We start from the raw sequence: 72,089 nt of genomic DNA, 5'->3' as shown, positions 1-72,089 counted from the left end.
GGCTACTCAGTACAGGGGCCCGGGGGCTACTCAGTACTGGGGCCCGGGGGCTACTCAGTACAGGGGCCCGGGGGCTACTCAGTACTGGGGCCCGGGGGTTACTCAGTAGAGGGGCTTGTAGGGCTACTCAGCACAAGGGCCCAGGGGCTACTCAGTACAGGGGCCCGGGGGCTACTCATTAGTACAGGGGTCCAGGGGCTACTCAGTACAGGGGCTTGTGGGGCTACTCAGTACAGGGGCCCGGGGGCTACTCAGTACAGGGGCCTGGGGGCTACTCAGTACAGGGGCCTGGGGGCTACTCAGTACTGGGGCCCAGGGGCTACTCATTAGTACAGGGGCCCAGGGGCTACACAGTACAGTGGCCCGGGGGCTACTCAGTCCAGGGGCCCGGGGGGCTACTCATTAGTACAGGGGTCCAGGGGCTACTCAGCACAAGGGCCCGGGGGCTACTCAGTACAGGGGCCCGGGGGCTTCTCAGTACAGGGGCCTGGGGGCTACTCAGTACAGGGGCCCGGGGGCTTCTCAGTACAGGGGCCTGGGGGCTACTCAGTACAGGGGCCCGGGGGCTACTCAGTACTGGGGCCCGGGGGCTACTCAGTACAGGGGCCCAGGGGCTCGGAGTCTAGGGGGCCCGGGGGCTCGGAGTCTCTCTGTGGCTAGCCATTCTTTAGCCTCACTGGCCTTTCTCCTTGTTCCCTGCAGGTAAAGAGCGAAGGGCCAAAGCTGGTGCCATTTTTCAAGGCCACTTGTGTGTATTTTGTGCTGTGGCTCCCGACCTCCAGCCCCTCCTGGTTCAGTGCCCTCATTAAGTGCTTGCCCATCTTCTGCCTGTGGGTGTTCCTGCTAGCCCACGGGCTCAACTTCCTGGTCACCCACCGATGCGCCAAAAGGATCTTTGCCGGATTAATATTCTCAGCCTTGGGAGACGCCTTCCTGATCTGGCAGGAGCAGGGCTACTTTGTGCACGGTAAGTACCCCGGGGGGGGCACATTGGCTGGCATTTAGCTGCCCCAGAGGGAGGGGTTTGGGCTGCTGCATTGGGATCTGCTTTGTGCACGGTAAGTACCCCAGGGGGGGCACATTGGCTGGCATTTAGCTGCCCCAGAGGGAGGGGTTTGGGCTGCTGCATTGGGATCTGCTTTGTGCAGGGTAAGTACCCCCGGGGGGGCACATTGGCTGGCATTTAGCTGCCCCAGAGGGAGGGGTTTGGGCTGCTGCATTGGGATCTGCTTTGTGCACGGTAAGTACCCCGGGGGGGGGCATTGGCTGGCATTTAGCTGCCCCAGAGGGAGGGGTTTGGGCTGCTGCATTGGGATCCGCTTTGTGCATGGTAAGTACCCCGGGGGGGGGCATTGGCTGGCATTTAGCTGCCCCAGAGGGAGGGGTTTGGGCTGCTGCATTGGGATCCGCTTTGTGCACGGTAAGTACCCCGGGGGGGGCATTGGCTGGCATTTAGCTGCCCCAGAGGGAGGGGTTTGGGCTGTAGAACCTCTGCATTGGGATCCGGTTCCGCCCAATGTCCCCAAACAGAAGGAGGAAGGAAGTCACCGGGGCAGAAACTTCACAGAGAGGAACCAGAGAGAAGCCGCATTCCTTGGGGGGGGGGGTATTAGAGTGGCACCCCCACCCCCCATGGATAAGGATAAAGGATTTGTCCATTAATAAACTATTGGTGGGGCCGGGGGCACTGGGGGGGGGTTATTCTGTACAGTGGAACCTGTGTCTCAGAGGGATTAGTAATATCACTGCTCGGCGCGACTCCGTACAAATGTAGGTACAACTTACCCCCAGCCCCCCCCATACCCCGAGGTACCCGCTGCGGGTCGGCCCATATACGGTTCCCTTTACAGAACCTTTCCTTATAGATCTCCTGACTGTGGGGATAAGGGGGTTCTCTCAGGAGTCGGCCCAGGCAGGAAAAGCAGAGAATGAGGAGTAACTTGCCCTTTAATCCCACAGTTAATCCCCTGCAGAAAGCTGAAGGGAGGAATTTGGAGCCACTGGGGGGGGGGGGGGGGTGTCGGGGGAGGGGAGGACGGGTGGGGGGGCCCCCAGCAGAGAGGATTAAGAGCAAACCATGCAGGGGAATTGGGGGTACAGGGAACTTGCGCTAAATAGGGTTAAAACTATGGAGCCCATGGAGGGGGGGCTCTTTTCTAGCAGCTCCTGCCAATGGGGGTTATTGTAATTGAGGCCCCCCCTCCTGCACCCCTCCTGCCCCCTCTCCTACCCCCCCTCCTGCCCCCCTCCTGCCCCCTCTTCTGCCCCCTCTCCTGCCCCCCTCCTACCCCCCCTCCTGCCCCCTCTTCTGCCCCCTCTCCTGTCCCCCTCCTACCCCTTCTCCTGCCCCCTCTCCTATCCCCTCTCCTGCCCCCCTCCTGCCCCCTCTTCTGCCCGGCAGGGAAAGTGCCCTCCCACGTCCTGGGGGGGGGGGGGGGGGCGATGGCACAAGAGCCCCCAGTCTCTGCCCCACAATAGCTCCATTCTCCCCCGTCCCTCAGTCTCTTTCCCACGTTCCTTCCCTTGGGGGGGGGGGTCGCTGGGCACAGAGTGGCATCTGCAGCTGGAATAGTTGGCAGCGCCAGCCCTTGGGGCCCCTATTGAGTTATAATGGGAATAGAGGAGACCCCTGTGTCCTTCCCCCCCCGGACTGGACTGACCCCCAACTCTCTCCCTTACAGTCTGGCGACTATTTAGCTGTCTCTCTTCCCCCCAAAGGCCAATTTACCCCCCGTCCTTGGGTTTTTGCCCCTAGAGAAAGCGAATATACACCGGCCCCTAGAGATACCCGATATACACCGGCCCCTAGAGAAACCCGATATACACCGGCCCCTAGAGATACCCGATATACACCGACCCCTAGAGAAACCCAATATACACCGGCCCCTTGAGAAACCCAATATACACCGGCCCCTAGAGAAACCCCAATATACACCGGCCCCTAGAGAAACCCAATATACACCGGCCCCTAGAGAAACCCAATATACACCGGCCCCTAGAGATACCCAATATACACCGGCCCCTAGAGAAACCCAATATACACCGGCCCCTAGAGATACCCGATATACACCGGCCCCTAGAGATACCCAATATACACCGGCCCCTAGAGAAACCCAATATACACCGGCCCCTAGAGATACCCAATATACACCGGCCCCTAGAGATACCCAATATACACCGGCCCCTAGAGAAACCCAATATACACCGGCCCCTAGAGATACCCAATATACACCGGCCCCTAGAGAAACCCAATATACACCGGCCCCTAGAGATACCCAATATACACCGGCCCCTAGAGAAACCCAATATACACCGGCCCCTAGAGAAACCCAATATACACCGGCCCCTAGAGATACCCAATATACACCGGCCCCTAGAGAAACCCAATATACACCGGCCCCTAGAGAAACCCGATATACACCGGCCCCTAGAGATACCCAATATACACCGGCCCCTAGAGAAACCCGATATACACCGGCCCCTAGAGATACCCAATATACACCGGCCCCTAGAGAAACCCAATATACACCGGCCCCTAGAGAAACCCGATATACACCGGCCCCTAGAGATACCCAATATACACCAACCCCTAGAGATACCCAATATACACCGGCCCCTAGAGAAACCCCAATATACACGGCCCCTAGAGAAACCCAATATACACCGGCCCCTAGAGATACCCAATATACACCGGCCCCTAGAGAAACCCAATATACACCGGCCCCTAGAGATACCCAATATACACCAACCCCTAGAGATACCCAATATACACCGGCCCCTAGAGATACCCAATATACACCGGCCCCTAGAGAAACCCAATATACACCGGCCCCTAGAGATACCCAATATACACCAACCCCTAGAGATACCCAATATACACCAACCCCTAGAGATACCCAATATACACCAACCCCTAGAGATACCCAATATACACCAACCCCTAGAGATACCCAATATACACCGGCCCCTAGAGATACCCAATATACACCGGCCCCTAGAGATACCCAATATACACCAACCCCTAGAGATACCCAATATACACCGGCCCCTAGAGAAACCCAATATACACCAACCCCTAGAGATACCCAATATACACCGGCCCCTAGAGAAACCCAATATACACCAACCCCTAGAGATACCCAATATACACCGGCCCGTAGAGATACCCAATATACACCGGGCCCCTAGAGAAACCCAATATATACCGGCCCCTAGAGAAACCCAATATACACCGGCCCCTAGAGATACCCAATATACACCGGCCCCTAGAGATACCCAATATACACCGGCCCCTAGAGATACCCGATATACACCGGCCCCTAGAGAAACCCGATATACACCGGCCCCTAGAGAAACCCGATATACACCGACCCCTAGAGATACCCGATATACACCGGCCCCTAGAGATACCCAATATACACCGGCCCCTAGAGAAAACCCAATATACACCGGCCCCTAGAGATACCCAATATACACCAACCCCTAGAGATACCCAATATACACCAACCCCTAGAGATACCCAATATACACCAACCCCTAGAGATACCCAATATACACCAACCCCTAGAGATACCCAATATACACCGGCCCCTAGAGATACCCAATATACACCAACCCCTAGAGATACCCAATATACACCGGCCCCTAGAGAAACCCAATATACACCAACCCCTAGAGATACCCAATATACACCGGCCCCTAGAGATACCCAATATACACCGGCCCCTAGAGATACCCAATATACACCGGCCCCTAGAGAAACCCAATATACACCGACCCCTAGAGATACCCGATATACACCGGCCCCTAGAGAAACCCAATATACACCGGCCCCTAGAGAAACCCAATATACACCGGCCCCTAGAGAAACCCAATATACACCGGCCCCTAGAGATACCCAATATACACCGGCCCCTAGAGATACCCAATATACACCGGCCCGTAGAGATACCCAATATACACCGGCCCCTAGAGAAACCCAATATATACCGGCCCCTAGAGAAACCCAATATACACCGGCCCCTAGAGATACCCAATATACACCGGCCCCTAGAGATACCCAATATACACCGGCCCCTAGAGATACCCGATATACACCGGCCCCTAGAGAAACCCGATATACACCGGCCCCTAGAGAAACCCGATATACACCGACCCCTAGAGAAACCCGATATACACCGGCCCCTAGAGATACCCGATATACACCGGCCCCTAGAGATACCCAATATATACCGACCCCTAGAGATACCCAATATACACCGGCCCGTAGAGATACCCAATATACACCGGCCCCTAGAGATACCCAATATACACCGGCCCGTAGAGATACCCAATATACACCGGCCCCTAGAGAAACCCAATATACACCGGCCCCTAGAGAAACCCAATATACACCGACCCCTAGAGATACCCGATATACACCGGCCCCTAGAGATACCCGATATACACCGGCCCCTAGAGAAACCCAATATACACCGGCCCCTGGGGTTTCCCAGTTAGGCTTTAGGGGAGTCGATGGGTAACAATACTCAGGACTAGGGGTAACAATACTCAGGACTAGGGGTAACAATACTCAGGACTAAGGGTAACAATACTCAGGACTAGGGGTAACAATACTCAGGACTAGGGGTAACAATACTCAAGACTAGGGGTAACAATACTCAGGACTAAGGGTAACAATACTCAGGACTAGGGGTAACAATACTCAGGACTAAGGGTAACAATACTCAGGACTAAGGGTAACAATACACAGGACTAGGGGTAACAATACTCAGGACTAAGGGTAACAATACTCAGGACTAAGGGTAACAATACTCAGGACTAAGGGTAACAATACTCAGGACTAGGGGTAACAATACTCAGGACTAGGGGTAACAATACTCAGGACTAAGGGTAACAATACTCAGGACTAGGGGTAACAATACTCAGGACTAAGGGTAACAATACTCAGGACTAGGGGTAACAATACTCAGGACTAAGGGTAACAATACTCAGGACTAGGGGTAACAATACTCAAGACTAGGGGTAACAATACTCAGGACTAAGGGTAACAATACTCAGGACTAGGGGTAACAATACTCAGGACTAAGGGTAACAATACTCAGGACTAAGGGTAACAATACTCAGGACTAGGGGTAACAATACTCAGGACTAAGGGTAACAATACTCAGGACTAAGGGTAACAATACACAGGACTAAGGGTAACAATACACAGGACTAAGGGTAACAATACACAGGACTAGGGGTAACAATACTCAGGACTAGGGGTAACAATACTCAGGACTAGGGGTAACAATACTCAGGACTAAGGGTAACAATACTCAGGACTAGGGGTAACAATACTCAGGACTAAGGGTAACAATACTCAGGACTAGGGGTAACAATACTCAGGACTAAGGGTAACAATACTCAGGACTAAGGGTAACAATACACAGGACTAGGGGTAACAATACTCAGGACTAGGGGTAACAATACTCAGGACTAAGGGTAACAATACTCAGGACTAAGGGTAACAATACTCAGGACTAAGGGTAACAATACACAGGACTAGGGGTAACAATACTCAGGACTAGGGGTAACAATACTCAGCACTAAAGGTAACAATACTCAGGACTAGGGGTAACAATACTCAGGACTAGGGGTAACAATACTCAGGACTAAGGGTAACAATACTCAGGACTAGGGGTAACAATACTCAGGACTAGGGGTAACAATACTCAGGACTAGGGGTAACAATACTCAGGACTAGGGGTAACAATACTCAGGACTAAGGGTAACAATACTCAGGACTAGGGGTAACAATACTCAGGACTAGGGGTAACAATACTCAGGACTAAGGGTAACAATACTCAGGACTAGGGGTAACAATACTCAGGACTAAGGGTAACAATACTCAGGACTAAGGGTAACAATACTCAGGACTAAGGGTAACTTTCCCTTTTGCCCCCCCCCAGGGCTGCTCATGTTCTCCATCACCCACATCCTTTACTCGTCTGCGTTTGGGATGAAGCCATTGGACCTTCGCACTGGGACGGTTATGGGGCTCATCTCCGGGGCCATGTACTCCTTCCTGTACACCTACCTCTCCGGCCCCTTCACCTACCTGGTTGCCGTATACACGGCTCTGATAGCCTTTATGGGCTGGAGGGCCATGGCCGGGGTGCAGCTCTGGAACGACCTCTGGACCTGGACCAAGCTTTCCGCCTGTGTCGGTTCCGTGCTCTTCATCGTGTCGGACCTGACCATCGCCGTCAACAAGTTCTGCTTCCCGGTGCCCTGCTCCCGGGCCATCATCATGGCTACTTACTACGCGGCCCAGATGCTCATCGCCCTGTCGGTGGTTGAGTGCCGGGATGAGGAAGACTATAGGCGGAGGAAGTAGGACGGACAGTTTGGGGTCCAATGGGATTTGGCTGATGGGGATCAGTGTTCCTTTAGCTGAGGCACATTATTTGCCCCCCCAGCAGGTACCCCCAATCTCTCAGAGGAACCTTCTGATGAACAATGTGTATTATGTACCCCCAGGGGCCCGACCCTATGCTGCTTATTGCCTCCCCAATGGGCCAATCAGACTGTAGCCCTGCTGTAAAGAGGGAGAGAGATGCCCTTAGGGGCCACACCTATTGGCCTGGGGGCCACCCCAGCTCTCTCCACCTCTATGGGGTTTTTAGGGGCATATTTGACGTGAGCTATTTTTGCCCTTTGCTAAATCTGCCCCCTTGTGGGATGGAGCTGTGGGCGGAGACAGAGACCCCAGGAAGCCTCTTGGGAATATTGGGGGCAATAGCTGTAATGGAAAGATACCCCCCCGGGCCTCACTTACATTAGCTGCTGTTAGAGACTCACATTGGGCATTATTATGGTATTTACCCACATGCGGGGCATTTGTACCAAGCTGGGGTTCCACGGGCCCCTGTTTGATGCCCCCCCCATCCCTGTTTCTCCCAGTGCAGGGGGCTCATTCTCAGCTTCCCCAAGCTGCTATATGATTGGCTGGACCATTATCCTTCTCTGTATCAGGGAGAGTCTCTCATTGGCCCCCAAGGGCCCGACTCTTATCATTATTGTATAACAATCGGTTTCCTTTCTCTCTTCTGTGATTGGTGGATTTCATAGAAACTGATTTGCTTCGCTAAATGTCAGTACAGAAAATCTGAATAACCCAGTGCATTGTGGTCTTTCTTATCAGAATGTGGCCCCGGGGCCCCCAGAGAGCCCAAGGTGGGGCAGGAAACACAGTACCATGATGCATCACTCCATAGTGCCCAGTGGGGTAACCAGTATGTAGTGGGGGGGGTCGGGATATTGGGGGGGGCACGGATCATCATGGGGTCTGTGGGGGGGTCAGGATATCGGGGGGGGGTACAGATCATCATGGGGTCTGTGGGGGGGGCTGGGATATCAGGGGGGGCACGGATCATCATGGGGTCTGTGGGGGGGTCAGGATATCGGGGGGGGGTACAGATCATCATGGGGTCTGTGGGGGGTCAGGATATCGGGGGGGGGGTACAGATCATCATGGGGTCTGTGGGGGGGCTGGGATATCGGGGGGGCACGGATCATCAGGGGGTCTGTGGGGGGGTTGGGATATCAGGGGCGGCACGGATCATCAGGGGGTCTGTGGGGGGGAGTCTGGATATTGGGGGGCACGGATCATCATGGGGTCTGTGGGGGGGTTGGGATATCGGGGGGGGGCACGGATCATCATGGGGTCTGTGGGGGGGGTCGGGATATCGGGGGGGCACGGATCATCATGGGGTCTGTGGGGGGGTTGGGATATCGGGGGGCACAGATCATCATGGGGTCTGTGGGGGGGTCGGGATATTGGGGGGCACGGATCATCATGGGGTCTGTGGGGGGGGCTGGGATATCAGGGGGGGCACGGATCATCATGGGGTCTGTGGGGGGGTCAGGATATCGGGGGGTACAGATCATCATGGGGTCTGTGGGGGGGTCAGGATATCGGGGGGGGTACAGATCATCATGGGGTCTGTGGGGGGGGCTGGGATATCAGGGGGGCACGGATCATCATGGGGTCTGTGGGGGGGTCAGGATATCGGGGGGGTACAGATCATCATGGGGTCTGTGGGGGGGTCAGGATATCGGGGGGGGTACAGATCATCATGGGGTCTGTGGGGGGGGTCAGGATATCGGGGGGGGTACAGATCATCATGGGGTCTGTGGGAGGTTGGGATATCGGGGGGCACGGATCATCATGGGGTCTGTGGGGGGGTCGGGATATCGGGGGGGCCACGGATCATCATGGGGTCTGTGGGGGGGGTCGGGATATCGGGGCCCCGGCTCCCAAACGTTATGTATATAGTTGCACTGAGTATAACAGGGGGGCCACAGTGGCCCAATTACCAACCCTTGGTCACCTTTTCACTTCCTGTCCAGTTCTGCCCCCAGTTGTACCTGAGACCTGCCCCCCCGCCTACCCATAATTCCCAGGGCCCCCCATGGCTGATAGTAACCTTCTGGCTAATGCCCCTATTGGGCCTTCAGTCTGGGCCCCTATTGCTGCATTCAGTCTCTCTCTGGAGAAGCACAAAAACCCGACCAACTGCAACTGCTTCTGGGCTCCCACGGCCACTGACTACACCTGGGTCCCAGCCAATGGCAATAAAGCTGATGAAAGGGGCGTTACCCCCAGGAACTGGGAATTCGGAAATGGAATAAAATATTATATTTTCTGGGTGTATTTGTCCAGCAGGGGGCGCCATGTTACTGGGGTGCCCAATATGGCAGCTCCCTCCCTCGGACTGAAAGGTGTGGGTGAGTGAGGCTGGGGGGCCACAGTGCTTGGGGGGGGCCCACATCGCCCAGTGCTGTTTAATGTGCAATAACTGTGCCCCCTGCCCCCCAAGTGCCCCCGATAATCAGCCTCAAAGGGTGCAGTTACGGGGGAAGTCTATAACATTCTACAGCAGTTGTTGGTTTTTTCTTTTATTTATTGCTCTGCAGCTGGAATTCTGGTTGCTAGGATCCCTGACCTTGGCAACTAGGAATTAGTCAGTTTGTCAGACAGGAGGAAAGACAGTTGAAGGGCTGAATAAATAATCTGGCCTCTCAGATAATCTGCTGCTGGTTGCCAAGGTGACTGACCATAGCAACCTGACAGATGTGGAACGTGTCATTGAATGGATAAGAGAAAAACAAATGATAAACCTTACTGGTAATATAAATGAAAAATAATTGCAACCCCCCCTCTGCATCATGGGAAATTTAACTTTCCCTTTAACATGCTCAGAGAAATAGCTTTGCTGTGGGCGGAGCAAAACAAAAGAGAGCCGCCCAGGAACAGGAAGTACAGGTAGGTACTGGGGGGAGATTGGATTCACTTACCCAGGGGGAGGTTCCTGCCTGACCATGGGAAAGAGAGCAGCCCAGGAGCAGGAAGTACAGGGAATCAGAGCTCTGTACCTGGGTAAGTACTGGGGGGAGATTGGATTCACTTACCCAGGGGGGGGGTTCCTGTCTGACCATGGGAAAGAGAGCAGCCCAGGAGCAGGAAGTACAGAGAATCAGAGCTCTGTACCTGGGTAAGTACTGGGGGAGATTGGATTCACTTACCCAGGGGGAGGTTCCTGCCTGACCATGGGAAAGAGAGCAGCCCAGGAGCAGGAAGTACAGAGAATCAGAGCTCTGTACCTGGGTAAGTACTGGGGGGAGATTGGATTCACTTACCCGGGGGGAGGTTCCTGCCTGACCATGGGAAAGAGAGCAGCCCAGGAGCAGGAAGTACAGAGAATCAGAGCTCTGTACCTGGGTAAGTACTGGGGGTAGATTGGATTCACTTACCCGGGGGGAGGTTCCTGCCTGACCATGGGAAAGAGAGCAGCCCAGGAGCAGGAAGTACAGAGAATCAGAGCTCTGTACCTGGGTAAGTACTGGGGGGAGATTGGATTCACTTACCCAGGGGGGGGGGTTCCTGCCTGACCATGGGAAAGAGAGCAGCCCAGGAGCAGGAAGTACAGAGAATCAGAGCTCTGTACCTGGGTAAGTACTGGGGGGAGATTGGATTCACTTACCCAGGGGGGGGGGTTCCTGCCTGACCATGGGAAAGAGAGCAGCCCAGGAACAGGAAGTACAGAGAATCAGAGCTCTGTACCTGGGTAAGTACTGGGGGGAGATTGGATTCACTTACCCAGGGGGAGGTTCCTGTCTGACCATGGGAAAGAGAGCAGCCCAGGAGCAGGAAGTACAGAGAATCAGAGCTCTGTACCTGGGTAAGTACTGGGGGGAGATTGGATTCACTTACCCAGGGGGAGGTTCCTGTCTGACCATGGGAAAGAGAGCAGCCCAGGAGCAGGAAGTACAGAGAATCAGAGCTCTGTACCTGGGTAAGTACTGGGGGGTGATTGGATTCACTTACCCAGGGGGGGGGTTCCTGCCTGACCATGGGAAAGAGAGCAGCCCAGGAGCAGGAAGTACAGAGAATCAGAGCTCTGTACCTGGGTAAGTACTGGGGGGAGATTGGATTCACTTACCCAGGGGGAGGTTCCTGCCTGACCATGGGAAAGAGAGCAGCCCAGGAGCAGGAAGTACAGAGAATCAGAGCTCTGTACCTGGGTAAGTACTGGGGGGAGATTGGATTCACTTACACAGGGGGAGGTTCCTGCCTGACCATGGGAAAGAGAGCAGCCCAGGAGCAGGAAGTACAGAGAATCAGAGCTCTGTACCTGGGTAAGTACTGGGGGGAGATTGGATTCACTTACCCAGGGGGAGGTTCCTGTCTGACCATGGGAAAGAGAGCAGCCCAGGAGCAGGAAGTACAGAGAATCAGAGCTCTGTACCTGGGTAAGTACTGGGGGGAGATTGGATTCACTTACCCAGGGGGAGGTTCCTGCCTGACCATGGGAAAGAGAGCAGCCCAGGAGCAGGAAGTACAGAGAATCAGAGCTCTGTACCTGGGTAAGTACTGGGGGGAGATTGGATTCACTTACCCAGGGGGAGGTTCCTGTCTGACCATGGGAAAGAGAGCAGCCCAGGAGCAGGAAGTACAGAGAATCAGAGCTCTGTACCTGGGTAAGTACTGGGGTGAGATTGGATTCACTTACCCAGGGGGGGGTTCCTGCCTGACCATGGGAAAGAGAGCAGCCCAGGAGCAGGAAGTACAGAGAATCAGAGCTCTGTACCTGGGTAAGTACTGGGGGGAGATTGGATTCACTTACCCGGGGGGGGTTCCTGCCTGACCATGGGAAAGAGAGCAGCCCAGGAGCAGGAAGTACAGAGAATCAGAGCTCTGTACCTGGGTAAGTACTGGGGGATGGACTGGAGCTACTTACCCCCCCCCCCAGACCAATAAGACGCTGATTCTGAAATCTGCCTTTATTTGATGCAAAAGGAAACGCACGTCAGTTACAGCTGATAAAAATGACATCAGAACCTTCCTGGCGATGATGTAATAATCACATTCATAGAAATGCTAAAAATGGCGCATTATAAACATATATTTATATTAACCCCGCCTCCCGTTACTGTCGCTGGAGCCGCCGGGCTGCCAGGCAGTGAAAGGGTTAAATATTTACAGAAACACAAATTCCCGGAGGAAAGGGACAGTCTCGCCGTCCCAGAAATGATCCCCTTTCCGCAGCTTTGGGGGGGGGGTACGCGCCCCTCGCTCAGCACCCACCCCTGTGGGGAAATGGTGGCTACGCAGCCAGTGGGGCAGTTACACTACAGCCCCCCCCCCCATATTCTCATGAAGCAGAACCAAAGGATGTTGGTGCCCCCCCTCTCTGGGCCCTTTGTTACAATTGCCTGAGAGCACAGGCAGCACAGCAGGAAGTTTAGTACCTCCCCCCACCTCCCCCCACCTCCCCCTGCAGGAAATCACAGTTGACCTGGACCCCCCCCCCATGTCTGGACCCCCCCCCCCATGTGGTCTCCCCCCTCTGTAGTTACAGTTCAGGACCCCCTCAGCCAATAGAAACATTAGTAGAGGCGCCAGTCGGTCCCACTGTGGGGAATCGGCACATTGGGCCTGGGATAGGGGGTCTCTGGGAATAATAACCCCTATAGGGGGCGCTACTGGCACCTCTATTGCACGCCGTGGCAATTACAGATGCCCCCTACAGTTGATACCGTTCGGCCAATGACAGGCAGCGTTACATTCATGGTCGCAGTCCGTGCTGACTACCCAATGGCAGTGATGAGGGCACCAATGGCTTATGAGCATGGGCAATATACAATAATGAGTATGGAGTACCCCACCCTGGTGCCCCTCTAGCTAAAAATGCCACTTTGTGGAAACGTTACCATTTACTTTATATAATGTTACTGGTTATCTGGTACTATATCACCCTAATTTGGATCATTCTATCCTCCATACTCTGATCATTCTATCCCCCCATACTCTGATCATTCTATCCCCCCATACTCTGATCATTCTATCCCCCCATACTCTGATCATTCTATCCCCCCCATACTCTGATCATTCTATCCCCCCATACTCTGATCATTCTATCCCCCCATACTCTGATCATTCTATCCCCCCATACTCTGATCATTCTATCCCCCCATACTCTGATCATTCTATCCCCCCATACTCTGATCATTCTATCCCCCCATACTCTGATCATTCTATCCCCCCCATACTCTGATCATTCTATCCCCCCATACTCTGATCATTCTATCCCCCCATACTCTGATCATTCTATCCCCCCATACTCTGATCATTCTATCCCCCCCATACTCTGATCATTCTATCCCCCCATACTCTGATCATTCTATCCCCCCATACTCTGATCATTCTATCCCCCCATACTCTGATCATTCTATCCCCCCATACTCTGATCATTCTATCCCCCCCATACTCTGATCATTCTATCCCCCCATACATCTGATCATTCTATCCCCCCATACATCTGTTCATTCTATCCCCCCATACATCTGTTCATTCTATCCCCCCATACATCTGTTCATTCTATCCCCCCATACTCTGATCATTCTATCCTCCCCCATACTCTGATCATTCTATCCTCCCCCATACTCTGATCATTCTATTCCCCCATACATCTGATCATTCTATCCCCCCATACATCTGATCATTCTATCCTCCCCCATATTCTGATCATTCTATCCCCCCATACATCTGATCATTCTATCCCCCATACTCTGATCATTCTATCCCCCCATACTCTGATCATTCTATCCCCCCCATACTCTGATCATTCTATCCCCCATACTCTGATCATTCTATCCCCCATACTCTGATCATTCTATCCCCCCCATACTCTGATCATTCTATCCCCCCATACATCTGTTCATTCTATCCCCCCATACATCTGATCATTCTATCCCCCCATACTCTGATCATTCTATCCCCCCATACTCTAATCATTCTATCCCCCCATACTCTGATCATTCTATCCTCCCCCATACTCTGATCATTCTATCCCCCCATACATCTGATCATTCTATCCCCCCATACATCTGATCATTCTATCCCCCCATACATCTGATCATTCTATCCCCCATACTCTGATCATTCTATCCCCCATACATCTGATCATTCTATCCCCCCATACATCTGATCATTCTATCCTCCCCCATACTCTGATCATTCTATCCCCCTATACATCTGATCATTCTATCCCCCCATACATCTGATCATTCTATCGTCCCCCATACTCTGATCATTCTATCCCCCTATACATCTGATCATTCTATCCCCCCATACATCTGATCATTCTATCCTCCCCCATACTCTGATCATTCTATCCCCCCCATACATCTGATCATTCTATCCCCCCATACATCTGATCATTCTATCCTCCCCCATACTCTGATCATTCTATCCCCCTATACATCTGATCATTCTATCCCCCCATACATCTGATCATTCTATTGTCCCCCATACTCTGATCATTCTATCCCCCATACATCTGATCATTCTATCCCCCTTACTCTGATCATTTTATCCCCCCATACTCTGATCATTCTATCCCCCCATACTCTGATCATTTTATCCCCCCATACTCTGATAATTCCATCCCCCCATACTCTGATCATTCTATCCCCCCATACATCTGATCATTCTATCCCCCATACTCTGATCATTTTATCCCCCCATACTCTGATCATTCCATCCCCCCATACTCTGATCATTCTATCCCCCCATACATCTGATCATTCTATCCCCCATACTCTGATCATTTTATCCCCCATACTCTGATCATTCCATCCCCCCATACTCTGATCATTCCATCCCCCCATACATCTGATCATTCTATCCCCCATACTCTGATCATTTATCCCTCCATACTCTGATCATTCCATCCCCCCATACTCTGATCATTCCATCCCCCCATACTCTGATCATTCTATCCCCCCATACTCTGATCATTCTATCCTCCATACATCTGATCATTCTATCCTCCATACATCTGATCATTCTATCCCCCCATACTCTGATCATTCTATCCCCCATACTCTGATCATTCTATTCCCCCATACTCTGATCATTCTATCCCCCATACTCTGATCATTCTATCCCCATACGCTGATCATTCTATCCCCCCATACTCTGATCATTCTATCCCCCCATACTCTGATCATTCTATCCCCCCATACTCTGATCATTCTATCCCCCCATGCTCTGATCATTCTATCCCCATTACATCTGATTATTCTATCCCATACTCTGATTATTCAATCTCTATTACATATGGTCATTTTATTCCCCACACTCTGATCATTCTATCCCCATTACATCTGATCATTCTATCCTCCATACTCTGATCATTCTATCCCCATTATATCTGATCATTCTATCCTCCATACTCTGATCATTCTATCCCCATTATATCTGATCATTCTATCCTCCATACTCTGATCATTCTATCCCCATTATATCTGATCATTCTATCCTCCATACTCTGATCATTCTATCCCCATTATATCTGATCATTCTATCCTCCATACTCTGATCATTCTATCCCCATTACATCTGATCATTCTATCCTCCATACTCTGATCATTCTATCCCCATTACATCTGATCATTCTATCCTCCATACATCTGATCATTCCAGCTCCCACACATATGTATATATTCCAAGATCATGTGTAAAAATTTCAATATTCTCCTTTGAACATAGAAAAACTCTCACTGATCTTAAAGTTAATTCCATGAGTTACTTACCCAAAGAACTTACAATCTAATGTGGACACCTGACAGACAGAGGGAGATAAACAGATCTTCCTAGGCTCCAAAGGTAATGATCAATATGGAGTTACAGTATATAGTCAGCCCCCCCCAGATAATGATCAATATGGAGTTACAGTATATAGTCAGCCCCCCCCAGATAATGATCAATATGGAGTTACAGTATATAGTCACTCCCCCCAGATAATGATCAATATGGAGTTACAGTATATAGTCAGCCCCCCCAGATAATGATCAATATGGAGTTACAGTATATAGTCACCCCCCCCAGATAATGATCAATATGGAGTTACAGTATATAGTCACCCCCCCCAGATAATGATCAATATGGAGTTACAGTATATAGTCAGCCCCCCCCCAGATAATGATCAATATGGAGTTACAGTATATAGTCAGCCCCCCCCAGATAATGATCAATATGGAGTTACAGTGTATAGTCACCCCCCCAGATAATGATCAATATGGAGTTACAGTATATAGTCAGCCCCCCCCCAGATAATGATCAATATGGAGTTACAGTATATAGTCACCCCCCCAGATAATGATCAATATGGAGTTACAGTATATAGTCACCCCCCCCCCAGATAATGATCAATATGGAGTTACAGTATATAGTCACCCCCCCCCCAGATAATGATCAATATGGAGTTACAGTATATAGTCAGCCCCCCCCAGATAATGATCAATATGGAGTTACAGTATATAGTCACCCCCCCAGATAATGATCAATATGGAGTTACAGTATATAGTCACCCCCCCCCAGATAATGATCAATATGGAGTTACAGTATATAGTCAGCCCCCCCCCAGATAATGATCAATATGGAGTTACAGTATATAGTCACCCCCCCAGATAATGATCAATATGGAGTTACAGTATATAGTCAGCCCCCCCCAGATAATGATCAATATGGAGTTACAGTATATAGTCAGCCCCCCCCCCAGATAATGATCAATATGGAGTTACAGTATATAGTCAGCCCCCCCCCCAGATAATGATCAATATGGAGTTACAGTATATAGTCACCCCCCCCAGATAATGATCAATATGGAGTTACAGTATATAGTCACCCCCCCCCCAGATAATGATCAATATGGAGTTACAGTATATAGTCAGCCCCCCCCCAGATAATGATCAATATGGAGTTACAGTATATAGTCACCCCCCCCCAGATAATGATCAATATGGAGTTACAGTATATAGTCACCCCCCCCCAGATAATGATCAATATGGAGTTACAGTATATAGTCAGCCCCCCCCCCAGATAATGATCAATATGGAGTTACAGTATATAGTCACCCCCCCAGATAATGATCAATATGGAGTTACAGTATATAGTCAGCCCCCCCCAGATAATGATCAATATGGAGTTACAGTATATAGTCAGCCCCCCCCCCAGATAATGATCAATATGGAGTTACAGTATATAGTCAGCCCCCCCCCCAGATAATGATCAATATGGAGTTACAGTATATAGTCACCCCCCCCAGATAATGATCAATATGGAGTTACAGTATATAGTCACCCCCCCCCCAGATAATGATCAATATGGAGTTACAGTATATAGTCAGCCCCCCCCAGATAATGATCAATATGGAGTTACAGTATATAGTCACCCCCCCCCCCAGATAATGATCAATATGGAGTTACAGTATATAGTCACCCCCCCCAGATAATGATCAATATGGAGTTACAGTATATAGTCAGCCCCCCCCCCAGATAATGATCAATATGGAGTTACAGTATATAGTCACCCCCCCCCAGATAATGATCAATATGGAGTTACAGTATATAGTCACCCCCCAGATAATGATCAATATGGAGTTACAGTATATAGTCAGCCCCCCCCCAGATAATGATCAATATGGAGTTACAGTATATAGTCACCCCCCCAGATAATGATCAATATGGAGTTACAGTATATAGTCACCCCCCCCCCAGATAATGATCAATATGGAGTTACAGTATATAGTCAGCCCCCCCAGATAATGATCAATATGGAGTTACAGTATATAGTCACCCCCCCAGATAATGATCAATATGGAGTTACAGTATATAGTCACCCCCCCAGATAATGATCAATATGGAGTTACAGTATATAGTCAGCCCCCCCCAGATAATGATCAATATGGAGTTACAGTATATAGTCAGCCCCCCCCCCAGATAATGAACAATATGGAGTTACAGTATATAGTCACCCCCCCAGATAATGATCAATATGGAGTTACAGTATATAGTCACCCCCCCCCCAGATAATGATCAATATGGAGTTACAGTATATAGTCAGCCCCCCCCCAGATAATGATCAATATGGAGTTACAGTATATAGTCAGCCCCCCCCCCAGATAATGAACAATATGGAGTTACAGTATATAGTCACCCCCCCCAGATAATGATCAATATGGAGTTACAGTATATAGTCAGCCCCCCCCCCAGATAATGATCAATATGGAGTTACAGTATATAGTCACCCCCCCAGATAATGATCAATATGGAGTTACAGTATATAGTCACCCCCCCAGATAATGATCAATATGGAGTTACAGTATATAGTCAGCCCCCCCCCAGATAATGATCAATATGGAGTTACAGTATATAGTCAGCCCCCCCCCCAGATAATGAACAATATGGAGTTACAGTATATAGTCACCCCCCCAGATAATGATCAATATGGAGTTACAGTATATAGTCAGCCCCCCCCCAGATAATGATCAATATGGAGTTACAGTATATAGTCACCCCCCCCAGATAATGATCAATATGGAGTTACAGTATATAGTCACCCCCCCCAGATAATGATCAATATGGAGTTACAGTATATAGTCAGATACTGCCCCCCGATAATGATCAATATGGAGTTAATATGGAGCCCAGAGGTGCCTCAGGGGCGGTTGCTTTGGCACAAGAGCTGCAGTTCCCCCAATGCCAAGATATGGAGAGCATATTCAGTGGGAGGGCTTATGTGTCAGTTCTATTTAACAAATACTGTAGGTTCTGATGCCCCGCCCCTGAGGAGCCGATAAGCAGTTGCGGCATCAAGAAGTCCTACTATTTCAGCTCCGAATGGAAAGAACAGAAAAAGAGAGATTGGGGACATTAGGAGGGACACAAATATTGGCAAGCGGATATGGCTTGGGGGCTGGATACTATTTAGCTATTTAGTCCCTCCCATGAGGAGCAGATGAGCAAGATAGGGGCGGAGTCATTAAGAAGAACAGATGTTTCAAGGGATCTTGCTTTTTGGGCTGCTTCAGGGACACAATAGAAACAAGGCGGGTCAGGGCCCAGCAGCGAGGGACTCCCCCACATATGGAACAGGGTGGTAGGGAGCCAATAGCAGATGAGCATAGTATTGCCCCTGAATATTGCCCTGGGCTTCCCCTGGCTGTTCCATGAGTGTATGGGATGAACATGGGAGCAGAAGCAATAACAATAGTCTGAGGAGTGGCCCCGAGCACCCAGGGGCCACGGCTCCCACAAGATGAGGTATGAACCAATTACACAGTATCCGGCAGTTAGAAATGTAAAAACTCTTCAGAAAAAAGGCAAAAATAGTCATCGGAAAGGAACGGGGCAATAATCTGGCTGATTGGGGCAGGTAAGTGCACCAATGGGGAGCCCCAGAGGTTGGTGGGAAATGGCCCCATACAAACATGGCGGATCCTATGTACAATCAGATGCTGACGCAATGAGAAGCTCCGGGGGGCAGGAAATGGGCAGGAGTTACCCTGGCAGAAAGCAGCAATGGGAACCCCAGGGGCAATTACTCTTCCACAGCGCGGGAATTCTGCTTCCCAAACAGGCTCAGGACGTGGTGCACAAACTGGTACTGCTCGCAGGTCTGGATCATCCCGCCCCTAGGAACAAAACAGCCAATCAGCTGGGGGAACAGAGCGACACATGATTAAAGGGGAAGTAAACCCTTTCTTATTCCTCTGGGCAGCCCCAGGTCTCTGTGCCTCTCCTACCCCCGAATATGGCATTTTGTAGATCTGGTTATAGGAACATGTGTAAGAGTTGTTACACATTGTTATGGATGAGTTAAGGACCCTATAGAGGAGCTTTAATGATACACAGTGACACCTAGTGGTGAGATTGATGATTGCACCTTTAGCTACTAACATTGCAGTTACTGTATTTATGCAATCATTTATATACATGCACTGATGTGATTGGTCAGGGACTGGCCCATCTGAAATCACACACTCATGATATGATTGGATAATTGCGTAATGGTCTATTGATGGGGATTGGGCACAGTTGCACTGTGTTTGCATTTGAGGTTGGTATATACACCATTGTACTTTCCCGGAGAAGCTCCTGGTGAGGGCAGAAACATCGGCCTATTTTCATACAATGTCTCCCCAATAAACCTGTGGTACAGGGGGTGCCGGGCGGGAAATATTTACTGTGAATAATCACATTTGCCTGTGCACCCCCAAGATATATATATATGTTTGTTGCATTAGAGTGCAGGGACTATGTAGGCTTTTTATTAGTATTAGGGTTAGGCTTTGGGTTAGGGTTAGGGATAGGGTAGTATTAGGCTTTGGATTAGTATTAGAATTAGGCTTTGGGTTAGTATTAGAGTTAGGCTTTGGATTAGTATTAGAGTTAGGCTGTGGGTTAGTATTAGGGTTAGGCTTTGGGTTAGGGTTAGGGATAGGGTAGTATTAGGCTTTGGATTAGTATTAGAGTTAGGCTGTGGGTTAGTATTAGGGTTAGGCTTTGGGTTAGGGTTAGGGATAGGGTAGTATTAGGCTTTGGATTAGTATTAGAATTAGGCTTTGGGTTAGTATTAGAGTTAGGCTGTGGGTTAGTATTAGGTAAGGCTTTGGATTAGTATTAGAAATAGGCGTTGGGTTAGTATTAGGGTAAGGCTTTGAATTAGTATTAGGGTAAGGCTTTGAGTTAGTATTAGGGTTAGGCTTTGGATTAGGGTTAGGGATAGGGTAGTATTAGGCTTTGGATTAGTATTAGAGTTAGGCTGTGGGTTAGTATTAGGGTAAGGCTTTGGGTTAGGGATAGGGTAGTATTAGGCTTTGGCTTAGTATTAGAATTAGGCTTTGGGTTAGTATTAGAGTTAGGCTGTGGGTTAGTATTAGGTAAGGCTTTGGATTAGTATTAGAATTAGGCGTTGGGTTAGTATTAGGTAAGGCTTTGGATTAGTATAAGACTTTGGCTTTGGGTTAGTATTAGGGTGAGGCTTTGGGTTAGTATTAGGGTAAGGCTTTGGGTTAGTATTAGGGTTAGGCTTTGGATTAGGGTTAGGGATAGGGTAGTATTAGGCTTTGGATTAGTATTAGAGTTAGGCTGTGGGTTAGTATTAGGTAAGGCTTTGGATTAGAATTAGAATTAGGCTTTGGGTTAGTATTAAGGTAAGGCTTTGGGTTAGGGTTAGGGTAGTATTAGGTATTTGGGTTAGTATTAGAGTTAGGCTGTGGGTTAGTATTAGGTAAGGCTTTGGATTAGTATAAGACTTTGGCTTTGGGTTAGTATTAGGGTAAGGCTTTGGGTTAGTATAAGGGTAAGGCTTTGGGTTAGTATTAGGGTTAGGCTTTGGATTAGTATAAGACTTGGGCTTTGGGTTAGTATTAGGGTTAGGAAATAATTTGTCTTAGTATAAGGGTTAGGTTTGGGATTAGTATTAGGATTAGTTTTTGGATTAGGGTTAGGTTTTAGATTAGTATTAGGGCTAGTCTTTGGATTAGTATTAGAGTTTGGCTTTGGGTTTGTATTAGGTAAGGCTTTCGATTAGTATTAGAATTAGGGTTTGGTTTAGTATTAGGGTTAGGCTTTGGATTAGGGTTAGGTTTTGGATTAGTATTAGGGCTAGGCTTTGGATTAGTATAAGAGTAAGGCTTTGGGTTTGTATTAGGTAAGGTTTTGGATTAGTATTAGAATTAGGCTTTGGCTTAGTATTAGGGTTAGGCTTTGGATTAGGGTTAGGTTTTGGATTAGTATTAGGGCTAGGTTTTGGATTAGTGTTAGGGTTATGGCAGTATTTGGTTCAGTATTACGGTTAGGCTTTGGACTAGTACTAGAGATAGTGCAGTATTTGTCCTAATATTAAGATTTGGATAAGGGTTAGGTTTTGGATTAAGGTTAGGCATTGAATTAGTATTAAGGTTAGACTTTGGATTAGTATTAGGGATAGGGTACTATTTGGTTTGGTATTATGGTTAGGCTTTGGATTAGAATTAGGGTTAGTCTTTGACTTAGTATTAGAGTTCAGCTTTGGTTTAGTACCAGGGTTGGATTTTGGATTAGCATCAGGGTTAGGCTTTGAATTAGTATTAGGGTTAGGCATTGGATTAGTGTTAGGGTAGTATTTGGTTTGGTAGTAGGTTTATGGCAGTATTTGGTTTAGTATTACGGTTAGGCTTTGGACTAGTACTAGAGATAGGGCAGTATTTGTCCTAATATTAGGCTTTGGATTAGGGGTTTGAATAAGTGTTATCTTTTGGATTAGGGTTAGGTTTTGAATTAGCATTAGGGTTAGGCTCTGGATTAGTGTTAGGGTTAGGCTTTGGATTAGTATTAGAGTTAGGCTTTGGGTTAGTATTAGGGTTAGGGCAGAATTTGTCTTAGTATTAGGTCTAGGCTTTGGATTAGTATTAAAGTTAGGCTTTGGGTTAGTATTAGGGGAGTATTTGGTTTAGTATTAGGGTTAGGCTTTGGATTAGAATTAGGGTTAAGCTTTGGATTAGTATTAGAGTTAGGCTTTGGGTTAGTATTAGGGTTAGGGCAGAATTTGGCTTAGTATAAAGGTTAGGCTTTGGATTCGTATAAGAACTAGGCTTTGGGTTAATATTATAGTTAGGGCAGAATTTGGCTTAGTATTAGGGTTAGGCTTTGGGTTAGTATTAGGGTTAGGCTTTGGGTTAGTATTAGAGTTAGGCTTTGGGTTGGTATTAGAGTTAGGATTTGGGTTAGTATTAGGGTTAGGCTTTGGGTTAGTATTAGAGTTAGGCTTTGGGTTAGTATTAGAGTTAGGCTTTGGGTTAGTATTAGGGTTAGGGCAGAATTTGGCTTAGTATTAAGGTTAGGCTTTGGGTTAGAATTAGGGTTAAGCTTTAGATTAGTATTAGAGTTAAGCTTTGGGTTAGTATTAGAGTTAGGGCAGAATTTGGCTTAGTATTAGGGTAAGGCTTTAGGTTAGTATTAGGGTTAGGGTTCGGCTTTGGGTTAGTATTAGGGTTAGGCTTTGAGTTAGTATTAGGGTTAGGGTTAGGCTTTGGGTTAGTATTAGGGTTAGACTGTGGGTTAGTATTAGGGTTAGGGTTAGGCTTTGGGTTGGTATTAGGGTTAGGCTTTGGGTTAGTATTAGGGTTAGGCTTTGGGTTAGTATTAGGGTTAGACTGTGGGTTAGTATGAGGGTTAGGGTTAGGCTTTGGGTTAGTATTAGGGTTAGACTGTGGGTTAGTATTAGGGTTAGGGTTAGTATTAGGGTTAGACTGTGGGTTAGTGTTAGGGTTAGGCTTTGGGTTAGTATTAGGGTTAGACTGTGGGTAAGTATTAGGGTTAGGCTTTGGGTTAGTATTAGGGTTAGACTGTGGGTTAGTATTAGGGTTAGGCTTTGGGTTAGTATTAGGGTTAGACTGTGGGTTAATATGAGGGTTAGGGTTAGGCTTTGGGTTAGTATTAGGGTTAGACTGTGGGTTAGTATTAGGGTTAGGGTTAGGCTTTGGGTTAGTATTAGGGTTAGACTGTGGGTTAGTATTAGGGTTAGGCTTTGAGTTAGTATTAGGGTTAGACTGTGGGTTAGTATTAGGGTTAGGCTTTGGGTTAGTATTAGGGTTAGACTGTGGGTTAGTATTAGGGTTAGGCTTTGGGTTAGTATTAGGGTTAGACTGTGGGTTAGTATTAGGGTTAGGCTTTGGGTTAGTATTAGGGTTAGACTGTGGGTTAGTATTAGGGTTAGGCTTTGGGTTAGTATTAGGGTTAGACTGTGGGTTAGTATTAGGGTTAGGCTTTGGGTTAGTATTAGGGTTAGACTGTGGGTTAGTATTAGGGTTAGGCTTTGGGTTAGTATTAGGGTTAGACTGTGGGTTAGTATTAGGGTTAGGCTTTGGGTTAGTATTAGGGTTAGACTGTGGGTTAGTATTAGGGTGGGTACAAGAGAGATGTGCCCTTTGATCCTGGGATTGGTCTATTTTGTCAAAAATGTAATTGTTTGTGTATGAGCAGAACTGAGTGAGATCCAGGCGTTGGGCCCAGGGTCCGGTGGGCACTCCCAGGAACATCTTCTGGGTAAGGCCTGTGGGTACAGTTGGCAGACAGCATTGATTGCAGAGCCCGGGCAGAACCTACCTGTCCAACCTCAGCTGGCATGTGGTTCTGAGAATGTCAACTGTCCCCTCATTTTTCAGCTGCTTGCAGAGAATACTGGTGGCGATGAAACATCCGGTTCTACCAATGCCGGCACTGTCGGATCAGGGATAGAGCACATTGTCAGCAACACTGGCACTACCAGCTGTACCTCCATCTGTACCTCCATCTGTACCTCCATCTGTACCACCATCTGTACCTCCATCTGTACCACCATCTGTACCTCCATCTGTACCACCATCTGTACCTCCATCTGTACCACCATCTGTACCTCCATCTGTACCACCATCTGTACCTCCATCTTTACCTCCATCTGTACCACCATCTGTACCTCCATCTGTACCTCCATCTGTACCTCCATCTGTACCTCCATCTGTACCACCATCTGTACCTCCATCTGTACCACCATCTGTACCTCCATCTGTACCACCATCTGTACCTCCATCTGTACCACCATCTGTACCACCATCTGTACCTCCATCTGTACCACCATCTGTACCTCCATCTGTACCACCATCTGTACCACCATCTGTACCTCCATCTGTACCTCCATCTGTACCTCCATCTGTACCTCCATCTGTACCACCATCTGTACCTCCATCTGTACCATCATCTGTACCTCCATCTGTACCATCATCTGTACCTCCATCTGTACCTCCATCTGTACCTCCATCTGTACCTCCATCTGTACCACCATCTGTACCACCATCTGTACCTCCATCTGTACCACCATCTGTACCTCCATCTGTACCACCATCTGTACCACCATCTGTACCTCCATCTGTACCATCATCTGTACCTCCATCTGTACCTCCATCTGTACCATCATCTGTACCTCCATCTGTACCTCCATCTGTACCTCCATCTGTACCTCCATCTGTACCACCATCTGTACCACCAACGGTACCACCATCTGTACCTCCATCTGTACCACCAACTGTACCACCATGCCATAGCAAAGTAATGCCCAACAAGTCCATCCACTCACTCTTCTCTATACAAAATCAAAACCTCCATTCTGCCCACTTACCTACAGAGTACAACTATAGGGCCTCCATGCTACCCACTTACCTACTGAGTACAATTATAGGGCCTCCATGTTACCCACTTACCTACTGAGTACAACTATAGGGCCTCCATGTTACCCACTTACCTACTGAGTACAACTATAGGGCCTCCATGCTACCCACTTACCTACTGAGTACAATTATAGGGCCTCCATGTTACCCACTTACCTACTGAGTACAACTATAGGGCCTCCATTTTACTCACTTACCTACTGAGTACAACTATAGGGCCTCCATGCTACCCACTTACCTACAGTATACAACTATAGAGCCTCCATTCTGCCCACTTACCTACTGAGTACAACTATAGGGCCTCCATGCTACCCACTTACCTACAGTGTACAACTATAGGGCCTCCATTCTGCCCACTTACCTACTGAGTACAACTATAGGGCCTCCATTCTGCCCCCTTACCTACTGAGTACAACTATAGGGCCTCCATTCTGCCCACTTACCTACTGAGTACAACTATAGGGCCTCCATTCTGCCCACTTACCTACAGTGTACAACTATAGGGCCTCCATTCTGCCCACTTACCTACTGAGTACAACTATAGGGCCTCCATTCTGCCCACTTACATACTGAGTACAACTATAGGGCCTCCATTTTGCACACTTACCTACTGAGTACAACTATAGGGCCTCCATTTTGCACACTTACCTACTGAGTACAACTATAGGGCCTCCATTCTGCCCACTTACATACTGAGTACAACTATAGGGCCTCCATTCTGCACACTTACCTACTGAGTACAACTATAGGGCCTCCATTCTGCCCACTTACCTACTGAGTACAACTATAGGGCCTCCATGCTACCCACTTACCTACAGTGTACAACTATGGGGCCTCCCTCCTGTTTGGCACGCTTTATGGTCTCTTCCACATCCTGTACCAGTTTCAGTAGAGGGGGTGCCTGATCTGGGGTCTTCTGGTCGGGCCATGAGGTGTACCAGAAATGCTTGAGATTTCGATCTTCCTCCCCACTCTGTACCAGAAGCAATAAAGGAAAAACTCACTTATCCTGCAGATTTGTATGAAACCTGATGGCCCTGACCCCAGGCCCAGTACTCGGGAGGTGGAGGCTTTACAGGGACCTACATCGCAGTTGTTATAGACCAACTCAGTGTAAGAAAGAGGCTCTCATTGGTCAGTCTGTCCCAATCCAGTTGGCCCAATGGCCAGAGCTCTTGGCTAAGCCCAGGGCACTAATGGGCAATATGGAAAGAAAGAGTTGGTTGAGGTCCTTAGTAATAAGTCAAACCAACTGGACTTGCTGTGTTTTTCTTGAGGACGTTTCGCTTGTCATGTGACTGTCTTTCTCCATTCAGAATGACAAAGATCTTCCTGGAATAAATAATTAGATCTCAGCCCAACCCCCCCCCCCCCCCCCCCGTCTCTATCCAAACATGGTTTTTCCCTTTTCACATATTTGGCTTCTTTAACTCCTCTTTTGAACCAGTCCTCCTCCTCCCTGTCCAGAATGTGGACTTGAAATCGGTGGTACTTAGGAATAGGTCCAATAAGGAACACACTTGATCTGGGTTTAGTTCTGTTGCCAAGGTTATTGTCTTGTAGCAACCATTTGGGAATGCACGTAGAAAGGGATGTAACATTGTAGGACACCATGGTTTCTTCTGCGCCCGGTACCAACCCTTGGATTTTGTTTGTATGATCCGGAGAGTTCTGGATGTGATATCTCCAACTAAAGGGACTAGGGTGCTGACTGGGTATTTGGCCAAGGTGTAGGTCACAGAGAGACAATCACTTTGAGAGGGGCCCTTCCTTGTGTATCTTGGGGAACTTCTTCAAGGAAAAAACCCAGCGAGTCCATTGGATTTGACTTATTACTACTGGTAACCATGACCTGGATGAATGAGAACCTTCACTGACCAGTTGGTGGAGGGGCTGGGAGTTTGCCAGGAGTAGAGATAGTGTTGGGGGCAGTTAGGTGCTTATATGAGGCACAAGGTGCCCCATGATGCCACCGGTGGGAGTTAGTTCAATGCTGCAGGGTTCAGTCAAATAATTGCCCTGGAAAACGTTACCTTTAAGGTCATCAATCTTAGTTCATAGTCATTTTCCCGGATGGTCTGATTGACAGAGACCTGTATCCCCTCGTAGGCGGCTTCCTTCTCCGGCCAATACTCGGTGCATTTCTACAGAAGGACACACAGTAACATGAGTGGCTCCGGGGGTGAGACTCCGGAGGGCCCTGGGGCCACATGTCTGAGCTGGGCCATGTTAGAAGCCTTTTCACCTTCCTGCTCAGTTTTGTGCCCAATTTGCCCCCCCCCCAATCTCAACTCTCACCATGGCCAATCAAATTCCATTCCACCTATGACATCACCACCACATCCCTGTGACATCACACCTCTCCCAACCCCTAGTGGCTGGTTTAAAGACCCTGCAAAGGGCCAATACTATAGAGAGCCACGTGCCTGACCCCAGGGCAGAGCCTGTCGCCCAATAGCCTCAGATCTCACCTCGTTGACTTCCTCGATGTTGGTGATCATGACAATTATGGGGGAACGCTGCTGCCAGACCATCTTCCAGAAGTCCCCGACTGTATTGACTGTGGGTCCCTGAGTTGCAATGTAGACTTTCTCCTCTTCCCCATAACCCTGTGCAAAGAGACCAAGTTTAGAAAGACCTTTCATTGGTCCCTCTCTAGGGTTGTGGGTATATGAGGGGCAAATATAATATACTGTAAATATATATATATCTCTTCCAGCTGATTGGATCAAGGCTCTGTCGTGGGAAACGATCATTGTCAATAAAATGATGGGAAGCTCAGGTCTATAGATGACTGGCTGCAGTACCACTTTCCTCCAGTAGAAGCCGCCAGTCTATGTTTCCCATAGTGGTGCCAGAGAACAGCGCCCCCATATGATCTGAGCAGCAGGGAAGGGACTGAGAACTGAAATGGAAGAACGTTTGTAAAAACCTTCACCCCAAAGTGTCAGGAACCTCGTTTCCATCAGCTGAAATAGCAGCGAAGCCTCTCAGTGGGGCTAAAGCTTGGGGTAACCATGGTAACAAAGCATCCCAAGGAGAAGGCTGGGGGGGGGGTCGTTATCAGAGAGATCATTGAGGGGAACAGAAAGAAGAAGCTGAATTGTCATTTCATTCATGATTCACAAAGAGAGCGATAGGATGAGAGAGTGAGAGAGAGAGGGGATGAGAGAGTGAGAGAGAGAGAGAGAGAGAGGGGATGAGAGAGAGAGAGAGAGAGAGAGAGAGGGGATGAGAGAGTGAGAGAGAGAGAGAGAGAGAGAGAGGGGATGAGAGAGAGAGAGAGAGAGAGAGGGGATGAGAGAGAGAGAGAGGGGATGAGAGAGTGAGAGAGAGAGAGAGAGAGAGAGAGGGGATGAGAGAGAGAGAGAGAGAGAGAGGGGATGAGAGAGAGAGAGAGAGAGAGAGAGAGAGAGAGAGAGAGGGGATGAGAGAGAGAGAGAGAGAGGGGATGAGAGAGTGAGAGAGAGGGGGGATGAGAGAGAGAGAGAGAGAGAGAGGGGATGAGAGAGTGAGAGAGAGGGGGGATGAGAGAGAGAGAGAGAGAGAGAGAGAGAGATTTGACTTGATTTGATTTGATTTGATTTGAGAGAGAGAGAGACAGGGTGAGAGAGAGAGAGATAGGATGAGAGAGTGAGAGACAGGATGAGAAAGAGAGAGACAGGAGTTGATTTGATTTGATTTGACAGGATGAGAGAAAGAGAGAGAGAGAGAGACTTCCTGCTAAACTGCCCCAAATACTCAGCCCTGAGAGACACCCACTGCCAGAGACCCAAATACTCAGCCCTGAGAGACACCCACTGCCAGAGACCCAAATACTCAGCCCTGAGAGACACCCACTGCCAGAGACCCAAATACTCAGCCCTGAGAGACACCCACTGCCAGAGACCCAAATACTCAGCCCTGAGAGACACCCACTGCCAGAGACCCAAATACTCAGCCCTGAGAGACACCCACTGCCAGAGACCCAAATACTCAGCCCTGAGAGACACCCACTGCCAGAGACCCAAATACTCAGCCCTGAGAGACACCCACTGCTAGAGACCCAAATACTCAGCCCTGAGAGACACCCACTGCCAGAGACCCAAATACTCAGCACTGAGAGACACCCACTGCCAGAGACCCAAATACTCAGCACTGAGAGACACCCACTGCCAGAGACCCAAATACTCAGCACTGAGAGACACCCACTGCCAGAGACCCAAATACTCAGCCCTGAGAGACACCCACTGCCAGAGACCCAAATACTCAGCACTGAGAGACACCCACTGCCAGAGACCCAAATACTCAGCCCTGAGAGACACCCACTGCCAGAGACCCAAATACTCAGCCCTGAGAGACACCCACTGCTAGAGACCCAAATACTCAGCCCTGAGAGACACCCACTGCCAGAGACCCAAATACTCAGCCCTGAGAGACACCCACTGCCAGAGACTGTCCCATCACATCCCAGACTTCCCATCTATAGAAGAACAGAGAAAACTCCGCATCCTACTGGGAGAAGAGGCACCAACAGCAACAATGGCAGCACAATACATAACTGACTGTCATAGACTGAGAGAGACAGGGCTTTCCCCTGTCCCCATATACTGACCCCCTAACCCCACCCCATTCCCATATACTGACCCCCTAACCCCACCCCTTAACCCCCCCCCCATTCCCATATACTGACCCCCCTAACCCCACCCCTTAAACCCCCCCATTCCCATATACTGACCCCATATCCCCACCCCTTAACCCCCCCATTCCCATACACTGACCCCCTAACCCCACCCCTTAAACCCCCCATTCCCATATACTGACCCCCTAACCCCACCCCTTAAACCCCCCCATTCCCATATACTGACCCCCCCTAACCCCACCCCTTAAACCCCCCCCATTCCCATATACTGACCCCCTAACCCCACCCCTTAACCCCCCCATTCCCATACACTGACCCCCTAACCCCACCCCTTAAACCCCCCCATTCCCATATACTGACCCCCTAACCCCACCCCTTAAACCCCCCCATTCCCATATACTGACCCCCCCTAACCCCACCCCTTAAACCCCCCCATTCCCATATACTGACCCCCTAACCCCACCCATTACACCCTATACCTGCTTTGGCAATGCTAAATGTATTTGGTCCTGCCAATAAAGCTCATTTGATTTGATTTGATTTGATTGATTTGACAGGATGAGAGAGAGACAGGATGAGAGAGAGACAGGATGAGAGAGAGAGAGAGACAGGATAAGAGAGAGAGAGAGATAGGATAGGTGTAGAGTATTTTGAGTAATAAAGGGGTGGAACTAAGAAATTAAAGGCAAATAAACCCTATGGACAGACCCAATAAATAGACATCGGTATTGTGTGCAAGTACATAGGAGCGTGATTGCAAGCTCTTGGGGCTGCAGCCCTTAGGGAGGCAGCAGGATGTCTCTCACCCGTATGTAGTTGGCGTTAATGTAGGAGCTGAGAGGGTCCTCCTCCTGGTCAGGAGACGTGAGGCAGACTCTGCTGTGGGGGTCTGTAAAACAAAAGTCTTCCCCTCAGTGCAGCACAGATTGGGGTCCCCCGCACATTTACTATCAATTCCCTGCATTCTGTCTGCCTTCCAGCAGGGGGTGCTGTGGGAAAGGCATTTCTACCCTCGCATGCTATTCAATAAGAGGCAGCGGTGGCTGTGGGGCAATTAGCAGACAATTTCTATTGTTGTAGTGGGGGGGGGGGGGCATCTGTCAATCCCTGATCTGTCGTTTCTTGGCTCCACCTGTTGAATCCCTAATCTGTCTCTCTCTCCAAGCCCCGCCCCCCCGACTGTCAGACTGGGGCCACACACTCGAAAGCATTACATGTAGTAGGTAGATGTATGACTTTCTGTGAGGCCACTTTAATAGCAAAATGTCCATGTATCTCCCAGTCTCCATGTCTCTCCCAGTCTCCATGTCTCTCCCAGTCTCCATGTCTCTCCCAGTCTCTCCCAGTCTCCATGTCTCTCCCAGTCTCCATGTCTCTCCCAGTCTCCATGTCTCTTCCAGTCTCACCCAGTCTCCATGTCTCTCCCAGTCTCCATGTCTCTTCCAGTCTCTCCCAGTCTCCATGTCTCTCCCAGTCTCTCCCAGTCTCCATGTCTCTCCCAGTCTCCATGTCTCTCCCAGTCTCTCCCAGTCTCCATGTCTCTCCCAGTCTCTCCCAGTCTCCATGTCTCTCCCAGTCTCCATGTCTCTCCCAGTCTCCATGTCTCTCCCAGTCTCCATGTCTCTCCCAGTCTCCATGTCTCTTCCAGTCTCCATGTCTCTTCCAGTCTCTCCCAGTCTCCATGTCTCTCCCAGTCTCTCCCAGTCTCCATGTCTCTCCCAGTCACTCCCAGTCTCCATGTCTCTCCCAGTCTCCATGTCTCTTCCAGTCTCCATGTCTCTCCCAGTCTCCATGTCTCTCCCAGTCTCCATGTCTCTTCCAGTCTCCATGTCTCTTCCAGTCTCTCCCAGTCTCCATGTCTCTCCCAGTCTCCATGTATCTCCCAGTCTCCATGTCTCTCCCAGTCTCCATGTCTCTCCCAGTCTCCATATCTCTTCCAGTCTCCATGTCTCTCCCAGTCTCCATGTCTCTCCCAGTCTCCATGTCTCTTCCAGTCTCCATGTCTCTTCCAGTCTCTCCCAGTCTCCATGTCTCTCCCAGTCTCTCCCAGTCTCCATGTCTCTCCCAGTCTCTCCCAGTCTCCATGTCTCTCCCAGTCTCTCCCAGTCTCCATGTCTCTCCCAGTCTCCATGTCTCTCCCAGTCTCCATGTCTCTCCCAGTCTCCATGTCTCTCCCAGTCTCCATGTCTCTTCCAGTCTCCATGTCTCTCCCAGTCTCCATGTCTCTCCCAGTCTCCATGTCTCTTCCAGTCTCCATGTCTCTTCCAGTCTCTCCCAGTCTCCATGTCTCTCCCAGTCTCTCCCAGTCTCCATGTCTCTCCCAGTCACTCCCAGTCTCCATGTCTCTCCCAGTCTCCATGTCTCTCCCAGTCTCAATGTCTCTCCCAGTCTCCATGTCTCTCCCAGTCTCCATGTCTCTCCCAGTCTCCATGTCTCTCCCAGTCTCTCCCAGTCTCCATGTCTCTCCCAGTCTCCATGTCTCTCCCAGTCTCCATGTCTCTTCCAGTCTCACCCAGTCTCCATGTCTCTCCCAGTCTCCATGTCTCTTCCAGTCTCTCCCAGTCTCCATGTCTCTCCCAGTCTCTCCCAGTCTCCATGTCTCTCCCAGTCTCCATGTCTCTTCCAGTCTCTCCCAGTCTCCATGTCTCTCCCAGTCTCTCCCAGTCTCCATGTCTCTCCCAGTCTCCATGTCTCTCCCAGTCTCCATGTCTCTTCCAGTCTCCATGTCTCTCCCAGTCTCCATGTCTCTCCCAGTCTCCATGTCTCTTCCAGTCTCCATGTCTCTTCCAGTCTCTCCCAGTCTCCATGTCTCTCCCAGTCTCTCCCAGTCTCCATGTCTCTCCCAGTCACTCCCAGTCTCCATGTCTCTCCCAGTCTCCATGTCTCTTCCAGTCTCCATGTCTCTCCCAGTCTCCATGTCTCTCCCAGTCTCCATGTCTCTTCCAGTCTCCATGTCTCTTCCAGTCTCTCCCAGTCTCCATGTCTCTCCCAGTCTCCATGTATCTCCCAGTCTCCATGTCTCTCCCAGTCTCCATGTCTCTCCCAGTCTCCATGTCTCTTCCAGTCTCCATGTCTCTCCCAGTCTCCATGTCTCTCCCAGTCTCCATGTCTCTTCCAGTCTCCATGTCTCTTCCAGTCTCTCCCAGTCTCCATGTCTCTCCCAGTCTCTCCCAGTCTCCATGTCTCTCCCAGTCACTCCCAGTCTCCATGTCTCTCCCAGCCTCCATGTCTCTCCCAGTCTCAATGTCTCTCCCAGTCTCCATGTCTCTTCCAGTCTCCATGTCTTTCCCAGTAACTATGTATATTGTATAACAGTGGGGCCACAGTGGGGGCAATTACCTTGGAAGGACCAGAGCAGGCTACACAACATTAAGCACTTAGATCAAAGGTTACACACAGCATTTGTTACAGGCAGGGAGGCAGTAGGATGGGGCAGGAGGGGCAGTGGGGTACATTTAAGCTTTTCCATCCAGTTGTTTTATCACAATGGGGTTCTTCTGATGTTCTGTAGAATAGCACCCATCTTTATGAAGTTCTACCTGAGCTGTATAGGATTCCTCCAAAGATCCATTGGTGCTAGGTTCTACTGAAGTTCTGCTGAAACTGTAATGCAGTAGTTATGGGGTTCTATTGAAGTTCTGCTGGAGCTGTGAGAAGGTTTTTCCAAAGGTCCACTGAAGATGTTTTGCAGATCTACTGAAATTCTTCTAGAGCTGTACAAGAGCAGTGATGGGGATCTACTGGGGATGTTCTAGAGCAGTGATTGGGTTTTACTGGAGATGTACTAGAGCAGTGGATTAGTTCTCCTGGAGATGTACTAGAGCAGTGATGGGGTTCTACTGGAGATGTATTGGAGCAGTGGTGGGGATCTACTGGAGATGTATTGGAGCAGTGATGGGGATCTACTGGAGATGTATTGGAGCAGTGATGGGGTTCTACTGGAGATGTATTGGAGCAGTGATGGGGTTCTACTGGAGATGTATTGGAGCAGTGGTGGGGTTCTACTGGAAATGTATTGGAGCAGTGATGGGGTTCTACTGGAGATGTATTGGAGCAGTGATGGGGTTCTACTGGAGGTGTATTGGAGTAGTGGTGGGGTTCTACTGGAGATGTATTGGAGCAGTGATTGGGTCCTACTGGAGATGTATTAGAGCAGTAATTGGGTTCTATTGGAGGTTTATTGGAGCAGTCACTGAGTTCTATTGGAGATGTATTGGAGCAGTGATGGGATTCTGATGGAGATGTATTAGAACAGTGATGGGGTTCTACTGGAGGTGTATTGGAGCAGTCATGGGGTTCTACTGGAGATGTTTTGGAGCAGTGATGGGGATCTACCAGAGATGTATTGGTGCAGTGATGGGGTTCTACTGGAAATGTATTGGAGCAGTGATGGGGTTCTACTGGAGATGTATTGGAGCAGTCATGGGGTTCTACTGGAGATGTATTGGAGCAGTGATGGGGTTCTACTGGAGATGTATTGGAGCAGTGATGGGGATCTACCGGAGATTTATTGGTGCAGTGATGGGGATCTACTGGAGATGTATTGGAGCAGTGATGGGGTTCTACTGGAGATGTATTGGAGCAGTGATGGGGATCTACCGGAGATTTATTGGTGCAGTGATGGGGTTCTACTGGAGATGTATTGGAGCAGTGATGGGGTTCTACTGGAGATGTATTAGAGCAGTCATGGGGTTCTACTGGAGATGTATTGGAGCAGTCATGGGGATCTACTGGAGATGTATTGGAGCAGTCATGGGGATCTACTGGAGATGTATTGGAGCAGTGATGGGGATCTACTGGAGATGTATTGGAGCAGTGATGGGGATCTACTGGAGATGTATCGGAGCAGTGATGGGGTTCTACTGGAGATGTATCGGAGCAGTGATGGGGATCTACTGGAGATGTATTGGAGCAGTGATGGGGATCTACTGGAGATGTATTGGAGCAGTGATGGGGTTCTACTGGAAATGTATTGGAGCAGTGATGGGGTTCTACTGGAGATGTATTGGAGCAGTCATGGGGTTCTACTGGAGATGTATTGGAGCAGTGATGGGGTTCTACTGGAGATGTATTGGAGCAGTGATGGGGATCTACCGGAGATTTATTGGTGCAGTGATGGGGATCTACTGGAGATGTATTGGAGCAGTGATGGGGTTCTACTGGAGATGTATTGGAGCAGTGATGGGGATCTACCGGAGATTTATTGGTGCAGTGATGGGGTTCTACTGGAGATGTATTGGAGCAGTGATGGGGTTCTACTGGAGATGTATTAGAGCAGTCATGGGGTTCTACTGGAGATGTATTGGAGCAGTCATGGGGATCTACTGGAGATGTATTGGAGCAGTCATGGGGATCTACTGGAGATGTATTGGAGCAGTGATGGGGATCTACTGGAGATGTATTGGAGCAGTGATGGGGATCTACTGGAGATGTATTGGAGCAGTGATGGGGTTCTACTGGAGATGTATCGGAGCAGTGATGGGGATCTACTGGAGATGTATTGGAGCAGTGATGGGGATCTACTGGAGATGTATTGGAGCAGTGATGGGGTTCTACTGGAGATGTATTGGAGCAGTGATGGGGATCTACTGGAGATGTATTGGAGCAGTGATGGGGATCTACTGGAGATGTATTGGAGCAGTGATGGGGTTCTCCTGGAGATGTATTGGAGCAGTGATGGGGTTCTACTGGAGATGTATCGGAGCAGTGATGGGGATCTACTGGAGATGTATCGGAGCAGTGATGGGGTTCTACTGGAGATGTATCGGAGCAGTGATGGGGATCTACTGGAGATGTATTGGAGCAGTGATGGGGTTCTACTGGAGATGTATTGGAGCAGTGATGGGGATCTACTGGAGATGTATTGGAGCAGTGATGGGGTTCTACTGGAGATGTATCGGAGCAGTGATGGGGATCTACTGGAGATGTATTGGAGCAGTGATGGGGTTCTACTGGAGATGTATTGGAGCAGTGATGGGGATCTACTGGAGATGTATTGGAGCAGTGATGGGGTTCTACTGGAGATGTATCGGAGCAGTGATGGGGATCTACTGGAGATGTATTGGAGCAGTGATGGGGATCTACTGGAGATGTATTGGAGCAGTGATGGGGATCTACTGGAGATGTATTGGAGCAGTGATGGGGTTCTCCTGGAGATGTATCGGAGCAGTGATGGGGTTCTACTGGAGATGTATCGGAGCAGTGATGGGGATCTACTGGAGATGTATCGGAGCAGTGATGGGGTTCTACTGGAGATGTATCGGAGCAGTGATGGGGATCTACTGGAGATGTATTGGAGCAGTGATGGGGTTCTACTGGAGATGTATTGGAGCAGTGATGGGGATCTACTGGAGATGTATTGGAGCAGTGATGGGGTTCTACTGGAGATGTATCGGAGCAGTGATGGGGATCTACTGGAGATGTATTGGAGCAGTGATGGGGTTCTACTGGAGATGTATTGGAGCAGTGATGGGGATCTACTGGAGATGTATTGGAGCAGTGATGGGGTTCTACTGGAGATGTATCGGAGCAGTGATGGGGATCTACTGGAGATGTATTGGAGCAGTGATGGGGATCTACTGGAGATGTATTGGAGCAGTGATGGGGATCTACTGGAGATGTATTGGAGCAGTGATGGGGTTCTCCTGGAGATGTATCGGAGCAGTGATGGGGTTCTACTGGAGATGTATCGGAGCAGTGATGGGGATCTACTGGAGATGTATCGGAGCAGTGATGGGGTTCTACTGGAGATGTATCGGAGCAGTGATGGGGATCTACTGGAGATGTATTGGAGCAGTGATGGGGTTCTACTGGAGATGTATTGGAGCAGTGATGGGGATCTACTGGAGATGTATTGGAGCAGTGATGGGGTTCTACTGGAGATGTATCGGAGCAGTGATGGGGATCTACTGGAGATGTATTGGAGCAGTGATGGGGTTCTACTGGAGATGTATTGGAGCAGTGATGGGGATCTACTGGAGATGTATTGGAGCAGTGATGGGGTTCTACTGGAGATGTATCGGAGCAGTGATGGGGATCTACTGGAGATGTATTGGAGCAGTGATGGGGATCTACTGGAGATGTATTGGAGCAGTCATGGGGTTCTACTGGAGATGTATCGGAGCAGTGATGGGGATCTACTGGAGATGTATTGGAGCAGTGATGGGGATCTACTGGAGATGTATCGGAGCAGTGATGGGGATCTACTGGAGATGTATCAGAGCAGTGATGGGGATCTACTGGAGATGTATTGGAGCAGTGATGGGGATCTACTGGAGATGTATCGGAGCAGTCATGGGGATCTACTGGAGATGTATTGGAGCAGTCATGGGGTTCTACTGGAGATGTATTGGAGCAGTGATGGGGTTCTACTGGAGATGTATTGGAGCAGTGATGGGGATCTACTGGAGATGTATTGGAGCAGTCATGGGGTTCTACTGGAGATGTATTGGAGCAGTCATGGGGTTCTACTGGAGATGTATTGGAGCAGTGATGGGGATCTACTGGAGATGTATTGGAGCAGTCATGGGGTTCTACTGGAGATGTATTGGAGCAGTCATGGGGTTCTACTGGAGATGTATTGGAGCAGTCATGGGGTTCTACTGGAGATGTATTGGAGCAGTGATGGGGATCTACTGGAGATGTATCGGAGCAGTCATGGGGTTCTACTGGAGATGTATCGGAGCAGTGATGGGGATCTACTGGAGATGTATTGGAGCAGTGATGGGGATCTACTGGAGATGTATTGGAGCAGTGATGGGGATCTACTGGAGATGTATCAGAGCAGTGATGGGGATCTACTGGAGATGTATTGGAGCAGTGATGGGGATCTACTGGAGATGTATCGGAGCAGTCATGGGGATCTACTGGAGATGTATTGGAGCAGTCATGGGGTTCTACTGGAGATGTATTGGAGCAGTGATGGGGTTCTACTGGAGATGTATTGGAGCAGTGATGGGGATCTACTGGAGATGTATTGGAGCAGTCATGGGGTTCTACTGGAGTTCTGCTGGAGCTTTACTGGGGCATTGATTGGGATTTACTTGAGCTGTAGAGTTGCAGTGATGGAGTTCTACTGAAGTTCTAAATGATAGACAAAGTTCTCAAGATCCCAAAACAATGGCTATACCGCTGCTCTGCCAAGGATTTCTAGGTGGGGGCTTCTGGATTTTAATAAAAAATCTGATACTCCAGTTCTGCTCCACTTGCCCTTAGCCCCAGTCCTTATAGAGGGGGTCGTTACTAAGTGCAAGTACCCTGCCTTTCCGTGTATATTTTACAAACCAGGACCCCATTTCTCCAGCCCCCCCTCCCTCACTATAGTTCATAGCCTCTCTCCGTCCATTGTACCCCCCCCCCCCAAGGATACAGGTTTGGTACTTACTTGGCAGTATTGTCTTGTACCTGTTCTTCCGTACCAAGCCCAGAATCTCATATTCTTTCGGGTCCACAAAGTTCATTGGGATTTCCTGACAAGGAAAGAATCCCCACTGTTAGTGTGTGGCAGCCAGTGGGGTAATGAGGGGGTGCAGTGGGGGTTCCTGGGGGTTCCATTAGACTCCACACAAGGGTTTCAGTAAAGGGGGTAATACAGTGAATGGGAAGCATGGGGGCAGCACTGACTCCCAACTCAAAAGAAAGAAAAGCAAGGGGTGCAAGAGTTTGGGGTGAACACAAAGAGAGGTGGGACAGTACTGACATGGAGTGGGAGGAGACTACATTGCCAAGGGGAGGGGCATGGGGCTAATAACCGGGTTGGGTGGGACAGTACTGACATGGAGTGGGAGGAGACTACATTGCCAAGGGGAGGGGCATGGGGCTAATAACCGGGTTGGGTGGGACAGTACTGACATGGAGTGGGAGGAGACTACATTGCCAAGGGGAGGGGCATGGGGCTAATAACCGGGTTGGGTGGGACAGTACTGACATGGAGTGGGAGGAGAATACATTGCTAAGGGGAGGGGCATGGGGCTAATAACCGGGTTGGGTGGGACAGTACTGACATGGAGTGGGAGGAGAATACATTGCTAAGGGGAGGGGCATGGGGCTAATAACCGGGTTGGGTGGGACAGTACTGACATGGAGTGGGAGGAGACTACATTGCCAAGGGGAGGAGCATGGGGCTAATAACTGGGTCGGGTGGGACAGTACTGACATGGAGTGGGAGGAGAATACATTGCCAAGGGGAGGGGCATGGGGCTAATAACTGGGTCTGGTGGGACAGTACTGACATGGAGTGGGAGGAGAATACATTGCTAAGGGGAGGGGCATGGGGCTAATATCCGGGTTGGGTGGGAAAGTACTGACATGGAGTGGGAGGAGAATACATTGCTAAGGGGAGGGGCATGGGGCTAATAACCGGGTTGGGTGGGACAGTACTGACATGGAGTGGGAGGAGACTACATTGCCAAGGGGAGGGGCATGGGGCTAATAACCGGGTTGGGTGGGACAGTACTGACATGGAGTGGGAGGAGAATACATTGCCAAAGGGAGGGGCATGGGTCTAATAACCGGGTTGGGTGGGACAGTACTGACATGGAGTGGGAGGAGAATACATTGCTAAGGGGAGGGGCATGGGGCTAATAACCGGGTTGGGTGGGACAGTACTGACATGGAGTGGGAGGAGACTACATTGCCAAGGGGAGGGGCATGGGGCTAATAACCGGGTTGGGTGGGACAGTACTGACATGGAGTGGGAGGAGAATACATTGCCAAAGGGAGGGGCATGGGTCTAATAACCGGGTTGGGTGGGACAGTACTGACATGGAGTGGGAGGAGAATACATTGCTAAGGGGAGGGGCATGGGGCTAATAACCGGGTTGGGTGGGACAGTACTGACATGGAGTGGGAGGAGACTACATTGCCAAGGTGAGGGGCATGGGGCTAATAACCGGGTTGGGTGGGACAGTACTGACATGGAGTGGGAGGAGAATACATTGCTAAGGGGAGGGGCATGGGGCTAATAACCGGGTTGGGTGGGACAGTACTGACATGGAGTGGGAGGAGAATACATTGCTAAGGGGAGGGGCATGGGGCTAATAAACGGGTCGGGTTGGACAGTACTGACATGGAGTGGGAGGAGAATACATTGCCAAGGGGAGGGGCATGGGGCTAATAACCGGGTTGGGTGGGAAAGTACTGACATGGAGTGGGAGGAGACTACATTGCCAAGGGGAGGGGCATGGGGCTAATAACCGGGTTGGGTGGGAAAGTACTGACATGGAGTGGGAGGAGAATACATTGCTAAGGGGAGGGGCATGGGGCTAATAACCGGGTCTGGTGGGACAGTACTGACATGGAGTGGGAGGAGAATACATTGCTAAGGGGAGGGGCATGGGGCTAATAACCGGGTCGGGTGGGACAGTACTGACATGGAGTGGGAGGAGAATACATTGCTAAGGGGAGGGGCATGGGGCTAATAACCGGGTTGGGTGGGACAGTACTGACATGGAGTGGGAGGAGAATACATTGCCAAAGGGAGGGGCATGGGGCTAATACCGGGTTGGGTGGGACAGTACTGACATGGAGTGGGAGGAGAATACATTGCTAAGGGGAGGGGCATGGGGCTTATAACCGGGTTGGGTGGGACAGTACTGACATGGAGTGGGAGGAGAATACATTGCTAAGGGGAGGGGCATGGGGCTAATAACTGGGTTGGGTGGGACAGTACTGACATGGAGTGGGAGGAGAATACATTGCTAAGGGGAGGGGCATGGGGCTAATAACCGGGTTGGGTGGGACAGTACTGACATGGAGTGGGAGGAGAATACATTGCTAAGGGGAGGGGCATGGGGCTAATAACCGGGTTGGGTGGGACAGTACTGACATGGAGTGGGAGGAGAATACATTGCTAAGGGGAGGGGCATGGGGCTAATAACCGGGTTGGGTGGGACAGTACTGACATGGAGTGGGAGGAGAATACATTGCTAAGGGGAGGGGCATGGGGCTAATAACCGGGTTGGGTGGGACAGTACTGACATGGAGTGGGAGGAGAATACATTGCCAAGGGGAGGAGCATGGGGCTAATAACCGGGTTGGGTTGGACAGTACTGACATAGAGTGGGAGGAGAATACATTGCTAAGGGGAGGGGCATGGGGCTAATAACCGGGTTGGGTGGGACAGTACTGACATGGAGTGGGAGGAGAATACATTGCTAAGGGGAGGGGCATGGGGCTAATAACCGGGTTGGGTGGGACAGTACTGACATGGAGTGGGAGGAGAATACATTGCTAAGGGGAGGGGCATGGGGCTAATAACCGGGTTGGGTGGGACAGTACTGACATGGAGTGGGAGGAGAATACATTGCTAAGGGGAGGGGCATGGGGCTAATAACTGGGTTGGGTGGGACAGTACTGACATGGAGTGGGAGGAGACTACATTGCCAAGGGGAGGGGCATGGGGCTAATAACCGGGTTGGGTGGGACAGTACTGACATGGAGTGGGAGGAGAATACATTGCTAAGGGGAGGGGCATGGGGCTAATAACCGGGTTGGGTGGGACAGTACTGACATGGAGTGGGAGGAGAATACATTGCTAAGGGGAGGAGCATGGGGCTAATAACCGGGTTGGGTGGGACAGTACTGACATGGAGTGGGAGGAGAATACATTGCTAAGGGGAGGGGCATGGGGCTAATAACCGGGTTGGGTGGGACAGTACTGACATGGAGTGGGAGGAGAATACATTGCCAAGGGGAGGAGCATGGGGCTAATAACCGGGTTGGGTGGGACAGTACTGACATGGAGTGGGAGGAGAATACATTGCTAAGGGGAGGGGCATGGGGCTAATAACCGGGTCGGGTTGGACAGTACTGACATAGAGTGGGAGGAGAATACATTGCTAAGGGGAGGGGCATGGGGCTAATAACCGGGTTGGGTGGGACAGTACTGACATGGAGTGGGAGGAGAATACATTGCTAAGGGGAGGGGCATGGGGCTAATAACCGGGTTGGGTGGGACAGTACTGACATGGAGTGGAGGAGAATACATTGCTAAGGGGAGGGGCATGGGGCTAATAACCGGGTTGGGTGGGACAGTACTGACATGGAGTGGGAGGAGAATACATTGCTAAGGGGAGGGGCATGGGGCTAATAACTGGGTTGGGTGGGACAGTACTGACATGGAGTGGGAGGAGACTACATTGCCAAGGGGAGGGGCATGGGGCTAATAACCGGGTTGGGTGGGACAGTACTGACATGGAGTGGGAGGAGAATACATTGCTAAGGGGAGGGGCATGGGGCTAATAACCGGGTTGGGTGGGACAGTACTGACATGGAGTGGGAGGAGAATACATTGCTAAGGGGAGGGGCATGGGGCTAATAACCGGGTTGGGTGGGACAGTACTGACATGGAGTGGGAGGAGAATACATTGCTAAGGGGAGGGGCATGGGGCTAATAACCGGGTTGGGTGGGACAGTACTGACATGGAGTGGGAGGAGAATACATTGCTAAGGGGAGGGGCATGGGGCTAATAACTGGGTTGGGTGGGACAGTACTGACATGGAGTGGGAGGAGACTACATTGCCAAGGGGAGGGGCATGGGGCTAATAACCGGGTTGGGTGGGACAGTACTGACATGGAGTGGGAGGAGAATACATTGCTAAGGGGAGGGGCATGGGGCTAATAACCGGGTTGGGTGGGACAGTACTGACATGGAGTGGGAGGAGACTACATTGCCAAGGGGAGGGGCATGGGGCTAATAACCGGGTTGGGTGGGACAGTACTGACATGGAGTGGGAGGAGAATACATTGTCAAGGGGAGGGGCATGGGGCTAATAACTGGGTTGGGTGGGACAGTACTGACATGGAGTGGGAGGAGAATACATTGCTAAGGGGAGGGGCATGGGGCTAATAACCGGGTTGGGTGGGACAGTACTGACATGGAGTGGGAGGAGAATACATTGCCAAGGGGAGGGGCATGGGGCTAATAACCGGGTTGGGTGGGACAGTACTGACATGGAGTGGGAGGAGAATACATTGCTAAGGGGAGGGGCATGGGGCTAATAACCGGGTTGGGTGGGTCAGTACTGACATGGAGTGGGAGGAGACTACATTGCCAAGGGGAGGGGCATGGGGCTAATAACCGGGTTGGGTGGGACAGTACTGACATGGAGTGGGAGGAGAATACATTGTCAAGGGGAGGGGCATGGGGCTAATAACTGGGTTGGGTGGGACAGTACTGACATGGAGTGGGAGGAGAATACATTGCTAAGGGGAGGGGCATGGGGCTAATAACCGGGTTGGGTGGGACAGTACTGACATGGAGTGGGAGGAGAATACATTGCTAAGGGGAGGGGCATGGGGCTAATAACCGGGTTGGGTGGGACAGTACTGACATGGAGTGGGAGGAGAATACATTGCTAAGGGGAGGAGCATGGGGCTAATAACCGGGTTGGGTGGGACAGTACTGACATGGAGTGGGAGGAGACTACATTGCTAAGGGGAGGGGCATGGGGCTAATAACCGGGTTGGGTGGGACAGTACTGACATGGAGTGGGAGGAGACTACATTGCTAAGGGGAGGGGCATGGGGCTAATAACCGGGTTGGGTGGGACAGTACTGACATGGAGTGGGAGGAGAATACATTGCCAAGGGGAGGGGCATGGGGCTAATAACCGGGTTGGGTGGGACAGTACTGACATGGAGTGGGAGGAGACTACATTGCCAAGGGGAGGGGCATGGGGCTAATAACCGGGTTGGGTGGGACAGTACTGACATGGAGTGGGAGGAGACTACATAGGGGGCCATGTGACCCAATTAAAGGCATACGTATGGGTGAGACTATTCGGACAGAACCAATGCAGGGAAGGGGGGGCTCACAAAGAATTCCTTCTGTAGAGTGAATGAGTCCAGGGCCCGCCGGTGTAGCTCCTCCTCCGACAGGGCGTTACTGCCCATCTGTAGATATTCCCGGGCCGACTGTTCCCTGGGAGACAGGATGTGTGCGTAGGGTTCCGTGTCCCCCGGGGTGCACATATCCAGGGTCAGGGACACGTTCGACCCCCTCCTGCGGGGAAATGAGAGATTGGGGGGCTACTGGTACTGCCACTCGGCTAGAAAGCAAAGCTCACTCACACTCACTCACTCACTCACACTCACTCACACTCACACACACTCACTCACACACTCACTCACTCACACTCACTCACACTCACACACACACGCTCACTCACACTCACTCACACTTACTCACACTCACTCTCACACACACTCACTCACACTCACTCACACACGCTCACACTCACTCACACACGCTCACTCACACTCACTCACACTTACTCACACTCACTCACACTCACACACACTCACTCACACTCACTCACACTCACACACACTCACTCACACTCACTCACTCACACTTACTCACAGTCACTCACACTCACACACACTCACTTACACTTACTCACACTTACTCACACTCACTCACTCGAACTCACTCACTCACACTCACAGTCACTCACACTCACTCACACTCACTCACAGTTATCTCCCCATTCTGCTCAGTCCATCAGGTCGAACTTTAACCTTCTTAACAAATTTCCCCCTCCTGGGGCAGTTCCAGTGTTACCTTTCCTGGAGCCCCACGGGTTTGACAGTGAGAGTCCCGGGGTCTGTGTCCCCCCTGATGTCCATTAGGCAGTCAAACACGGGGGTGTCCGGCACCGGCTCCAGCTCCAGGAAATCTTCGTTCTTGTCGTCGGTCCATTCGGAGTAAGTGAAGGAGGGCTGGCGGCTGACTGACTGGCGCCGGTCTTCAGACAGAACCGGTTCTGCACTGGCCCGGAGGTACCAGACCTGGAATGAAATGGACTTGAGCCTCCCATTTGCCATGTGAAACGGGAAACACAGAACCCAACACTCACTCTCATACTGAGTGAGTGTGTGTGAGTGAGTGTGTGTGTGTGAGTGAGTGTCAGTGAGTGTGAGTGAGTGTGTGTGAGTGAGTGTCAGTGAGTGTGAGTGAGTGTGTGTGAGTGAGTGTCAGTGAGTGTGAGTGAGTGTGAGTGAGTGTCAGTGTGTGTGAGTGTGTGTGAGTGAGTGTCAGTGAGTGTGAGTGAGTGTGAGTGAGTGTCAGTGTGAGTGAGTGTGTGTGTGTGTGAGTGAGTGTCAGTGTGTGTGAGTGAGTGTGTGTGAGTGTCAGTGAGTGAGTGTGTGTGAGTGAGTGTCAGTGTGAGTGAGTGTGTGTGTCAGTGTGTGTGAGTGTGTGTGTGAGTGTGAGTGTGTGTGTGTGTGTGAGTGTCAGTGAGTGTGTGTGTGTGGGAGTATATGAGTGTGAGTGAGTGCATGTGTGAGTGAGTGTGTGTGTGTGAGTATATGAGTGTGAGTGAGTGCATGTGTGAGTGAGTGTGTGTGTGTGAGTATATGAGTGTGAGTGAGTGCATGTGTGAGTGAGTGTGTGTGTGTGAGTGTCAGTGAGTGTGTGTGGGAGTATATGAGTGTGAGTGAGTGCATGTGTGAGTGAGTGCATGTGTGAGTGAGTGTGTGTGTGAGTATATGAGTGAGTGTGTGTGAGTATATGAGTGTGAGTGAGTGCATGTGTGAGTGAGTGTGTGTGTGTGAGTGTCAGTGAGTGTGTGTGGGAGTATATGAGTGTGAGTGAGTGCATGTGTGAGTGAGTGCATGTGTGAGTGAGTGTGTGTGTGAGTATATGAGTGAGTGTGTGTGAGTATATGAGTGAGTGTGAGTATATGAGTGTGAGTGTGTATGAGTATATGAGTGAGTGTGAGTGTGCCTGTATCCTGCCAGGCATAATTATCCCCGGTGCCCATTCTGCTGCCAAACTCACCCCCCACTCGGCCCAGTAATTCTTACAGTTCAGCACCTCCCCACTGGCCCATTTGGCGGATTTGCTCATCATGTGGCACTGACCCCCAGGAGGGGCGGGTACTGACGCAGACAATATGGGCACTGACCCCCAGGTGGGGCGGGTACAGACACAGACAATATGGGCACTGACCCCCAGGAGGGGCGGGTACAGACACAGACAATATGGGCACTGACCCCCAGGCGGGGCGGGTACTGACACAGACAATATGGGCACTGACCCCCAGGCGGGGCGGGTACTGACACAGACAATATGGGCACTGACCCCCAGGCGGGGCGGGTACTGACACAGACAATATGGGCACTGACCCCCAGGCGGGGCGGGTACTGACACAGACAATATGGGCACTGACCCCCAGGTGGGGCGGGTACTGACACAGACAATATGGGCACTGACCCCCAGGCGGGGCGGGTACTGACACAGACAATATGGGCACTGACCCCCAGGCAGGGCGGGTACAGACAATATGGGCACTGACCCCCAGGCGGGGCGGGTACTGACACAGACAATATGGGCACTGACCCCCAGGCGGGGCGGGTACAGACCATATGGGCACTTGGGTGCCCGGGGCTCAGAGGTTCGGCCTGTATAACGTGGGCAGTGAATGTTACTTACAGCGGTGCCAGTCAGAACCAGAACAAACACAATGAGCAGTAACAGGCCCAATATCTCCATTCTCCAGAACCCGTTCTGCCAAGTCGTCAGGTCCTGTCAGAGAGAAACCGCAACAGCTCAGTAATGTGCCAGGTCTGCCGTGCCCACCCCTCTGCCCACCCCTCTGCCCTGCCCACCCCTCTGCCCTGCCCACCCCTCTGCCCTGCCCACCCCTCTGCCGTGCCCACCCCTCTGCCCTGCCCACCCCTCTGCCCTGCCCACCCCTCTGCCCTGCCCACCCCTCTGCCCTGCCCATCCCTCTGCCCTGCCCACCCCTCTGCCGTGCCCACCCCTCTGCCCTGCCCACCCCTCTGCCCTGCCCATCCCTCTGCCCTGCCCACCCCTCTGCCCTGCCCACCCCTCTGCCATACCCATCCCTCTGCCCTGCCCATCCCTCTGCCCACCCCTCTGCCCTGCCCATCCCTCTGCCCACCCCTCTGCCCTGCCCCCCCTCTGCCCTGCCCATCCCTCTGCCCTGCCCACCCCTCTGCCCTGCCCACCCCTCTGCCGTACCCATCCCTCTGCCGTGCCCATCCCTCTGCCCTGCCCATCCCTCTGCCCTGCCCATCCCTCTGCCATGCCCATCCCTCTGCCCTGCCCATCCCTCTGCCCTGCCCATCCCTCTGCCCTGCCCATCCCTCTGCCCTGCCCATCCCTCTGCCCTGCCCATCCCTCTGCCATGCCCATCCCTCTGCCCTGCCCATCCCTCTGCCGTGGCCATCCCTCTGCCGTGCCCATCCCTCTGCCCTGCCCATCCCTCTGCCCTGCCCATCCCTCTGCCCTGCCCATCCCTCTGCCGTGGCCATCCCTCTGCTGTGCCCATCCCTCTGCCCTGCCCATCCCTCTGCCATGCCCATCCCTCTGCCCTGCCCATCCCTCTGCCCTGCCCCCCCTCTGCCCATCCTTCTGCCCACCCCTCTGCCCTGCCCATCCCTCTGCCATGCCCATCACTCTGCCCTGCCCACCCCTCTGCCATACCCATCCCTCTGCCCTGCCCATCCCTCTGCCCTGCCCATCCCTCTGCCCTGCCCATCCCTCTGCCGTGGCCATCCCTCTGCCGTGCCCATCCCTCTGCCCTGCCCATCCCTCTGCCATGCCCATCCCTCTGCCATGCCCATCCCTCTGCCATGCCCATCACTCTGCCCTGCCCACCCCTCTGCCATACCCATCCCTCTGCCGTGCCCATCCCTCTGCCCTGCCCATCCCTCTGCCCTGCCCATCCCTCTGCCCTGCCCATCCCTCTGCCCTGCCCATCCCTCTGCCGTGGCCATCCCTCTGCCGTGCCCATCCCTCTGCCCTGCCCATCCCTCTGCCATGCCCATCCCTCTGCCCTGCCCCCCCTCTGCCCATCCTTCTGCCCATCCCTCTGCCATGCCCATCCCTCTGCCCTGCCCCCCCTCTGCCCATCCTTCTGCCCATCCCTCTGCCCTGCCCATCCCTCTGCCATGCCCATCCCTCTGCCCTGCCCACCCTCTGCCCTGCCCATCCCTCTGCCCTGCCCACCCCGCTGCCCAGCCCATCCCTCTGCCGTGCCCACCCCCCGCCCATCCCTCTGCCGTGCCCATCCCTCTGCCTATCCCTCTTCCCTGCCCATCCCTCTGCCCTGCCCATCCCTCTGCCCTGCCCGCCCCTCTGCCCTGCCCATCCTTCTGCCCATCCCTCTGCCCATCCCTCTGCCATGCCCACCCCTCTGCCATGCCCATCCCTCTGCCATGCCCATCCCTTTGCCCTGCCCACCCCTCTGCCCTGCCCACCCCTCTGCCCTGCCCATCCCTCTGCCATGCCCATCCCTCTGCCATGCCCATCCCTCTGCCTATCCCTCTTCCCTGCCCATCCCTCTGCCCTGCCCATCCCTCTGCCCTGCCCGCCCCTCTGCCCTGCCCACCCCTCTTCCCCACCAATCCCCCTGCCGTGCCCACCCCCCGCCCATCCCTCTGCCTATCCCTCTGCCCATTCCTCTGCCCTGCCCATTCCTCTGCCCTGCCCACCCCTCTTCCCCGCCAATCCCCCTGCCGTGCCCACCCCCCGCCCATCCCTCTGCCTATCCCTCTGCCCATCCCTCTGCCCTGCCCATCCCTCTGCCCAGCCCCCTGCCCATCCCTCTAACGTGCCCATCCCTATGCCGTGCCATCCCTGTGCCGTGGGCCAGTATAAGCCATAGGGAATCCCAGTTGGATCCAGTAGACCTACCAGTATCTGGGAGAGAATAAGGAGACAGATGCTGCCACCGATGGTCAGAATATTCCACAATGCGGCCCAACTGTACTGGGAGTTCCTCTCGGCATTATGGGACCGGTCCAATTCAACCGACTGGTTCGGCTGTTCATCTGCCCCATCCATGGAACCCATATTGTCTGGGGAACCTCTGTCATGGATGGACCTGGCAAAGAACAAGGTCATAAGGTTCAGCAACAGCCCATATGGGTCCAACAGAACAGGAAAAGTCCGTTAGTTATCAGAACCAACAATAATTATTATACATCTTCCACTCACTGCCAGAAATGTTCATGCCCCTTCCATCTATACCCAGGGGTAGTAGGGCAAGATGGGGACAGTAGGGCAAGATGGAGACAGTAGGGCAAGATGGGGACAGTAGGGCAAGATGGAGACAGTAGGGCAAGATGGGGACAGTAGGGCAAGATGGGGACAGTAGGGCAAGATGGGGTCAGTAGGGCAAGATGGGGACAGTAGGGCAAGATGGGGACAGTAGGACAAGATGGGGACAGTAGGGCAAGATGGGGACAGTAGGGCAAGATGGGGTCAGTAGGGCAAGATGGGGACAGTAGGGCAAGATGGGGTCAGTAGGGCAAGATGGGGACAGTAGGGCAAGATGGGGACAGTAGGACAAGATGGGGACAGTAGGGCAAGATGGGGACAGTAGGGCAAGATGGGGACAGTAGGGCAAGATGGGGACAGTAGGGCAAGATGGGGACAGTAGAATAAGATGGAGACAGTAGGGCAAGATGGAGACAGTAGAATAAGATGGAGACAGTAGGGCAAGATGGAGACAGTAGAATAAGATGGAGACAGTAGGGCAAGATGGGGTCAGTAGGGCAAGATGGGGACAGTAGAATAAGATGGAGACAGTAGGGCAAGATGGGGTCAGTAGGGCAAGATGGGGACAGTAGGGCAAGATGGGGACAGTAGGGCAAGATGGGGACAGTAGGGCAAGATGGGGTCAGTAGGGCAAGATGGGGACAGTAGGGCAAGATGGGGACAGTAGGGCAAGATGGGGTCAGTAGGGCAAGATGGGGTCAGTAGGGCAAGATGGGGTCAGTAGGGCAAGATGGGGACAGTAGGGCAAGATGGGGTCAGTAGGGCAAGATGGGGACAGTAGGGCAAGATGGGGACAGTAGGGCAAGATGGGGTCAGTAGGGCAAGATGGGGACAGTAGGGCAAGATGGGGACAGTAGAATAAGATGGAGACAGTAGGGCAAGATGGAGACAGTAGAATAAGATGGAGACAGTAGGGCAAGATGGAGACAGTAGAATAAGATGGAGACAGTAGGGCAAGATGGGGTCAGTAGGGCAAGATGGGGACAGTAGGGCAAGATGGGGACAGTAGGGCAAGATGGGGACAGTAGGGCAAGATGGGGTCAGTAGGGCAAGATGGGGACAGTAGGGCAAGATGGGGACAGTAGGGCAAGATGGGGTCAGTAGGGCAAGATGGGGACAGTAGGGCAAGATGGGGACAGTAGAATAAGATGGAGACAGTAGGGCAAGATGGAGACAGTAGAATAAGATGGAGACAGTAGGGCAAGATGGAGACAGTAGGGCAAGATGGAGACAGTAGAATAAGATGGAGACAGTAGGGCAAGATGGAGACAGTAGGGCAAGATGGAGACAGTAGAATAAGATGGAGACAGTAGGGCAAGATGGAGACAGTAGGGCAAGATGGGGACAGTAGGGCAAGATGGAGACAGTAGGGCAAGATGGAGACAGTGGGGCAAGATGGAGACAGTAGGGCAAGATGGGGACAGTAGGGCAAGATGGAGACAGTAGGGCAAGATGGAGACAGTGGGGCAAGATGGAGACAGTAGGGCAAGATGGGGACAGTAGGGCAAGATGGAGACAGTAGGGCAAGATGGAGACAGTGGGGCAAGATGGAGACAGTAGGGCAAGATGGGGGCAGTAGGACAAGATGGGGACAGTAGGGCAAGATGGAGACAGTAGGGCAAGATGGAGACAGTAGAATAAGATGGAGACAGTAGGGCAAGATGGAGACAGTAGGGCAAGATGGGGACAGTAGGGCAAGATGGAGACAGTAGAATAAGATGGAGACAGTAGGGCAAGATGGAGACAGTAGGGCAAGATGGGGACAGTAGGGCAAGATGGAGACAGTAGAATAAGATGGAGACAGTAGGGCAAGATGGAGACAGTAGGGCAAGATGGAGACAGTAGGGCAAGATGGGGACAGTAGGGCAAGATGGAGACAGTAGAATAAGATGGAGACAGTAGGGCAAGATGGAGACAGTGGGGCAAGATGGGAGACAGTAGGGCAAGATGGGGACAGTAGGGCAAGATGGGGACAGTAGGGCAAGATGGGGACAGTAGGACAAGATGGAGACAATAGGGCAAGATGGGGACAGTAGGGCAAGATGGAGACAGTAGGACAAGATGGGGACAGTAGGGCAAGATGGAGACAGTAGGGCAAGATGGAGACAGTAGGGCAAGATGGAGACAGTAGGGCAAGATGGAGACAGTAGGGCAAGATGGAGACAGTAGGGCAAGATGGAGACAGTAGGGCAAGATGGAGACAGTAGAATAAGATGGAGACAGTAGGGCAAGATGGAGACAGAAGGGCAAGATGGAGACAGTAGGGCAAGATGGAGACAGTAGGGCAAGATGGAGACAGTAGGGCAAGATGGGGACAGTAGGGCAAGGTGGGGACAGTAGGGCAAGGTGGGGACAGTAGGGCAAGATGGAGACAGTAGGGCAAGGTGGGGACAGTAGGGCAAGATGGAGACAGTAGGGCAAGATGGGGGGCAGTAGGGCAAGATGGGGACAGTAGGGCAAGATGGGGACAGTAGGGCAAGGTGGGGACAGTAGGGCAAGATGGAGACAGTAGGGCAAGATGGGGACAGTAGGGCAAGATGGGGACAGTAGGGCAAGATGGGGACAGTAGAATAAGATGGAGACAGTAGAATAAGATGGAGACAGTAGGGCAAGATGGGGACAGTAGGGCAAGATGGAGACAGTAGGGCAAGATGGAGACAGTAGGGCAAGATGGGGACAGTAGGGCAAGATGGAGACAGTAGGGCAAGATGGAGACAGTAGGGCAAGATGGGGACAGTAGGGCAAGATGGAGACAGTAGGGCAAGATGGGGACAGTAGGGCAAGATGGAGACAGTAGGGCAAGATGGAGACAGTAGGGCAAGATGGGGACAGTAGGGGCAAGATGGAGACAGTAGGGCAAGATGGAGACAGTAGGGCAAGATGGGGACAGTAGAGCAAGATGGGGACAGTAGGACAAGATGGAGACAGTAGGGCAAGATGGAGACAGTAGGGCAAGATGGGGACAGTAGGGCAAGATGGGGACAGTAGGGCAAGATGGGGACAGTAGGGCAAGATGGGGACAGTAGGACAAGATGGAGACAGTAGGACAAGATGGGGACAGTAGGGCAAGATGGAGACAGTAGGGCAAGATGGAGACAGTAGGGCAAGATGGAGACAGTAGGACAAGATGGAGACAGTAGGACAAGATGGGGACAGTAGGGCAAGATGGAGACAGTAGGGCAAGATGGAGACAGTAGGGCAAGATGGGGACAGTAGGGCAAGATGGAGACAGTAGGGCAAGATGGAGACAGTAGGGCAAGATGGAGACAGTAGGGCAAGATGGGGACAGTAGGGCAAGATGGAGACAGTAGGACAAGATGGGGACAGTAGGGTAAGATGGAGACAGTAGGGTAAGATGGAGACAGTAGGGCAAGATGGGGACAGTAGGACAAGATGGGGACAGTAGGACAAGATGGGGACAGTAGGGTAAGATGGAGACAGTAGGGTAAGATGGGGACAGTAGGGTAAGATGGAGACAGTAGGGCAAGATGGAGACAGTAGGGCAAGATGGGGACAGTAGGACAAGATGGGGACAGTAGGGTAAGATGGAGACAGTAGGGTAAGATGGAGACAGTAGGGCAAGATGGAGACAGTAGGGCAAGATGGGGACAGTAGGGCAAGATGGAGACAGTAGGGCAAGATGGGGACAGTAGGACAAGATGGGGACAGTAGGACAAGATGGAGACAGTAGGGCAAGATGGGGACAGTAGGGCAAGATGGAGACAGTAGGACAAGATGGAGACAGTAGGGCAAGATGGGGACAGTAGGGCAAGATGGGGACAGTAGGACAAGATGGGGACAGTAGGGCAAGATGGAGACAGTAGGACAAGATGGAGACAGTAGGGCAAGATGGAGACAGTAGGGCAAGATGGGGACAGTAGGGCAAGATGGAGACAGTAGGACAAGATGGGGACAGTAGGGCAAGATGGAGACAGTAGGGCAAGATGGAGACAGTAGGGCAAGATGGAGACAGTAGGGCAAGATGGGGACAGTAGGACAAGATGGGGACAGTAGGACAAGATGGGGACAGTAGGGCAAGATGGAGACAGTAGGACAAGATGGGGACAGTAGGGCAAGATGGAGACAGTAGGGCAAGATGGAGACAGTAGGGCAAGATGGAGACAGTAGGGCAAGATGGAGACAGTAGGGCAAGATGGGGACAGTAGGGCAAGATGGGGACAGTAGGGCAAGATGGGGACAGTAGGGCAAGTAGTATGAGTAGAAAGAAGAGACAGTAGTAGAGAAAGTCGTTGATGTGAGTAATGGGACCCCAGGATCTCGGGTTCTTTTTGCCCCCCAATACCCAATGGCAGCCCTGCCTGAGTCCCTCGTGCCCCCCCAGCAGCCCTTGCACTGATGACTAAGTGGCTGCGGGATGAGGTGGAGGCGCGAGAGTGCGAGGCTGAAGCTGCCGGTGAGTCAGAATCCTGTGCATGTGGCTGCGTGGGGGGAAAATCTGTGGGTGGAAAAAGGGCCTCAGAGATTGTAACATAATGTAACGTGAATCCGTATTCTGCCCCCACCCCCTATCCTGCCCTTATCCAATCCTGCCCCAGCCCTTATCCATTCCTGCCCCAGCCCTTATCCATTCCTGCCCCAGCCCTTATCCATTCCTGCCCCAGCCCTTATCCACCCCAGCCTCCCGACTCTTATCCACCCCAGCCTCCCGACTCTTATCCACCCCAGCCTCCCGACTCTTATCCACCCCAGCCTCCCGACTCTTATCCACCCCAGCCTCCCGACTCTTATCCACCCCAGCCTCCCGGCCCTTATCCACCCCAGCCTCCCGACTCTTATCCATTCCTGCCCCAGCCCTTATCCACCCCAGCCTCCCGACTCTTATCCATTCCTGCCCCAGCCCTTATCCACCCCAGCCTCCCGACTCTTATCCACCCCAGCCTCCCGACTCTTATCCACCCCAGCCTCCCGACTCTTATCCACCCCAGCCTCCCGGCCCTTATCCACCCCAGCCTCCCGACTCTTATCCACCCCAGCCTCCCGACTCTTATCCACCCCAGCCTCCCGGCCCTTATCCACCCCAGCCTCCCGACTCTTATCCACCCCAGCCTCCCGACTCTTATCCACCCCAGCCTCCCGGCCCTTATCCACCCCAGCCTCCCGACTCTTATCCACCCCAGCCTCCCGACTCTTATCCACCCCAGCCTCCCGACTCTTATCCACCCCAGCCTCCCGACTCTTATCCACCCCAGCCTCCCGGCCCTTATCCACCCCAGCCTCCCGACTCTTATCCACCCCAGCCTCCCGACTCTTATCCACCCCAGCCTCCCAGCCCTTATCCACCCCAGCCTCCCGGCCCTTATCCACCCCAGCCTCCCGACTCTTATCCACCCCAGCCTCCCGACTCTTATCCACCCCAGCCTCCCAGCCCTTATCCACCCCAGCCTCCCAGCCCTTATCCATTCCTGCCCCGACTCTTATCCACCCCAGCCTCCCAGCCCTTATCCACCCCAGCCTCCCGGCCCTTATCCACCCCAGCCTCCCGACTCTTATCCACCCCAGCCTCCCAGCCCTTATCCACCCCAGCCTCCCGACTCTTATCCACCCCAGCCTCCCGGCCCTTATCCACCCCAGCCTCCCAGCCCTTATCCATTCCTGCCCCGACTCTTATCCACCCCAGCCTCCCAGCCCTTATCCACCCCAGCCTCCCGGCCCTTATCCACCCCAGCCTCCCAGCCCTTATCCACCCCAGCCTCCCAGCCCTTATCCACCCCAGCCTCCCAGCCCTTATCCACCCCAGCCTCCCGGCCCTTATCCACCCCAGCCTCCCGACTCTTATCCACCCCAGCCTCCCAGCCCTTATCCACCCCAGCCTCCCAGCCCTTATCCACCCCAGCCTCCCGGCCCTTATCCACCCCAGCCTCCCGACTCTTATCCACCCCAGCCTCCCAGCCCTTATCCACCCCAGCCTCCCGGCCCTTATCCACCCCAGCCTCCCGACTCTTATCCACCCCAGCCTCCCGACTCTTATCCACCCCAGACTCCCGACTCTTATCCACCCCAGCCTCCCAGCCCTTATCCATTCCTGCCCCGACTCTTATCCACCCCAGCCTCCCAGCCCTTATCCACCCCAGCCTCCCGACTCTTATCCACCCCAGCCTCCCAGCCCTTATCCACCCCAGCCTCCCGGCCCTTATCCACCCCAGCCTCCCGACTCTTATCCACCCCAGCCTCCCGACTCTTATCCACCCCAGCCTCCCAGCCCTTATCCACCCCAGCCTCCCAGCCCTTATCCACCCCAGCCTCCCAGCCCTTATCCACCCCAGCCTCCCAGCCCTTATCCACCCCAGCCTCCCGGCCCTTATCCACCCCAGCCTCCCGACTCTTATCCACCCCAGCCTCCCAGCCCTTATCCACCCCAGCCTCCCGGCCCTTATCCACCCCAGCCTCCCGACTCTTATCCACCCCAGCCTCCCGACTCTTATCCACCCCAGCCTCCCGACTCTTATCCACCCCAGCCTCCCAGCCCTTATCCACCCCAGCCTCCCGGCCCTTATCCACCCCAGCCTCCCGACTCTTATCCACCCCAGCCTCCCGGCCCTTATCCACCCCAGCCTCCCAGCCCTTATCCACCCCAGCCTCCCAGCCCTTATCCACCCCAGCCTCCCGACTCTTATCCATTCCTGCCCCAACTCTTATCCACCCCAGCCTCCCGGCCCTTATCCACCCCAACCTCCCAGCCCTTATCCACCCCAGCCTCCCGACTCTTATCCACCCCAGCCTCCCGGCCCTTATCCACCCCAGCCTCCCGGCCCTTATCCACCCCAGCCTCCCGGCCCTTATCCACCCCAGCCTCCCGACTCTTATCCACCCCAGCCTCCCGGCCCTTATCCACCCCAGCCTCCCGGCCCTTATCCACCCCAGCCTCCCGGCCCTTATCCACTCCAGCCTCCCAGCCCTTATCCATTCCTGCCCCGACTCTTATCCACCCCAGCCTCCCAGCCCTTACCCACCCCAGCCTCCCAGCCCTTATCCACCCCAGCCTCCCGACTCTTATCCACCCCAGCCTCCCGACTCTTATCCACCCCAGCCTCCCGGCCCTTATCCACCCCAGCCTCCCGGCCCTTATCCACCCCAGCCTCCCAACTCTTATCCATTCCTGCCCCAACTCTTATCCACCCCAGCCTCCCGGCCCTTATCCACCCCAGCCTCCCGACTCTTATCCACCCCAGCCTCCCGGCCCTTATCCACCCCAGCCTCCCGACCCTTATCCACCCCAGCCTCCCGACCCTTATCCACCCCAGCCTCCCGGCCCTTATCCACTCCAGCCTCCCGGCCCTTATCCACCCCAGCCTCCCGACTCTTATCCACCCCAGCCTCCCGGCCCTTATCCACTCCAGCCTCCCGACTCTTATCCATTCCTGCCCCAACTCTTATCCACCCCAGCCTCCCGGCCCTTATCCACCCCAGCCTCCCGGCCCTTATCCACCCCAGCCTCCCGGCCCTTATCCACCCCAGCCTCCCGACTCTTATCCACCCCAGCCTCCCGGCCCTTATCCACCCCAGCCTCCCAGCCCTTATCCACCCCAGCCTCCCGACCCTTATTCACCTCAGCCTCCCGGCCCTTATCCACTCCAGCCTCCCGGCCCTTATCCACCCCAGCCTCCCATCCCTTATCCACCCCAGCCTCCCATCCCTTATCCACCCCAGCCTCCCATCCCTTATCCACCCCAGCCTCCCAGCCATTATCAACCCCAGCCTCCCGACCCTTATCCACCCCAGCCTCCCGGTCCTTATCCACTCCAGCCTCCCGGCCCTTATCCACTCCAGCCTCCCGGCCCTTATCCACCCCAGCCTCCCGGCCCTTTTCCCCCCCAGCCTCCCGGCCCTTATCCACCCCAGCCTCCTGGCCCTTATCCACCCCAGCCTCCCGGCCCTTATCCACCCCAGCCTCCCGACTCTTATCCACCCCAGCCTCCCGACTCTTATCCACCCCAGCCTCCCGACTCTTATCCACCCCAGCCTCCCAGCCCTTATCCACCCCAGCCTCCCGACCCTTATCCACCCCAGCCTCCCAGCCCTTATCCACCCCAGCCTCCCATCCCTTATCCACCCCAGCCTCCCAGCCATTATCAACTCCAGCCTCCCGGCCCTTATCCACCCCAGCCTCCCAGCCCTTATCCATTCCTGCCCACTCCTGGTAAATATACCCAGAGGGGCAAGGAATGCCCAAGGCCTCAGACACTTGTTTGTAGACTTCTATGTTGAACGGGCACTGAAGCAATAAGTGGTCCTTTGTTTCCACTTCCCCAGAACATTCCTCCCATTGCCAAACACGGCAATAGATTCCCATTAAAATAGAGCTTCCAATGGAAGGAGCACCAGATGGGGCCCTTAAGCTTTTGGGGAACCCTTGGGGCGTACCTGTCATTCTGATACTCCTTCATAAAGGCACGGACCCTGGCAACTTTGCCACCTTGGCCTCCATTGGTCTCACTTCTTCCTGAGGCCTTGGTAGGCACGGTCTCTATCAATTTGTCTTTTTGACCATCTCCCACCACTCCGCCTTAGTGTTGCACTGATCTAATAAGGGTTCCTGAGCCTGAAAGAACTCCCTGAAGGACTGATTTACACACTCCTCCCCCAGGAGGGCTGAATTCAGGCTCCAAAGACCCCTCTGAGGGGACATTCAAGGACACACTCACCATACAGTGATCGGAGAACTCCACGGCTGCCACCTCAGGAGGAGAAACTATGAAGTCCTGTTTATCAAAGAACCTGTCTATCCTACTTCTACATGTTCCTCTAAGCAGAGTGAACCCTGTGGGGTCAGGGAAGTGGGGAATGTGCACATCCTCTAGGCCGGCCTGACTAACTACTCAGGTAAATGCTATCATAGCCCAGCCGGCCTGTGGCTCCTCCCCTATCCATAGGCACCTCCCCTATCCATAGGCACCTCCCCTATCCATAGGCACCTCCCCTATCCATAGGCACCTCCCTTATCCATAGGCACCCCCCTATCCATAGGCCTAGTCACGGTGTTAAAGTCACCGCCAAAAATTATCGGCCGGGCTGTAAAAAGAAAGGGCTTAATCCTGCTAAACAGGTCCCTCCTGGCCTTTAGGGTGTGAGGGCCGAACACATTAATAAGGCGAAGATTCTGCCCATTCAGCAGGACGTCTAAGACCAACATCTGCCCATCTCTACCTCAATCACCCGTGTGACTGGTACCTTACTGGTCTTAGAACCTGCCAGCTCCCTACTCTATGGCCACACTGGGGCGCTCAGAACCTGCCAGCTCCCTACTCTATGGCCACACTGGGGCGCTCAGAACCTGCCAGCTCCCTACTCTATGGCCACACTGGGGCACTCAGAACCTGCCAGCTCCCTACTCTATGGCCACACTGGGGCGCTCAGAACCTGCCAGCTCCCTACTCTATGGCCACACTGGGGCGCTCAGAACCTGCCAGCTCCCTACTCTATGGCCACACTGGGGCGCTCAGAACCTGCCAGCTCCCTACTCTATGGCCACACTGGGGCGCTCAGAACCTGCCAGCTCCCTACTCTATGGCCACACTGGGGCGCTCAGAACCTGCCAGCTCCCTACTCTATGGCCACACTGGGGCGCTCAGAACCTGCCAGCTCCCTACTCTATGGCCACACTGGGGCGCTCAGAACCTGCCAGCTCCCTACTCTATGGCCACACTGGGGCGCTCAGAACCTGCCAGCTCCCTACTCTATGGCCACACTGGGGCGCTCAGAACCTGCCAGCTCCCTACTCTATGGCCACACTGGGGCGCTCAGAAGGCGGGGCCTCCTGAATTACCCCTTGGAAGATATGCACCGGCCACTGGGCTCTCCAGCTGTCCTATCACAAACCCCCTTACATTTGGGGGGGTGAGACCTCGGGCGGCAGTGCCGGACAAGTTTCCAGGGGCAGTAAAGAGCCCCTCGTGGTAATGGAAAGAGCCGAAATCCTGATTTTTGAGTCCGGGGGAGCGAGGGTGGCAGCACAAACTCAGGCCCCCGAGGGAGGGGCTCATTCTCTATAGGTACAGTGACATTACCTAGATACCAGCGCTGATATTAATCCCCCCCCCGTAAAGTCCCTAAACTTCTCCCCAAACTCTTCCAACTCCCGGGGACCCATGAAGCCAATTGGCTGAGAAGCCCATGTCACCAATCTTACCAATCACGGCATTCCTTTCAGGCAAGGGCCCTCCCCCAACCACTGCAATCGCACCCCATTGCTGCACCCCCGGGTCTGGGGTAGATTCTTCCACGTCGGGGGTAATTCCCCTCTGCAGGTTGATTGCCCCACACGTTCCCCAGTCATAGTTGCATTTGTTTTATTTGCCACATTTGCACCCCCAGACACTTTTGTTTTGCCCCTCCCACTCACTCCTGATTCGCTGTACTCACACCCGCCCCTATGATGTTTTCTGTACCAGTTAACCCATTCACTCCTGCACCTAAAACATTTGCACCTACAGCAACACTCATTTCCTGTGCAACCACATTAGATCCCTGCGCAGCCTCATTACTGCCCCCCCTTATATATTTATATATAGTGGACCCCCCTTAACTGCCCCCCCCCCCCCCAGTGTAACCAATCCCAACTGGGCCAGCCTTTCCCCATAACTGAGCCCATTCCCTTTATCAGCTTAGTCGCTCTTCCCTGTACTTTCTGTATTTCATTACTGCCCCCCCTTATATATTTATATATAGTGACCCCCCCTTAACTGCCCCTTCCCCAGTGTAACCAATCCCAACTGGGCCAGCCTTTCCCCATAACTGAGCCCATTCCCTTTATCAGCTTAGTCGCTCTTCCCTGTACTTTCTCTATTTCATTACTGCCCCCCCCTTATATATTTATATATAGTGACCCCCCCCCCTTAACTGCCCCCCCCCCCCCAGTGTAACCAATCCCAACTGGGCCAGCCTTTCCCCATAACTGAGCCCATTCCCTTTATCAGCTTAGTCGCTCTTCCCTGTACTTTCTCTATTTCATTACTGCCCCCCCTTATATATTTATATATAGTGACCCCCCCCCCTTAACTGCCCCCCCCCCCCCCCCCAGTGTAACCAATCCCAACTGGGCCAGCCTTTCCCCATAACTGAGCCCATTCCCTTTATCAGCTTAGTCGCTCTTCCCTGTACTTTCTCTATTTCATTACTGCCCCCCCTTATATATTTATATATAGTGACCCCCCCTTAACTGCCCCTTCCCCAGTGTAACCAATCCCAACTGGGCCAGCCTTTCCCCATAACTGAGCCCATTCCCTTTATCAGCTTAGTCGCTCTTCCCTGTACTTTCTCTATTTCATTACTGCCCCCCCCCTTATATATTTATATATAGTGACCCCCCCCCCTTAACTGCCCCCCCCCCCCCAGTGTAACCAATCCCAACTGGGCCAGCCTTTCCCCATAACTGAGCCCATTCCCTTTATCAGCTTAGTCGCTCTTCCCTGTACTTTCTCTATTTCATTACTGCCCCCCCTTATATATTTATATATAGTGACCCCCCCTTAACTGCCCCCCCCCCCCCCCCAGTGTAACCAATCCCAACTGGGCCAGCCTTTCCCCATAACTGAGCCCATTCCCTTTATCAGCTTAGTCGCTCTTCCCTGTACTTTCTCTATTTCATTACTGCCCCCCCTTATATATTTATATATAGTGACCCCCCCCTTAACTGCCCCCCCCCCCAGTGTAACCAATCCCAACTGGGCCAGCCTTTCCCCATAACTGAGCCCATTCCCTTTATCAGCTTAGTCGCTCTTCCCTGTACTTTCTCTATTTCATTACTGCCCCCCCTTATATATTTATATATAGTGACCCCCCCCTTAACTGCCCCCCCCCCAGTGTAACCAATCCCAACTGGGCCAGCCTTTCCCCATAACTGAGCCCATTCCCTTTATCAGCTTAGTCGCTCTTCCCTGTACTTTCTCTATTTCATTACTGCCCCCCCTTATATATTTATATATAGTGACCCCCCCCTTAACTGCCCCCCCCCCCCCCCCAGTGTAACCAATCCCAACTGGGCCAGCCTTTCCCCATAACTGAGCCCATTCCCTTTATCAGCTTAGTCGCTCTTCCCTGTACTTTCTCTATTTCATTACTGCCCCCCCCTTATATATTTATATATAGTGACCCCCCCTTAACTGCCCCCCCCCCAGTGTAACCAATACCAACTGGGCCAGCCTTTCCCCATAACTGAGCCCATTCCCTTTATCAGCTTAGTCGCTCTTCCCTGTACTTTCTCTATTTCATTACTGCCCCCCCTTATATATTTATATATAGTGACCCCCCCTTAACTGCCCCCCCCCCCCCAGTGTAACCAATACCAACTGGGCCAGCCTTTCCCCATAACTGAGCCCATTCCCTTTATCAGCTTAGTCGCTCTTCCCTGTACTTTCTCTATTTCATTACTGCCCCCCCTTATATATTTATATATAGTGACCCCCCCCCCTTAACTGCCCCTTCCCCAGTGTAACCAATACCAACTGGGCCAGCCTTTCCCCATAACTGAGCCCATTCCCTCCCAGACTGGTGAATAAGGGCAAGGGCTTCCTGCTTAAAGGGTAGATGGGGCAGTTCGGGCAGATTGTGGGTGGGAATGAGCAGATCAGGGGGGTGTGGCCAGGCAAGCCTATAGGGTCCCACAATGACCAGTGTTTTGTAAAGGGTTAATATTGGCCTCTCCTATGAACCCTCTTTATACTCCTATTACTGTTGGGGCCCTCGGGCGGCTCAGGAGGATGAGGAAGGGCCCCACCCCCAGGGAAGGAATAATGATGGAAGGAGAGGCACAGACGGCGCATTGGGCTCCTGCCTACACTTCCCAAGTGGGAGCCGTGACTCATCCCTGGGAGCAGATTTCTCTTCCCGTGTTGGGGGGGGGGCAAGTTCCGGGGATTTGCATGTACCGGATAATCAGTAGCTGGCAGGCTCCTTTGCTCTCTGTCTCCTGTCCTGGTAGCCCCATGGGTACTGGATAGGTTGGGGGGTTAAAGCCCCATGGCTACTGGATCGGTTGGGGGGTTAAAGCTCCATGACTACTGGATAGGTTGGAGGGTTAAAGCCCCATGGCTACTGGATAGGTTGGGGGTTAAAGCCCCATGACTACTGGATAGGTTGGAGGGTTAAAGCCCCATGGCTACTGGATAGGTTGGAGGGTTAAAGCCCCATGGCTACTGGATAGGTTGGAGGGTTAAAGCTCCATGGCTACTGGATCGGTTGGGGGGTTAAAGCCCCATGGCTACTGGATAGGTTGGGGGGTTAAAGCCCCATGGCTACTGGATAGGTTGGGGGGTTAAAGCCCCATGGCTACTGGATAGGTTGGGGGGTTAAAGCCCCATGGCTACTGGATAGGTTGGGGGGTTAAAGCCCCATGGCTACTGGATAGGTTGGGGGATTAAAGCCCCATGGCTACTGGATAGGTTGGAGGGTTAAAGCCCCATGGCTACTGGATAGGTTGGGGGTTAAAGCCCCATGACTACTGGATAGGTTGGAGGGTTAAAGCCCCATGGCTACTGGATAGGTTGGAGGGTTAAAGCCCCATGGCTACTGGATCGGTTGGGGGGTTAAAGCTCCATGACTACTGGATAGGTTGGAGGGTTAAAGCCCCATGGCTACTGGATAGGTTGGGGGTAAAAGCCCCATGGCTACTTGATAGGTTGGGGGGTTAAAGCCCCATGGCTACTGGATAGGTTGGGGGGTTAAAGCCCCATGGCTACTGGATAGGTTGGGGGGGGTTAAAGCCCCATGGCTACTGGATAGGTTGAGGCACACATTATTAACCCTTTAGTGACTGACCATTACTGAATCCCAGCTACAATACTGTTATTATGATTCAGGGGCCACAGACTTGGAGATATGGCACAAATCATGGATTGAACTACATCTCCCAGCATCCCCTGACAGCCAGCGCCAATGTGGCCCAAGTGGCCCCAATCAAAGTCTTGTGTTTTATAATTATAATTTAAACTGGCTCTCTTACCTCTACGGCCCAATTAGGGCAGAAAGGGCAATTTCCCTGCCCCAAGCATCACACGGACCCCTCGCCAATGACCAACCCGTGGCCCCCAGCTCATGAATGCAGTTAATCACCAGCTGCAGGGCAATTAGTGAGATATTTTGTTGATTTACGTCATTTCCCACATTAAACTTGGGGTCACACCGGCCTTGCATTGCCCAGGGCCCCCCCTTCTGTTACTGTGCCAAGCAGGGCATTTTACTACCATACAGGGGGCAAATGTACGGGGGGAGGGGCTAAACCTGCCCACCTCCATTTCTACACAAACATTTTCACACTAACACTAAATACACTTTTTTTTTTACAGTTTTTAACCTGAAAGTAATTAGTGGCTGTAAAACATCCCAATTAATTACTAATTAGCGCTGAGACTTTAGCACTTCTATGGCGAGACTTCCGGCGGCTTCGAGTAGGAGACCAAAATGAAACAGGGACCCGGGTCTCAGGCCCCAAACGTCCCAGAAACACAGGGGCCCCATTATGTGTCTGTCCTGCCTACTAACACCCTGCCCATCATACGCACTTTCATTTGCTCTCATTGGCTCTTGTTTGAATGTAAGCTCTGCAGGTTAGAAAGTTCTTCTATTTGCTCATAACATATCAATAAAAGAACATAAGTAAATGCAAACTCTATGGGGAGAATTCACTAAAGTGTGGATAAGTACCCAGTTCTCAAAGGGGGAATTCATTAAAGTCTTGGTAAGTACCGAGTTCTCAAAGGGGGAATTCACTAAAGTGTGGGTAAGTACCCAGTTCTCAAAGGGGGAATTCACTAAAGTGTGGGTAAGAACCCAGTTCTCAAAGGGGGAATTCACTAAAGTGTGGGTAAGTACCCAGTTCTCAAAGGGGGAATTCACTAAAGTGTGGGTAAGTACCCAGTTCTCAAAGGGGGAATTCATTAAAGTGTGGGTAAGTACCCAGTTCTCAAAGGGGGAATTCATTAAAGTGTGGGTAAGTACCCAGTTCTCAGAGAGGGAATTCACTAAAGTGTGGGTAAGTACCCAGTTCTCAAAGGGGGAATTAACTAAAGTGTCGGTAAGTACCCAGTTCTCAAAGGGGGAATTCATTAAAGTGTGGGTAAGTACCCAGTTCTCAGAGGGGGAATTCACTAAAGTGTGGGTAAGTACCCAGTTCTAAAAGGGGGAATTCATTAAAGTGTGGGTAAGTACCCAGTTCTAAGAGGGGGTATTCATTAAAGTGTGGGTAAGTACCCAGTTCTCAGAGGGGGTATTCATTAAAGTGTGGGTAAGTACCCAGTTCTCAGAGGGGGTATTCATTAAAGTGTGGGTAAGTACCCAGTTCTCAGAGGGGGTATTCATTAAAGTGTGGGTAAGTACCCAGTTCTAAAAGGGGGAATTCACTAAAGTGTCGGTAAGTACCCAGTTCTCAAAGGGGGAATTCATTAAAGTGTGGGTAAGTACCCAGTTCTCAGAGGGGGTATTCATTAAAGTGTGGGTAAGTACCCAGTTCTCAGAGGGGGAATTCACTAAAGTGTGGGTAAGTACCCAGTTCTAAAAGGGGGAAATCACTAAAGTGTGGGTAGGTACCCAGTTCTAAAAGGGGGAATTCACTAAAGTGTGGGTAAGTACCCAGTTCTCAGAGGGGGAATTCATTAAAGTGTCGGTAACTGCCTAGTTCTCAAAGGGGGAATTCACAAAAGTGTTGGTAAGTACCCAGTTCTAAGAGGGGGAATTAATTAAAGTGTCGGTAAGTACCCAGTTCTCAAAGGGGGAATTCACTAAAGTGTTGGTAAGTACCCAGTTCTCAAAGGGAGAATTCACTAAAGTGTGGGTAAGTACCCAGTTCTCAGAGGGGGAATTCACTAAAGTGTGGGTAAGTACCCAGTTCTCAAAGGGGGAATTCACTAAAGTGTGGGTAAGTACCCAGTTCTAAAAGGGGGAATTCACTAAAGTGTGGGTAGGTACCCAGTTCTCGGAGGGGGAATTCATTAAAGTGTGGGTAAGTACCCAGTTCTCAGAGGGGGAATTCATTAAAGTGTGGGTAAGTACCCAGTTCTCAGAGGGGGAATTCATTAAAGTGTCGGTAACTGCCTAGTTCTCAGAGGGGGAATTCACAAAAGTGTTGGTAAGTACCCAGTTCTCAGAGGGGGAATTCATTAAAGTGTGGGTAAGTACCCAGTTCTCAGAGGGGGAATTCACTAAAGTGTTGGTAAGTACCCAGTTCTCAGAGGGGGAAATCACTAAAGTGTGGGTAAGTACCTAGTTCTCAAAGGGGGAATTCACTAAAGTGTCGGTAAGTACCCAGTTCTCAAAGGGGGAATTCACTAAAGTGTGGGTAAGTACCCAGTTCTCAGAGGGGGAATTCACTAAAGTGTGGGTAAGTATCCAGTTCTCAAAGGGGGAATTCACTAAAGTGTGGGTAAGTACCCAGTTCTCAACGGGGGAATTCACTAAAGTGTGGGTAAGTACCCAGTTCTCAGAGGGGGAATTCACTAAAGTGTGGGTAAGTACCCAGTTCTCAGAGGGGGAATTCACTAAAGTGTCGGTAAGTACCCAGTTCTCAGAGGGGGAATTCACTAAAGTGTGGGTAAGTACCCAGTTCTCAACGGGGGAATTCACTAAAGTGTGGGTAAGTACCCAGTTCTCAGAGGGGGAATTCACTAAAGTGTGGGTAAGTATCCAGTTCTCAAAGGGGGAATTCACTAAAGTGTGGGTAAGTACCCAATTCTCAAAGGGGGAATTCACTAAAGTGTCGGTAAGTACCCAGTTCTCAGAGGGGGAATTCACTAAAGTGTGGGTAAGTACCCAGTTCTCAACGGGGGAATTCATTAAAGTGTTGGTAAGTACCCAGTTCTCAAAGGAGGAATTCACTAAAGTGTGGGTAAGTACCCAGTTCTCAAAGGGGGAATTCACTAAAGTGTTGGTAAGTACCCAGTTCTCAAAGGGGGAATTCATTAAAATGTCAGTAAGTACCCAGTTCTCAGAGGGGGAATTCATTAAAGTGTTGGTAAGTACCCAGTTCTCAGAGGGGGAATTCATTAAAGTGTGGGTAAGTACCCAGTTCTCAAAGGGGGAAATCACTAAAGTGTGCGTAAGTACCCAGTTCTCAAAGGGGGAATTCACTAAAGTGTGGGTAAGTACCCAGTTCTAAAAGGGGGAATTCACTAAAGTGTCGGTAAGTACCCAGTTCTCAAAGGGGGAATTCATTAAAGTGTGGGTAAGTACCCAGTTCTCAGAGGGGGAATTCACTAAAGTGTGGGTAAGTACCCAGTTCTAAAAGGGGGAATTCACTAAAGTGTCGGTAAGTACCCAGTTCTCAAAGGGGGAATTCATTAAAGTGTGGGTAAGTACCCAGTTCTCAAAGGGGGAAATCACTAAAGTGTGCGTAAGTACCCAGTTCTCAAAGGGGGAATTCACTAAAGTATGGGTAAGTACCCAGTTCTAAAAGGGGGAATTCACTAAAGTGTCGGTAAGTACCCAGTTCTCAAAGGGGGAATTCATTAAAGTGTGGGTAAGTACCCAGTTCTCAGAGGGGGAATTCACTAAAGTGTGGGTAGGTACCCAGTTCTAAAAGGGGGAATTCACTAAAGTGTCGGTAAGTACCCAGTTCTCAAAGGGGGAATTCATTAAAGTGTGGGTAAGTACCCAGTTCTCAGAGGGGGAATTCACTAAAGTGTGGGTAAGTACCCAGTTCTCAGAGGGGGAATTCACTAAAGTGTCGGTAAGTACCCAGTTCTCAGAGGGGGAATTCACTAAAGTGTGGGTAAGTACCCAGTTCTCAGAGGGGGAATTCACTAAAGTGTGGGTAAGTACCCAGTTCTCAAAGGGGGAATTCATTAAAGTGTGGGTAAGTACCCAGTTCTCAAAGGAGGATTCACTAAAGTGTGGGTAAGTACCCAGTTCTCAAAGGGGGAATTCACTAAAGAGTCGGTAAGTACCCAGTTCTCAGAGGGGGAATTCACTAAAGTGTGGGTAAGTACCCAGTTCTCAGAGGGGGAATTCACTAAAGTGTTGGTAAGTACCCAGTTCTCAATGGGGGAATTCACTAAAGTGTGGGTAAGTACCCAGTTCTCAAAGGGGGAATTCACTAAAGTGTGGGTGTGCTGGCTGAGTATATTATTTTGGGCATATAACTATGCCATTATTACATACGGGCTGGGAATATAATGTCGGGTATATAACTGTGCCATTATTACATACCGGCTGGGAATATAATGTTGGGCATATAACTGTGCCATTATTACATACAGGCTGGGAATAAAATGTTGGGCATATCAGTATGCCATAATTACATACAAGCTGGGTATATAATGTTGGGCATATAACTGTGCCATTAGTACATACGGGCTGGGTATATAGTGTCGGGCATATAACTGTGCCGTTATTACATACGGCCTGGGAATATAATGTCGGGTATATAACTGTGCCTTTATTACATACGGGCTGGAAATATAATGTCGGGTATATAACTGTGCCTTTATTACATACGGGCTGGGAATATAATGTCGGGTATATAACTGTGCCATTATTACATACGGGCTGGGAATATAATGTCGGGTATATTACTGTGCCATTATTACATACAGGCTGGGTATATAATGTCGGCTATATAACTGTGCCATTATTACATACGGGCTGGGTATATAATGTCGGGTATATAACTGTGCCATTATTACATACGGGCTGGGAATATAATGTCGGGTATATAACTGTGCCATTATTACATACGGGCTGGGAATATAATGTCAGGTATATAACTGTGCCATTATTACATACAGGCTGGGTATATAATGTCGGGTATATAACTGTGCCATTATTACATACGGGCTGGGAATATAATGTCGGGTATATAACTGTGCCATTATTACATACAGGCTGGGAATATAATGTCGGGTATATAACTGTGCTATTATTACATACGGGCTGGGAATATAATGTCAGGCATATAACTGTGCTATTACTACATATGGGCTCGGAATACAATGTTGGGCATATAACTGTGCCATTATTACATACAGGCTGGGTATATAATGTCGGGTATATAACTGTGCTATTATTACATACAGGCTGGAAATACAATGTTGGGCATATAAATGTGCCATTATTACATACAGGCTGGGTATATAATGTCGGGTATATAACTGTGCCATTATTACATACGGGCTGGGAATATAATGTCGGGTATATAACTGTGCCATTATTACGTATGGGCTGGGAATATAATGTCGGGTATATAACTGTGCTATTATTACATACAGGCTGGAAATACAATGTTGGGCATATAAATGTGCCATTATTACATACAGGCTGGGTATATAATGTCGAGTATATAACTGTGCCATTATTACATACGGGCTGGGACTATAATGTTGGGTATATAACTGTGCCATTATTACGTATGGGCTGGGAATATAATGTCGGGTATATAACTGTGTTATTATTACGTATGGGCTGGGAATTTAATGTCGGGTATATAACTGTGCCATTATTACGTATGGGCTGGGTATATAATGTCGGGTATATAACTGTGCCATTATTACATACAGGCTGGGAATATAATGTCGGGTATATAACTGTGCCATTATTACATACGGGCTGGGAATATAATGTCGGGTATATAATTGTGCCATTATTACATATAGGCTGGGAATATAATGTCGGGTATATAACTGTGCCATTATTACATACAGGCTGGGTATATAATGTCGGGTATATAACTGTGCCATTATTACATACGGGCTGGGAATATAATGTTGGGTATATAACTGTGCCATTATTACATATAGGCTGGGAATATAATGTCGGGTATATAACTGTGCCATTATTACATACAGGCTGGGTATATAATGTCGGGTATATAACTGTGCCATTATTATATACGGGCTGGGAATATAATGTCGGGTATATAACTGTGCCATTATTACATACAGGCTGGGAATATAATGTCGGGTATATAACTGTGCTATTATTACATACGGGCTGGGAATATAATGTCAGGTATATAACTGTGCTATTACTACATATGGGCTCGGAATACAATGTTGGGCATATAACTGTGCCATTATTACATACAGGCTGGGTATATAATGTCGGGTATATAACTGTGCTATTATTACATACAGGCTGGAAATACAATGTTGGGCATATAAATGTGCCATTATTACATACAGGCTGGGTATATAATGTCGGGTATATAACTGTGCCATTATTACATACGGGCTGGGAATATAATGTCGGGTATATAACTGTGCCATTATTACGTATGGGCTGGGAATATAATGTCGGGTATATAACTGTGCTATTATTACATACAGGCTGGAAATACAATGTTGGGCATATAAATGTGCCATTATTACATACAGGCTGGGTATATAATGTCGAGTATATAACTGTGCCATTATTACATACGGGCTGGGAATATAATGTTGGGTATATAACTGTGCCATTATTACGTATGGGCTGGGAATATAATGTCGGGTATATAACTGTGTTATTATTACGTATGGGCTGGGAATTTAATGTCGGGTATATAACTGTGCCATTATTATATACGGGCTGGGAATATAATGTCGGGTATATAACTGTGCCATTATTACATACGGGCTGGGAATATAATGTCGGGTATATAACTGTGCCATTATTACATACGGGCTGGGAATATAATGTCGGGTATATAACTGTGCCATTATTACATACGGGCTGGGAATATAATGTCGGGTATATAACTGTGCCATTATTACATACGGGCTGGGAATATAATGTCGGGTATATAACTGTGCCATTATTACATACGGGCTGGGTATATAATGTCGTGTATATAACTGTGCCATTATTACATACAGGCTGGGTATATACTGTCGGGTATATAACTGTGCCATTATTACATACGGGCTGGGAATATAATGTCGGGTATATAACTGTGCCATTATTACATACAGGCTGGGTATATAATGTCGGGTATATAACTGTGCCATTATTACATACAGGCTGGGTATATAATGTCGGGTATATAACTGTGCCATTATTACATACGGGCTGGGAATATAATGTCGGGTATATAACTGTGCCATTATTACATACGGGCTGGGAATATAATGTCGGGTATATAACTGTGCCATTATTACATACGGGCTGGGAATATAATGTCGGGTATATAACTGTGCCATTATTACATACAGGCTGGGTATATAATGTCGGGTATATAACTGTGCTATTATTACATACAGGCTGGGAATATAATGTCGGTCATTGATACAAGAAAGGTTCCATTTACCTTTATTGTAATCTGATTATTTGGCCTATCGGATCACAATCACATCAGGCTGCTACCTGTCGGACATATTCAGATCCACTGGTTGGTCAACGTCCCTAAAAGAGCAGAGATTTAAATGTACATCCACCCAATTTAATATTCCCACCCTAAATGGGGCGACCCCCACAGTATGAACTGATGTGATATTTGCCCTGACGGGATTTGTAACCCTGCCCTATGAATATTTGCCCCATTTCAGGCCAGATATTGGTCAGGCAGGCTTGTCTGGGGGTTTCCTTATTTACTTGCCCCCGTATGGAAGGGAGACAGGGTAGGTTTGTGCAGTGGTGGCAGGGTTAGGGAACAGGACAGGTCTGAGCTGGGGCAACAGGGCAGGTTGGGACAGGGGCAACTGGTGCAGAAGGGTAGAATGATGTTCAATTAGCCCAGACCCCCCCCAAACAGGAGCCGGATGAGTAAATCCCAAAGCAGAGAGTGTGGTAGAACTGCCCAGGAGAGGAAATTGTGCCCCAGCCGGGGGCAGGAGCTGCTGTCAGTAAATAAGCCGGATCCATTGAAGAACAGCAGATTAGTGTATCCCCCCCCCCCAGCAGCATCTCATTCACTCCATCCACCATCACAGCCCCCACCAGTACCTACCCCCCTGCCTACTGCATCAATGTGTTGGGACAAAGAGAGGGGCAGATAGACAGGGGCACTTACCTGGGCAGATGAGAATTTCCCTCTTGTGATTCAGACGGGGGGCCGATCCAGAGCAGGATGCAGAGATTCTCCCCACAGGGGATGCTGGGAAATGTGTGTGTGGGGGGGGGTAGTCTTTGATCTCCCAGGAAACGACAATCCAAGGGGGGCAAGTCCGGCTGATAGAATCCCCCCCACAAGCCCTGCGCTCCTCTCCCTGCGCTGCTGTGACTGGGGCTCCAGTGCATCAGGGTCTGATTGATGGGGGAGAGAAAAGCCCACCCACTCGTGTGTTTTCTACTGAATAGGGAGCGGGAGGGGGAGGGTGGGGGAGAAGCATGAATGAAATCTCCAAGCCAACAGCATCAGCGGCACTGCAGCAGCGGCTCGACCGGTCCCATTGCAGAGACTGGTGTGGGGTCTGTTACAGGGGAACCGGTCCCATTGCAGCTACTGGTGTGGGGTCTATTACAGGGGAACTGGTCCCATTGCAGCTACTGGTGTGGGGTCTGTTACAGGGGAACCGGTCCCATTGCAGAGACTGGTGTGGGGTCTGTTACAGGGCAACCGGTCCCATTGCAGAGACTGGTGTGGGGTCTGTTACAGGGGAACCGGTCCCATTGCAGCTACTGGTGTGGGGTCTGTTACAGGGGAACCGGTCCCATTGCAGCGACTGGTGTGGGGTCTGTTACAGGGGAACCGGTCCCATTGCAGCTACTGGTGTGGGGTCTGTTACAGGGGAACCGGTCCCATTGCAGCGACTGGTGTGGGGTCTGTTACAGGGGAACCGGTCCCATTGCAGCGACTGGTGTGGGGTCTGTTACAGGGGAACCGGTCCCATTGCAGAGACTGGTTTGGGGTCTGTTACAGGGGAACCGGTCCCATTGCAGAGACTGGTGTGGGGTCTGTTACAGGGGAACCGGTCCCATTGCAGCTACTGGTGTGGGGTC

At 51.3% G+C, this 72,089-nt stretch overlaps 2 protein-coding genes across 3 annotated transcripts in view; one reads left to right on the top strand and one right to left on the bottom strand.

Moving 5' to 3' along the window:
• The window catches only part of LOC100135356 (transmembrane protein 86A), a gene marked incomplete in the record, with an annotated part of 22,002 nt that extends 13,842 nt beyond the window's left edge, over positions 1–8,160 (top strand). Inside the window, 4 exon segments of the mRNA NM_001114030.1 lie at positions 703–967; positions 6,954–7,640; positions 7,641–7,838; positions 8,050–8,160. Of these exon segments, the coding sequence (NP_001107502.1) occupies positions 703–967; positions 6,954–7,381 (693 nt within the window).
• A 10,793-nt stretch (positions 8,161–18,953) lies between these two features.
• On the bottom strand, positions 18,954–71,407 carry ptpn5 (protein tyrosine phosphatase non-receptor type 5). Of its 2 annotated transcripts, XM_031900325.1 has the most exons (13): positions 71,161–71,247; positions 70,459–70,553; positions 48,867–49,056; positions 46,638–46,730; positions 44,766–44,992; positions 44,018–44,204; positions 38,585–38,669; positions 31,008–31,090; positions 28,052–28,189; positions 27,614–27,724; positions 26,393–26,553; positions 24,484–24,597; positions 18,954–20,027 (listed from the first exon to the last, which is right to left on the bottom strand). In XM_031900325.1, the coding sequence occupies exons 3-13, from the start codon at positions 49,023–49,025 to the stop codon at positions 19,934–19,936; spliced, it is 1,452 nt and encodes a 483-aa protein (XP_031756185.1). In that variant the 5' UTR covers positions 49,026–49,056; positions 70,459–70,553; positions 71,161–71,247; the 3' UTR covers positions 18,954–19,933. The 2 variants fall into 2 exon arrangements, with proteins under 2 accessions (XP_031756185.1, XP_031756184.1); XM_031900324.1 differs by lacking the exon at positions 70,459–70,553 and having other exon boundaries at positions 71,161–71,407.
• Between the last annotated feature and the right edge of the window lie 682 nt (positions 71,408–72,089).

The sequence above is a fragment of the Xenopus tropicalis genome, chromosome 4 (assembly GCF_000004195.4).
Source record: "Xenopus tropicalis strain Nigerian chromosome 4, UCB_Xtro_10.0, whole genome shotgun sequence".
Classification (NCBI taxonomy): Eukaryota; Metazoa; Chordata; class Amphibia; order Anura; family Pipidae; genus Xenopus; species Xenopus tropicalis.
Note: the sequence above shows the minus strand (reverse complement) of the source record. Positions and strands in the feature narration are given on the sequence as shown.

What these genes read in the sequence shown, in the direction of transcription:
- ptpn5 (XM_031900324.1), bottom strand. Translation starts at nt 71,387, where the DNA reads ATGCACTGGAGCCCCAGTCACAGCAGCGCAGGGAGAGGAGCGCAGGGC. An exon ending in TGGTTCTGACTGGCACCGCT is followed by an intron (nt 44,993 to 46,637) that starts GTAAGTAACATT and finishes ATTTCATTCCAG; the next exon opens with GTCTGGTACCTCCGGGCCAG. An exon ending in TGCCAGCTGAGGTTGGACAG is followed by an intron (nt 20,028 to 24,483) that starts GTAGGTTCTGCC and finishes TTTTGTTCCTAG; the next exon opens with GGGCGGGATGATCCAGACCT.